The sequence below is a fragment of the Cotesia typhae genome, unplaced genomic scaffold, assembly GCF_013202065.1.
Source record: "Cotesia typhae breed Kobodo isofemale line unplaced genomic scaffold, CoteBio_Ctyphae scaffold_121, whole genome shotgun sequence".
Lineage (NCBI taxonomy): Eukaryota > Metazoa > Arthropoda > Insecta > Hymenoptera > Braconidae > Cotesia > Cotesia typhae.
This window is the reverse complement of record NW_027423773.1, coordinates 977,062-1,049,150: the sequence shown is the minus strand read 5'-3', so window position 1 is coordinate 1,049,150 and position 72,089 is coordinate 977,062. Positions and strand designations below refer to the sequence as shown.

Sequence of the window (72,089 nt, the reverse complement as noted above, 5' to 3'; positions counted from 1 at the left end):
AAAACCCAGACAAATGATAGTTTATATTGAAGGTAATTAGATGAAGTTTAAGATCAATTTGATAGATTTTATCTATCTGTTATATCTGGAAAATAATTTTCATAAAATATACGAAATTCAAAATTTTTTTTAAATGAAAAAAATTTTCAAACACCCACAACTTGTAAACTAACCGGCGGATTTTGCTCATCATCGAACTTGATCTTGGTATTGATCCACAGAATAAGCCCACAAAATTTTATACAGATCGGTTGAGAACTGTGGGCGCAATCCTGCTGACATCGCGCGTTAAATCACATACACCACTTTTTTTTTTTTTTAAATATAATTTTTTTTCTTAAATATAACAAAATAAGGTATGTATTTACATGGAAAATGAAGAATTTTTAATACAGGGCTTACAAAGTAAAAATTAAAATTTTTTTAGTGTTCAATTGCAAAATATGATATTATAAATTTTGATTTTTAAGATAAGTTGATATTAGGGTAGATTAGGAAAATAAAAATAAATTTAGTTTAATTACTGAACTGATAATAAGTTGGGTAAAAAGTTCCGGCTGAAATACAGAGAGGGAGACACTAGGCGCGACCAGTTACTTGCCAGTGATAATATTAAAATAGAGGAATATTTTTTAAAAGTTTAATTAAATTTAAACTTAATTAAATAAAAAATTACTTTGAAATTTACTTACGATTTTGATTTTTATTTTAAAAATTTTTGTGAAAGATTCAATTTTTTTAATTATTAAAAAATTAATTTTTCAACTGAATTTATATTTTAATTTTTTTATTCGTTGTATGGGATAAAAATTTCAGCTTAATATTATTTTATTTGACTATAAATAATTTATTTTAGGACAATTAATTAAAAAAAAAATTGTCTATTTGCTCGTCAATAAATCCTAAAAAATTATGTCCCAATTACTGGAATGACTCATCAAGTAATTGCGTATAAACCACCCTAAATATGATACTCCCGTATACCTTGATACTACTGTCTTCATTCCTTCATCAGAGGAAGAGATAAAAAAGATTGTAAAATGTTGAGAGCCTACGTATGTCATCATACAGGGCTTATAATGCGACCTATAAAAATTCCGGAGCACACTTCAGCTGGATAAAATAATCCAGATAAGAAATATTTTCCCAAGAGCTTTATATTTTGGTAAAAATATTAATTAAAAATGTAATTTTTCCATTTTCCAAGACATCTACTTGCCTGATTTTATTTATTCATAAATTTTTTAAGAGAGTGACGAATTGTGACTGCACTTTTTATTCCCAGCCATAAGATTGAAATCTCAACTACATGGCACGCAGCAGGGGACATAAGAATAAGAATTGTCTCACTCTCACTGATTTTCTAGATTCTCTAGACGGCAAAAGCGGTGGCGGCTTCTGAGACTCTCTTAACTCTTGACTCCTAAGGTAACGTATCTGGTTTCAGTTTCCGTTATCGCCAGTCATAAAATGTTTTAGTAAAGCGACAAAACAATCATGACAAGATAAATTTTAATTATTTTCAATTTTTAATTTTTTTTAATTTTTTTTTTTTATGAATAAAATTTTGCTTTATTAAATTGCACTGTACTTTCTTAAATATTGAGATTTTTTAAGATATAAACTCATCCTGATGTTACACTCATTAAGAGCTTTCATTTGAGTACCCACATGCATTTTTTATATATTTTCATATATAGATATATATATATATATATATATATATATATATATATATATATATATATATATATATATATATATATATATATATATATGATATATATAAATATATAAAATATATGAAAAATTGATGTGGGTACTCAAATGAAAGCTCTTGATGAGTGTAATGTCGGGGTGAGCTTATTTCTTTAAAAATGCAAATATTTTACAAGATACAAGGTAATTTCTTAATTACGTATCTAGAGATAAAAAAGATAAAAAAGATGATGTGGTTAATAATAGTAAAGTCACCGAAATCGAAGTAATATCAACAAGGTGGGCGAGAACACCCCAAGAGAGTTAGACGTCAAGTTTATCCGGCACCATGGGGTTTCGGTAGAAGCTAATAGAGAAATCACCCCGACGCTTTCATAGTCCAGGAAATTTAAAGCATACATAGCTGATGATTCTTACAATAGTCATCACGTAGATATTCTTGTAGCTGTCGATGACGCCGAATAACAACTTCAATGATTACCTGTACTTTACAACACATATGGGTATTTGAATCAGAACATACAACAAAGTGAACAGTGGTGAACGATAAACGACTTCCTGCCACTTTTTTGTCTCGTAAATCCTCGGATTATAGTGTAGTACATTCCATTTTTCAACCTTCATCTGAATGCCGGCTTTTTGAAACTCGACCCGCTGTGAAGTGTTTTCTCCTTTCCGTTCATCTTCATATCTTCATCTATATCTTAGTCTCTGTATTTTTTCTAGTTGCCACGTTTTTAGCCGCTTAGGAATCAAAGCCAGACTTCTACTTTTACATTCTGCAAAATCATCCGTAAAAAAGAAAATAATATATAGAAAAAAAAAAAAATAGTATTAAAATCGGGATATGCTGGTGTAAAGTATATATAAGTAGTCACACACGGCGCCAACCAGACAAACGAGATATAGAAGGAGTGAATGAAGGAGAAAAATTTTACACGCTACGTAAACACCGTGTCAAACATACTTGTCACTAAAATAATATATATACCAAAAAATTTTTGTATCACTTTACATTTTATTATTATTATTATTATTATTATTATTATTTAACAATAACAAACAAGCAAAAGGGCGCATATTTTTTTTTTTCATTGCCAATCACGTAGTAGACACATTCTACACTTAAAATTAAAAAACAAATTTTTTTTAAAGGTGAAAGGACGTATGTCTTTAATTATACGCCCTTTTACTATTAAGAATTCGAAATTTTGGTGATCTAAAGGTGAAAGGGCGTATAATTTTTTTTCGGCCAGTTTACAAAGGAACATATTCGTAGTTTAAAAATGTGAAAAAAAAAAAAAAATTTCTGTGGTAGTAGCGGCGTAAAACCTCAACTGTACAATTTTTTAAAATTACAAAAGAAAATATATCCAAAAAACAATAAATTACGCGTGATTATTTTCTCGCTTTTTTATTTTTAAGAAATAGTTATTATAAAATTTAAAAACATGAACAATTATCATGAAATTATAATGTTTGAAGAAAAATGGGAAATTTTAAAATATTCAAATGTTATAATTTTAAAATATTACAATGTTTAAAAAAAAAAAGCGGGAAATTTCAAAATATTTCAATGTTATCTGTCATTGTGATTTTTTTTATTACTTAATTTTTACGTAATTTGTTTTTGATTGATTTATTTTCTATTTGTTTATATTAAACTTTGTAAATGAGGCTGTTATTTTAACATAACTCTCGTGAAACTATTATTTAACATTTGGTATCAAAACTACAATTTTTTTATCCGCCCTTTTACCTTTAAGTAGTACTTTTCTTAAAGATGAAAGGGCGTATGTCTTGAGATACGCCTTTTTAGCTTTAGGATAGCAATTTTTTTTTTTTTTCACAGATTTTTACGTTTCAGACAATTTTAAAACGAATGGCAAAAAAAATTTTTTTTCACGCCCTTTCACCACAAATCCCTATTAACCCTTAGCTATAAGCCCTTTTACCTATAAGCACGCGAAATAATTTTCTTTAAATAAATTAATTATTATCAATAATTTAATAAATTAAATTATTAATATTTAATAAATTCTTTTTTTTTATTGAATTTTTTAATTATAAATAAAATAAAATAAAATAAAATAATTTTATTTAAAAAAATTAAGCACGCGATTTATTAAAAAAATAAATTTTTAATCAAAAATTTTTTAATAAGTTTCAAATTTTTCACGATTTTATCATTATAATAATAATAATAATAATAAGTGAAAAAATTTATTTATTCACCTACTATATTTTTTTCTACTAAATCCAATTACTAGAATTGACTAGAAGACATATGAGAAAAGTATATATTACTAAGATAGACTTATTGCTCAATTCAATAGGTTATCTAATTGCGCAAAAATAATTTCTACAATTTTTAAATATATAATATACACAACTACAATTAATCATAATTCATAATACATCAGCATTTAAATAGCCTCGACAATAAATGTTAATAAAGATACAAAATAAAATACTGTTTATTAAATATATAAATAATTGTAAACATAAACAAAAAAGAGTTGAGTGTGCGTAGTAGTGTGTTATTTTTATTATTCCGTAAAATATAAAATTAGATTTACGATAATGCAATAAATTGCATTGAACACATCCAAATGTCGCGTGGGGCAAAGAGGATATTTTTTAACCTCTGGCAAACTTTATGAGATCTTTTAGATAGGAAATCCCGTATAGTATTGTGTCATGAAAGTGTTCGAATGGGCAATAAAGGGTTCACACAACCACCAAATCTTCCGAAAGTGATTTAAAATTGCTTGTAAAATGAGCGAATAAAAGGAAACAACAAGAAAGAACGGAGGAACGAAAAAAAAAAAAAAAATAAATAAAAAATAAAAAAGCGGATAATAAAAAAAAGGTAAAAAGAAAGAAGATAAAGAACATATTTGTGTCGTACCCATAAATGCCACCGGGCGATTCGAACTCGTGCCGGACACAATATGGATCTCTTGTGGCGAATGCGCATGTACCTTACAACGAATAACGAAAAATATATAAGCCATGAAATAAATCCCAGGTAAGATGTCAGATATTAGAATATTTTTATAGTCTCGGACAGAATGTAGAATATGCGCTTTCAAATATTTTAACGTTGAAACAAAATTCATCTGCATGACATTTGAATGGACTCGAATATGGAAATGTAATACTTAAAAAAAAAAAAAAATATTGAAATATATATAATAAGTTCATTCGAGTCCATGCAAATTTGAAAATACTCAATAAATTTTTTATTTATGAATGTCTAGGAATTTGCTAAGCTATAAATTTAGGACCCTCTTTTAAGGATTAAGAATTTTAATTTATTTTAATGAAATACTTTATTCAAAATAAATGCAATTATTATTTTTTTTTTTGCGGAAATTAAAAAAAAAAAATTTCATGAGATTTTTTTAAGGAGATTTACAATCTGAAAATTAAAAAATTTAATTTTTTCAAAAATTTTATTAATTAATTTTAAGATGCAAAACAAAAGTATTTCTTCGTATTATTTTTTTATAGACTTCCTTTACACTAGAAGGGTACTTTGATCTGCTTAAAGTAAGTTTTTAAACATAAAATTAATTATTAAATTGAATAGATAGTTACTTAAGCTATTTTTAATAGAATAAAGTCTCAAAAGTCATCTTGATGGATTTTGACACAAAAAAATTTGGACAGCCCCGACCGGGAATCGAACCCAGATTATTCGGTTGCGCACTAAGAGCTCATCTAGTTAAGCTATCTGAAAAATTGTCCGTAATCATTTTTCACTCAATTGTAAAATTTTGATCACAAACTCAATTATGAGTAAATTGTGTGATCATTTCTAAAACCCACTTTGGTTGACGAACACCAGAAACATGTCCAGCATTGCGGATTAATACAAAACTCAGGTTTCGCGCTTTCGTAACATACCCCGCTAGCTCATCACCACTCCACCAAACACTTCTAGGAGCATTTTTGAATTCATCTCCTCCCTCCTACTGCAAATTTCGCAAAACATTCTCTATAGTAGAATAAGGAATAAGAATATCCAGTTGTCCATTAAAAAAGATAACCTTGTAATGAGGAAGCAGAGCGGCTATCTTATCAGCCTCTGAATTCATGAACTCATGCTGCAAGTATTTGTAAACTGTTCGGTTATTTGTCACGAAAGGAGTGTCGTAGCTGACATGAATAGCAGCTTGAACATCAGGACGCTGAATCCAGTCCACTAAGGCATCCCAGTCCTCTGGACTTTGGTTATCCAAATAATTGAAAAGGTAGCTTTGGAACCCAGTAAGATTTGAAAGCACAGAAGGGGAGTTGAAGAGGAGTTCATCGAGAAGCTCTACAGCGGTTGTGAGTTGATTGCTTTTGATCAAGGACCTTATTTTCTCTTCGTACAAGTTAAATAGAGCCTTGCCGTTCAGGTCCAGCAGTCCAATTTCGTGCAAGTGGTTCCCGAAGTTCATTTGATTGATCGGGTCTATGAACGCGTTGCCGATGATGAGACCTTTCAGGTTGATTTTGATCTTAGCACTGGGGTTCTTCTGGTGGATCACGGACGATAAGGCGGGGGCGTATTTGCCAGCGTAGCATTCGCCGCTGATGAACAGAGGGTTGTCTTGGAGCTCCGGGAATAGTTGGTAGAACTGCAGCAATCCGGCGTACAGGTCTTGGTAGATTTTTGATTCAGTTTTTGCACATCCGCGGTCGTTGTCAGTGAAACTTAAGCCAATACCAACTGGGCTGTTGATGTAAATTACGTTATGATTGCTGGTGTAACTATATCGCCGTTTTGATAAAGTTCTGTTGTTGTGGATTTTGAAGGGTCCGTTTTGGAAGAACAGCGACCAAAGAGATGACGAACCAGGTCCGCCTTGAAGCCACAGCACCACTGGATCATTTTTTGGATCTAACTTAAATTACAAGCATTCAATATTGTTTATTTAGTTTCATTCGTGTTAAGAAATTGATTTATTTAATTACCTCGGAAGGAAAGTACCAGAAGAACAGGTTCGAGTTGTATTGCTCATCAACAGTTAGGTATCCACTGTAAATTTCAACGTTGAACATTTTTTTGTGATTAACTGCTGCCAACTTGCGAGCTTTGTCAATTTTGCCGTTTTTTAGATATGGTGTCAAATACAACCGATGATCTTTAATCTGATCAACGTCCGTTTTTGATAAGAGATCATACAAATATTTAGCATTGTTAAGGAGTATTATAACCAACGAAGCAATTATAACTTTATTCAAAGTCATTATCAAAACAAGCTCGAAGTCAAGGCTTCTTTAAAAGTCCACAATATTAATTCTGTTTTCCGTAATTGATTTTTTTTTTGAAGATTTTTTTTTGAAAAAATTTTTTTCAAAAAATTGAAAAATTTAACTAATTCTTAAATTATTTTTTTTTTTTTTAAATTTGATTATTATAAATTTATTAAAATTAAAAATTGATTTTAAACCCTAGTTTATTTTTTTGTAAAATTTTAATGTAAAAAAAATTACCTTGTATCTTCTGAACAATTAACATTTTTGAAGATATAAGCTCATCCTGATGTTACAATTATCAAGAGCTTTCATTTGAGTACCCACATGCATTTTTTTATATATATTTCATACATAAATATATATAATATATATAAATATATGAAAAATTAATGTGGGTACTCAAACGAAAGGTCTTGATGAGTGTAATTTAGGAGTGAGCTTATTTTTTCAAAAATGTCAATAATTCACAAGATACAAGGTTATTTCTTAATTATGAATTTAATTAATTGTAATTTTCTAAGAAAAAAAAATCATTGAATCCAATTAATGAATTTCATCTAAATTTTTCAAGATTTTTTTTTATCAAAAAAAAAATCTATAGTAAACAGACTAAAAAGGTATTAGCTTAGACAAGAAGGTCAACGACATTACAAAATATCAGAGGAGTTAGTATATTGTTGGTCACGAAGTTTAGCATCGGTTTCTACACTAGTTAACTTGTCCAATTACACGTGGCTCCTTTAATTATGCATCAGCGCCGATGGATCTTGAGCGCATCATACCCGCGATCTGCGTTTTAATTTGGGTCCTCTCAAGAAGAGTTTTGCTAGACCACCGCCTGAGGCGTAGTATGTGGGAACACAAGCTGATGAGCACCATGGATCATGGAGCTAACCGGTATATGGGTGGCCGTCTACTTCTTTTCTTTGTGTCCTTGGTCAAGATCAGCCCAAACTTGTAATCCACTTCTATTTTTTTTTCTTCTGTTTTTGTTTTTTTTTTTTTTTTTTTTTTTTTTCCACCAGTGTCACATAGGCAAACTCTTTGTCTGTCGATCTGTGATCAAATTAGTAATTTTATTTCCAACAGCAAAAAGATTATAAAAAATTACGAACAATGGAGAGAACCTTTGCAGCCAGTGGAAGGTGACTAAGAGATTCGACTGCGTCCTACGCAAAAAATTTCAAAGCCAACACGTCTATATAATACAGTTCACTTGATAATAAACAAAGATCAGATGTTTACTGCATATCTGCAATTGTAACGTGCATTCACACCGGAATAAAAAAAAACACCGTTCAGTGCATGGATAACCTGTATAATACCAATATGTATGACTACAAGCATTTCAAGTCTTACAATGACCAAGTAATGCTAAGCTCTTATTTTTTCTATTTTATTATAATCTACTGCCAGTCTGTGTCACTAACGTGCTTTACTATCACGTCGTTATTTTACGGAATTTTAAGTGCAAAAATAGAAAAATTTTGAATAAAAAATTTTAGAGGTTTATTTTTTTAATTAAATTTATTTACAAATTTTTAATCTTTTTTTTTTTTTTTTGTATTATTTTATTTTTTGTATTTAAAAGCAAAAATATTTTTTATCAAAAAAAAATTTTTTTTTTTAAATTTCCCGCGATTTTTAAACATTTAAAAGTAAAAAAGCGCCAAAAGCGTGCAATAAAACATCCAACATTACAGGAAGACAAATTGAATGCTAAAAGGGTCGATGACGAGAGAGTTTGGAAATACACGTCCTACGTGATATGAGTTAGCAAGGAACGTCATCCGTTCACCGGTCGATTCCTGTAAGGAACTGCAAGAGTCAAAGTGCGTCGGTGGAAAGCAAAAGGATGCACAACAGGGACACTCTCTCTTCACTCAGAGGCTCTTTCAGGTGTTCTGATTCGCGATTCGCTTTCTTGAGTATCTGCAGCGTCTAGTCGCTTGTAAGAGAGATGTATAAGGATGCAAGACTGGGTGAACTTGTTGTCACACTGATGCTGAGACTGAGAGTGTCCCGGTGTACCGCATCTTCATGTTTCTTTATATCCATAAGACTTTTTTTTTTTTTTTTTGGTTTTATCTCTTTCCCGTGCGTGGCGTGTGTCTGGCCGCCCACACTGTTTCAATTTCTCAATGCATACCGTCGTCTCAGTCACTGCGTGAAACAGCTCTTTATGCACGAATTATTCTTATAACCAATAAATACCGTACCGTTTAATATTTCGGATTATTTGATAATGACAACAATGGATCCTTCTTAAATAATTGCCGATAAATATCCTTTTTATGTGAATGCAATTTTTTTTTTTTTTTTTTTGTTAATAATTTTGTACCAAAAAAATTCCAACTTCACTTCACATTTTAACGTTTGGTTAGCTTTATAAATTAAAAAAAAAAATTAACTCTAATAAATTAATAAATAAAATTTTTGAATTATAAATTAAAAAAAAATTGGTTTTTTGAGTTCATTTGATTTTTTTAAGTAGAATAAAATTGCAAGTGTCAAACAACTAGGCCAGTGTCTATAATTGGGTCCAAAAAATTTGACAAGCTTGGATAATTTTTTTTTTATTTTTTTAGAATTGAATTCTTGATTGAAATTAAATCGGAGAAAAATTATCTCATTCAGTTCAATGAACTTGTTTTATTTCTCCGTTATCAGTCAAACAAACTACCAGCCAGCTTAAATTGAAGGGCATGACAAACGATGAGGAAGGGGAAGGGGTTTCCTCACTATTATTAATTCCCATTTTTTGTTTTGCAGTGTAAATTTTATTATTCCTCCATAAAGAGTTAATAGATGGGCGTAAAAAAATTTTGTGACGACAACGAAACTTGGTGTAAAGACATCGTGGGCGTACAGAGATATGGGCCACTCATGATGCTGGTACGCCCAACAAGAAAGTGTCTCCCAACATTAGACGTGCGAAAACTTCCGCTACACACAACGACGTCGTTAAAAAAAATAAATATTTATGTACATACATAAGAAGTAGAAAAAAATGTATTGTTGAGCTTAACCGCATGAAAAATCCAACGAAAAATGTTTACATATTTAATGTCAATAATTAAACACGTGAGTTTATGTGAAAACTCTGAGTAAATAATGAGGTTGTTACTTATATGCACAAGTATAAGTGTATACGTATATGTACTGCTGATTTCAGAAAAGTATTTATAGATTTATCTGTGTAATGTGTAATGCAGTCCTTTCACCCGGATACAATTTTAAATTCTAAATTCGGTGGTACAAAATCAATCAAATTTGTTAAAGATATATTAATTATATTTTTTTTTCTGCTTTTAAGAACATGTAGTACAGTCTTATGTCGGTAATTCCGTTTGGACCAGTGCCAATTTAATTTATCGGTTTGTTTATTTGTCAACTGTTGACATTTTTTTGAGATATAAGCTCACCCTGATGTTACACTCATCAAGACCTTTCATTTGAGTACCCACATGAATTTTTCATATATTTTATATTTTTATATATATCATATATATATATATATATGAAAAATATATAAAAAATGCATGTGGGTACTCAAATGAAAGCTCTTGATGAGTGTAACATCAGAATGAGCTTATATTTTTAAAAACGTCAATAATTAAAAAAAAAAAAAAAATACAGTGCAATTTAACAAAATTAATTATTTAATAAACCAAAATTTTATTTTAATATATAATTCTCACAAAATTATTTTCAATTAAATTAATTTACAAAATTAAATAAAATTGTTAATATTTCAGTGTAAATTTATTTGATCACAATTTTTATTGTTAACAAGAGTATTTATAACGATAAAATCAAGATTTAATAAAGGCGCTAAATGATTCGATTAACGCCCTAAAACGAGTATGTCGAATGACACAGAGTACTGGTAGAGTATTAAAGAAGTAATTTAGTAGGATAAATAAAGTATCCATAACACCATACAAACACACACGATTATCCACAATAAATAAAAATGAATGAATGAATGATAGCGTAATTTTAGCCCATGAATCATAGATAAGAAGACGGGGATCAATATACTGAGGTAGTGGATATTGCACGTGCGACATATACTACTCATGTGAAACTGTTATCTATAACCTGAAGTATATCAACTCGTGTAGCTAAGCAATAATCTTGTGATAAATGACACACCTTTGAATATAGTAAGAAAGCACGATGGAAATTGTGCAATCAATTTCTCAAGAGCTTCATTACAATGTCCATGTGTTCATATACAAACAAATATATATTATTAAACGAGATGTCTTCTCGTATTACAGCATATATTTGCAGATGTGATTCTTGGTTTAGTGTAATAATGTAATAATAGTGTGTGGAGGTGGTAACAAGATCAGATTGAGTCAGACTTGCTGGCGGGATAGTAACGGAATTGCTAGTGACAATTAAATTACTTGTAATTTACTAATGACGCTTTACTAATGACAAAAGGGTGCATCTCAACATCTAAGCCCTTTTGGCTCTGCAGAGCAGCAATAAATAATTTGTTAAATACTAATAAATATTTATTTGGTGGAAATAAATGGGCTTTAATAAATTATTTAGTAACTATTGCAATTTTTTTAGCATAAAATTGTCAAAAAATAAAAAATTAACAGAAAAAGATTAATTTAAAAGAAAAAAAAAAAAAAAAAAACAAATAGAATTCGATAAGACCTAAGCCTTGGATAATGACAATTGACAAAACAAAACAGGCCTTGAACAACAACGACAGAGTTTTGAACGATAGTGAGGTTAATACAGCACGACGGTTAACTGCACAAGCGCTGATGAGAAGAGAAAGATGTCTAAATAAGAAAGAAAAAATGATAAAGATGTATATGTAGGTATACGTTCAATAGCTTACAGTCTATACGTAGGTACATTGTCGGTCGCGGCGACTTAAGATCTACTATCCCCGTGTACAGAGTTTACGCGGTTTCTTAGAACCCAAACCGGGCGTTTGCTGTTTTTTTTTTTTTTTTTTTTTTTTTTATGTTTCTTTAATTTTCTCCTAGTTTGCCATCACCACCTTTGCTCGTACTTCTTCTCATCTTATATAATGAACGACTGAGCGAGTAGAGACTCAACAAGTTCTTGAGTAGTATAGGCATTATTTGATGGCATTGCTTCGTTTGTACTTTTTTGCCATCGCGGTAATGAGTCTCATTCAGTGACAAATAAACTCAACCTCAGATAAACCAGCAATGCCAGCGCTGTTATTTTTATTTTATTACTCGTTTGGATAATTATTGGATCTTTTATAAATGTTAACCTGTTTTCAATGTTTGATATTTTTAAATTTATGGAAAATTTTATTTTGCGGTTTAAAAAAATTTTTAACTAACTTTTAACAGAGAAATAACAATAATATATTTTTGCAATATGAAAAAAATTTTAAATTGCGAAGAAATAGTTCCAAGAGATCCGCTAGGTAGCGAAACATAGTCTAAAAATTTTTTTTCATTAAAGAAATGAATAAAAATCGAAAAATTGCTCATAATGGTGATTTTTGCAAAATCAAAAAATTTAAAGCTTCGGGGCATTATGAAAAAAAAAAATCGCAGCGCTTTGAATTTTTCAGGGATTTTAGGGGACACTTGGAGGTTGAAAAATTTCCGACGATATCCTTTGTTCATCCATTTTATCCAAAGTTATACCAAGTTATCCAAATATCCTTAATTATGCGAATTTTTGTCGTTTTTTCAGTTAAAGTTTTCAATTTCAAAAAAAATTTTTTTGACAAAAGCTATTCACGGTATCTTATAGAGAATATTGTGTTGTTTTTAAAACCGTCCTTCGATTTCCTATACGATCATTATTTCCAGAGTTATTGATTGTCAAAGTGAAAAAGTACTTTTTTGATTTGACTGACGATAACTCCGCGGCAAATCATCGTACAGGCTTTTTGATTACGTCAAATTGAAGGACATTAAATTTTTTAAAAAAGCTTTTCAGCGAAACAATGGAAAAAAATTTTTTGAAGCCCGTAGATTTTTTTTAAGACGAGAAAAAATTTGGAAAATTTTTTTTTTGTAGTTTTTTTAGGATTTCTCCAGACCCGAACATGATAAAAAATTTTCATGGTCATATCTGAAAACTAGACACTTGGAGCTACAATTTGCTTTTTTTTCTGCTGTACAATTATTTTTCTCCGAGTTACAGCTCGTTGAAAATCACCCAAAAATTCCGAATTTTTTTTATATCTCTTAATTTTTGTGACTAATATATATATAAATATATAAATATATAAAATATATGAAAAATTGATGTGGGTACTCAAATGAAAGCTCTTGATTAATGTAACATCAAAATGAGCTTATATCTTTAAAAATGTCAATTTAATATAAATGTAAAAAAAAATCTAACACTCGAAATGTTGTTTACAACTAAAATTGTAAAATACGGACAGAAGTATTTTAATAATTGGTATCGACAAGAATCTTATGTTTGATTCTTGGTGAAAGGGCGCCTAAGAATCTTAGTATATATCCATAAGTTATTTAGGAGCGAAGAAGAAAGGTGGTGCTTCTGCTCTGCTCTGCATACTGAAGAATGAGAAATGAAAGACTAAGGAGCCGACGAGACCGTAGATATTTCTACCATCAGATTTTGGCATTATTTTCGGCTCTCCCGGTTATCCACAAACTTAGCATACATAGATATAGATATATTATATGTAGATGCTGTGCTCGATCTTTATGCAGATCCTTGGTAAACATCTAGTCTAACCGGCTAATCGGTATTCCCAAAGTACATACTATGTCTCGTCATTTTTAAATTTATCGTTCTAAATTCACTATAATCTACAAATTATACATCGATGTATAAATACGAGAGCTTCGATGATCTCTCAAAATCAGATTATGGTATTTGCCTTTCTTGCTGGCGGTATCATATACCAATCCTTTGGTGCCTTGAAGAACCTGCTCTTAATTTCCATCAGGATTTTCTATAAGAATTTTATTTACATGAACTGATAGAAATAAAAAAATTTCAATTTTTCAAAATTTATTAATTGCAATTTTCTATTTTTCCGATTTTTTAATTCAAATGGTTCAATTGACCCCCTTCTCCCCTACTTATCAAACAAATATTTAGTAACTACTACTAAATATTATTACTGTAAAAAAAAATATTTATTTTGATTTAATAAAGCTTTGTTTATATTAATATAATTTATTTAGAATAAAAAAAATGATTTATTATACTGCAACAAATAATATTAATTGGTAAAAAAAATTTTTTTTATTCTCCCAAATAAATGAATAAAAATTTAATTACTAAATCAATAAAATCCTTCTATCAGTTTGGTCATTAATAAAGATGAACTTTCAACAAAAAGTAACCTAACGGATGATTAAATACATAAATATTGTGTCCGACTAGCAAAAAAGGTGTCGAAGCTCTTGACTAACTTGTGTTTATTCGTCAGACACCTGTTCTCAGCTTTGCACTAAACCGGAAGCGAAACAGACAGGATTTGAGATAGGACTGGTTTATCTCGCCTTATGTAGACACTTTTTTCATGATACGAGCATTAATTATTCCCATTGGATGTTTAATAAAATTTTAACGCCGTAAGAAAATTTTTAATCTGTATCCATCAAAAATCCTCCAAAGGACGCATTAATCCTGCAAAACAACCAATATTTGCCTAAGGAACTAATCCCCGGTGATTGAATTAGTTGCTGCGAGTTTAAACGACTGTGATAAAACTCTCGTTAGCAGGATATTTACAACTACGACGGTACTTTGTAACTGCAAGCTGTTTTAAACATAGTTTAAGGCCCTACAAATCCCTACAAATCTTATCGTAGTATCCGAGGCTTTAAAGACCGTCGGCGGTTTTATTTAAATACGCGCATTAATATTTAGTACATACTCGACGATGAGTGTTTATAAGTAGGAGTTACTGCCAGCCCGCGAGACCTATGTAATTACTGCTCAGCCCACACTCTTACTCACTCACTCATTCCCTTTCTGTCAAGACCCAGTCCGTTGCCGTAGTACGGATTCACAAGTTCTGTTGGGTGTCTGCTTTATTCTTGGATTTAAGAAAATTATTTAAAACCAATTTTAATTATTTTTTTACACAGAAACTATTGTAGATATTAATATTTAATTTATTTAGATCAATATATAACTAAAAATATCTAAATTTAAGCTCATCCCGATGCTACACTTGTCAAGAGCTTTCATTTAAATTCCCACATGCATTTTTGATATATTTTTAATATATAAATATATATGATATATTAAATATATATAAATATATGAAAAATTAATGTGGGTACTCGAATGAAAGGTCTCGATGAGTGTAATGTCGGGGTGAGCTTATATCTTTAAAAATGTCAATAGTTTACAAGATAAAGGATAATTTCTTAATTATGTATCTATTATCAGTCTTAAAAAAATAAAAATTCTGATTCTTTTCAGAGTTGATAAAAACAAAAATTTTTTTTTACAGCAACCTATTTTGCATAGCTTTGAACGTGATTGACATAAATTTTGAAAAGATTGTGTAAGAAATGGCATGATGCATATCCACTGTAAAAAAGTACTTCTGATCGAAATTATCATGAGTGTTATTATCATGTGAATGGAATAATACCCGATTGATATTGTATTTAAAGAAATAATATCTCACGAAATCCAGTGAGTGCAGTAAATATTTACCACCAGTAGCACGTCGTGAGAGAATAAAAACGGAAAAATACATATATATGGAGTTGAAATCGCGTTTTTAGCGATTCTCTCACGATGATTATTTTGCCGGAGTTAAACATAAAAAAGAGTCCTGACATTGGTTACTTGGGTTTGTGAATCTCTCGTGTGGCTCTTGACTTTATTTTATATATATTTATATATTGTGTATATACAAATGAGCACGAGGGACAGAAATTGTTTTGCCGTGCCGTATAATTTTGTGGAGAGCCGCGGTCATCATGTATCATTTGCAACAAATTATAAATTCATTATTTCACAATTATCATAATGCATTTGCGAAAATGCCGATGACCTGAAGCCCCAAAACCGGCTACACGCTATATATAAGTATTTTTATAGTAAAATATAGCATGTGTGCATTTTCAGTTATATATATATATATATATATATATATATATATATATATATATATATATATATATATATATATATATATATATATATATATATATATATATATATATATATATATATATATATATACATACACTCTCGTAAATATGTATTAAACATATGTAACGTGTCTAAGTGTACACTTGTAATGATATCTATTCATCGTCGTTTTTCGCGTGCCCAATGCAACTTAAAAACTAAAGAAATTAAAACCACTTCTAGTATCGGGTTACCATTAATGTCAAGACCTCGCTAGAAGTATTTACAATAACATGATTCTTATGAAGACTTTCTACAACATTCGATATAGGGTAATAAATACTCTAAACAAAGGATAAATTTGTTAATCTAGAAAAATTAGTTCACATAAATCATGATCAGCATGATGATCAATATGACAATGGTCATGATCAACATGATAATGGTGATCAATATGATGACAATCAACATGACAGTCTTCTGCATTATTATGATGATTGTCATGATAATGCATGATCATTGGCTTGATAATTGGTATGATGGTGCATGATGATTGGCATGATGGTACATGATGATTAAAAATTCATTTTACTATAAAAAATACCCACATTTTCAAGCACCTCGAGCCTCCATAGAAATTATCAGAAAAATAGATAATAAAATTGATTTTTAATTCATCAATAGAATTTTTAATTACATCAAACACATCATTATTAAACAATTTGAACAAGTATTATTTTATCAGTATCAACACCTACAAACATTAAATGCAGCAATCGACATACATGCATCCGATCATCCTCATCCGGAAATCCCACTTCACATTTATAAATATAGTTGCACCGTCATTCATAAGATAACATAATATAATTGAATGTCCTCAGAGTAATAAAAAAAAAAAAAAAAAATATATATATTTTTCAGGTAAACATATGACTCATTAAATATTAAATAACTGGCTTATCGCACTCTACTAAGCACATATACAAATATTTGATAAGATAGTGTTAAACTACATGATCATTGAACTTTTGTAAATCGAATATTAATTTACCGTCGGATATCAAAATAGTTATTATACTGTGTCAAAGTGACAGTTGCCTGATTTGAAGTTTGCTAGCAGCTATTTTGTTAATTATGCCGCGACTTTTATAAGATATCTTGTATCTTACATGATATCACCGTTATCGTACGATTTGTTTCATCATATGGCTTTATTTTTTTAAATGGAAAATTTTTTTTTTGTCAAAAGAAAGTCTTTGGAAATAAAGAAAGGAGGCTTTAGAAAAACAGAGTTACTCATCATCGCAAAATAAGATGATGATGGTTGTTGGTAAGAGGTAGGTTGCGCCCCTTCAATTACTACACGATTTTACATTTACAGATTTATTATGTGTACACGGTACTTGGTTCTGTTCCGACTGGAGAAAAGAGAAAGTACTTCCTGATGTGATGACATAATTTGTACAAATGTGCGGGAGATAGACTTTGCACACCAGGTTTTACACTGAGAGGATGATAGTTAATGACTTTGTTGAGTTCCGCGTTGGTCGATTCCATCCAACGCAAAACCGCATTTTAGATTTATTCCTACCCTACACATTACTAAAAGATTAATATAACTTATTCGATAGTTTGTTTAATATACCAGCAGGATTTTAACACTCAATATAAATACACGTCTAATATATTCGATGGAACAATAAGGATGACGTCATTACATTAAGTCATGTCTTACCTTCTTTAGATTTGGCAATTTTAATTTTAATCTTACTAAAATTACAATTTTCAAAGTTGCTGTTTTGTCGCCATCTAGTCCCCGAAAATTGAACTTTTTGAGCAACTATGACAAAAGAATAATTTTTTTATGACTTCTAAATAAATTTAGATGAAAAGTTTTCATTGAAAATTAAAAATTAAATGTTAATAATTTTTTCGTGAGTAAATTTTTCGAAAATTTCCTCAAAAATATTATCAATTAATTTTTAAATGCATAATAAAAGTATTTTTACGTATTATTTTTTTATATTAGGAGGGTACTTGGATCTCTTTAAAGAAAAAGAAAATTTTTTTTTCTTTCAACTGCTACATTATTTTATTTTAAAAAATAAATAAAAAAAGCACCAGATGTTACGTATATAACGGATTGTACTGGACATGTAATGGAAACAAGAACGGAGGATTTCGCAGAAGGACCAATGAATTTCGCGAAAATTACCAGGTTCAGTGGTGTGACGCCATTCTCACCGCCATTATCCTATAGTATACCAATAGTATGCTCTAAACAGAGTGTAATAGAGTGTTTTGCAAAAATACCCATACGAGTGTGTATTGGTTAAGATGTCGTGCAAGAACGAGACAGATTGACAGGAGCTGAACCAATTACGCAGATATTATCTGTCGGACGGTTGCACTCCCTGCAATCACAGTGATTAGTGCTCGCTGGCACACTCAACGATACACGCCACACCAGCCACCGCTAATTTGTTAACGTTCACACGTGTATATACTTCAATTATATAAGACGACCGTCATGACGATAATTAACCTATACTTATGGAGTAAAATTATTTTCCTTTTTTTCAATCAACGGCAATTTACTCTTAGTGAGATTTTAATTATTTTTCGAGCTTTTCAATCCTTCGAGCACAAATTTTCCAGACTTTTGACCCCAAAAGTGGGGCTTTTAATGAGAACGACAAGAAAAGAGGCTTTACTTGGAAATGGCCAACTATTTATTGTCACCTCTAACGAGGCTACGGCAAAAAATAGTTAACTGTTCGCATCACAGCTAAGAATGTTGCCAAGTTATGAAAGCATCAATTACCTTTTACTACGTCCGGTTCCGTAATGAGGAAAATAAGTCCCATAAAAATTTAATTTCTATTATTATACTAGACGGACTATTTTTTTTTTTTCGCGATCGATAATAAACAATAATTAAATTGGAAAGGTAATGAGAAGAACGGGAGTGTTGGTTTAAGGAGATCCAAGTACCCTCCTAGTATATAAAAAAAATCTTTAGAAAAAAATAATACGTAGAAATACTTTTGTTATGCATTTTAAAATTAATTAATAATATTTTTGAAGAAATTTCCGAAAAATTTACTCATTAAAAAATTATTAACATTTAATTTTTAATTTTTAATGAAAACTTTTCATCTAAATTTATTTAAAAGTCATAAAAAAATTATTTTTTTGTCATAGTTGCTCAGAAAGTTCAATTTTCGGGGCCTAGATGGCGACAGAACAGCAACTGATCACGTAAGATTCTACTGTACCGACTTTTTTCCACCCTAGGTCACAAAACCTCATTTTACAGCACGAAAGTCTGAAGAATGCGACTCGTTAAATTTCCACTCGTTGTTTTAAAATAGTACTGCTTAAATAATTATCAAGTAATTTTTATAATACAGTTTTCTTATTTAATTATTAATTTTTAAAAGTAATTAATTCTGAATTAACGAATAGGTGTGATAACTTTAAATAATCAGCGGTTATTCAAAAAAAAAAAAAAAATAAATGACAATGAAATAAATAAATAATGAATAAAATTGTTAATTACATTAAGTTCTTAACCAAATTTCTTAATACTCCATTTAAAAATTATGTAGCAATAAATTAAAAACCTATCGTAAGAATTTAAAAAATTCAGTCTGATTGGACATTGTTAACTGAATCACCTCTCTATAGACCTCATCCGGAAGTTCATTCCGACACAGTCCGTGCCCGATTGTCTCCATTGAAGATATTCTCGGAAGAAAATTCCCGGCGATAATTTCATTTCATTGAGACCTTGATCCTCAAGTTCATTGACAAAAAGAAAGAAAGAAATAACAAACTTATTAACTCATAGATAAATTTTCTATCTCAGGTGTGTCCGTGGTCCCGGTGGTAACTGTGCGACACTTAAATAAATACATCTTTCCTCGAATAATAGAACCTTTCTCTGGTCTTTAAAGGATCGGCCGCAAGATCGGGTCCTCTTTTGTTACCGCTCTTTTCCTTTCCCTTGTGATGCTGGAGCCTTACTCCAGGGTCACTCTTACAAGAGTGGTGGTTCCCACGGGAGAGTAGCGCGGAAATTAAGATGGCCTTCGGGGGTTCGTATTTAGCGGACCTTTTTCACTTTAATAAATTTTTTTTTTTTTTAATTTAATAAATAATTTTAATTATTATTTTTTTTGTCGAAATTTTCGGCTTTGTTTTTTTTTTTTTGCACTTTTTAAAAATATTTTTACTGGGTAAAAATAATTAAAAAAATAAAATAATTCTTCGATTTGATGAAGAGAAAATCGTGCGAAAGTCGTGTATAAAAAAATGCAGGCAGGGCGTCGGTTTGCTCTTAAATAAAACGTGTCTCTTATCTGATGGCGGTGAAAAAGATCCATGAAAGAATACAGCAGATGAAAAAAGAGAATAAAAAATTTTAAATAAAAATAAGTTAAGAAAATAAAGAGAAGAGAAAGTAGAAGTAGAAAAATCGAATAGAAGCGGACATATATGCTGATGTTGGGTTGTTGTTTGCGACGCTGTCGGCGCGATAGCGTTGTCAAACTCTATCTTGAGCTAGCAAATCCCCTGTTGAGTATCCCGCGGCGCCAATGAGACCCCCGCTATTGTAAAAAGTTAACTACAGCACACTGTCGATACATTCTTAGGAAACTATATTGAGTCCCAATTTTTTTGGTCATAACTATAAATTATTAATAAATTTATTAGGGAAAAAAGGGGGTCAATTGAACCATTCGACGCTACTACGATGCAAAGTCATTTTTTAGGTCATATTTATTTACAGATTATCACCCCAAGATTTGATTTAATGTCTCAAGAAGTTGATCTTGATTTTAAATTGATAATACTTAGTATTTTGACGCTTGTGATTGAATCATGCAAATTATATTTTTAAATTACATTAATTATCATGAAATGATGATTAGATCAAAATCTTGGACAATTTATCCAGTAAGTATGACTAAACCTTCAATATTATAATTTAGAAATTTTTTACAGACCTTTTGAAAGCAAAGGGCCTCCTAATGCTTCGTAAAAATTCAGTTTCTCCACTATTAATCCAACTTTACGCCTAAAAACTGCCAGCAGTATGACCTCGTTTATCATTCCGATAAAATACTCGTCATAGTATAATATAAATCAATATATTATCGTAGACTCATATATATATATATATATATATATATATATATATATATATATATATATATATATATATATATATATATATATATATATATATATCGACATTAAATTGACAATTGACAATATTCCGTACATTATGGGAAGATGAATAATTAAGTCTGATATAATATTGGCAAAAGAAGGTATGTGATATCTATGACGAGTATACAATCTGTATGCGACGCCTGCATGTATTAATTTAACTTACCTGGTGATCGCCCACGTGCCGTACGGTTTTCATTTTATAGTTTTATTAGATTATACTTAACTCTACTATTTATATTATGTACTCTAACTGTCGTGGATATTTATATATATATATATACTGTGTAGTAGAATGTTTCATACCTAGTACTAGCCCATTCATAGTTTTTCCGGTTAGTCACCTGGCTATTCTTACGCATCTTGTCATATCGTATTATATCGCAGCCTGATTAAACTCTGATTTTTATTTTTTATTGAGTGCTCGAGTTTTTATCGAATTAAATGTACTTTAGTTTATGATTTGTTGCAATTAAGACAGTAATGTTCATTTTGTGACTGAAGAAAATTATTCTAAAATTAAATAACATTTTTTAGATTTCTATTTGTTTAACAGTATTAATTTTCTATTTATTGTTAAAGTGCATCATAAATAAAATCAGTTTTAAATAATTGAGTGAAAAAGTGTTAATAGTATTTTATTTTTTTTAAAGGAGAAAAATGGAAACAGGTAAGAAATTTGAAAGAGTTTTGCAAGCTTTAAGGACCCTTCTAGTGTAAATAATGACTTAAAAATTATTGACATCCATTATTCAAATATTATAAAGCATAAAATTAAATTCAATTTTATAAATTGTTAATTCAAAAAAAAAAATCAAATTATTAGACAAAGAAATTAATTTAAAAAAATGTTTTTTTTAATCAAAGTTGTTGAGAAAATAAACGTTTGTAAGCTAGAATAATGAACTGGAAGCTTAATTTTTTTTTTTAACAATTAATATTTAATATTTTGAACTGACAGTAATTTTTTTCAATTTTTTAATTAATTAAAATTTAATAAAAATTTATATGACAGTTATTCTTGTTACACATGATTAAATACATTTAAAAGTAATTTAAAAGTGTCAATAATTGGAGCTTTTACTTTAATGATTTTGAAAAAAAAAAAAAAAATGAATCAAATAAATTTGATAAATTTGTCAAAAATTAAAAGGAGTCACTGATTGGAATTTGCTAATTTTTAATTCACGTTAATATTGAGCTAAATAATATGAACTCGTCAAAGTTACTCGACGCTTATATAGAATCTATCTTGTTAATTCATTCCGCTAAATTTTAATTAATTTCAGCATTTTATTTCTTATTTTCTTGCAACCTAAAAAAAAAAAAAAAATTAATCTATTCCATCGTCAGTAGCTCTCCCTTTCTCCTAATCATTCACCGAGGCTCCACCTCTGGGTTGCAACCTGACGTCTACTTTGCATTTTAAAATCTTTTGACGTTTAATTGAACAAGTGAAATAAAATTTTTATAAATCTGTAATTTTTATTTGTCGAAAAATTAACACTTATTTAATTTTTAACTTTAAGTAACTCAAAATAACAATTCTTGTCTTTGAAAACTATAAATTATTAAATTTATTATTATTTTGGGTAATAGATCTTAACAATGATCATTTATCCAAACTAGATTAACAAAACATTTTGTGATTCCAAATTTGCAACACAATAATATTGAGACAAACGGAACATTCTTAAAATTTATTAAAAACGATAAGAATCTTTCACATTTAAATTTTTATTAATTATTGTATTACAATACCAATACACAATACTATTAAATAATTCAATGAATAAATATAAAAAAAAAGAAAGATTCACAAAAAAACAACTTAAAAATTAGGATTATCGAGTGTATTTTAAAGAAAAGCTAAATTTACTTAAAAACGGAAATAAAATACGTCATTTAAACGTACAAATACATGTATGAAATGAATATTTTAATTTTATCAGGTCAAAATTGTATGACCTATTAAAATTTACCATTTATTCAACTCGTTAAATACTTAAATACGTTTTAAAAAGAAAATATATCAAAAATAATTTTTAAATGGAACTTAATTACTCAATCTAACACTCTGGAAGCGAGAAACTTTAGCACCAACTCGCCATTTATCGGCCACCGCGGAACTATTTACTAAAAAAAAATTAAAATTCATAAAATTCAAACCTATACTACAAATACAATAATTTTTATCATTACAATTTTTTTTTAATTTTTTTTTTTAATTAAAAAAATCATTAAATTTAAAAAAAAAAAATTTCTCCAAAAAAATAAACTCTATTATTCCATAAAAAAAAAAAAATTTTCTGGAGATCATTACATAAAACCTCAAAAACAATCTAATCACAGGCAACTCAATTTGAAAATTCGGAACTCACCACATAATGTTATGCGTAATAAAATAGCCGGGCCCAGGGCTCGGAGCAATCCCCCAGAAGAGCGAGGGTGGTCGGATCTGGATGGAGAGGGAAAAAGGTGACTGGCTAGCGTGTGTTGTGGTGGTATGGTGGTATGCTATAGTATTCTACATAGCATACCCACTATTGTGGTGGTATCGGTTGTACCCAGTGAGAAGAGGTAAGATGGAGAGAAAGAAGAGGTGGGTCCCAGGCATCTGTGAGTGAGTGAGTAGTGAGTCCGCAAAGTGAGTAACTTCGAGTTGCACCACGGGACAACTCAGTCACTATAAGATCGCCAAGTCACACAGACTTCCAAGTGATTTTTTAAAAATTAACATTTAAGTATTTAAATACCATGGAAATTTTTTTACTCGACAATAGGGTGGTCAGTTTTTTAAAAAATTTTTTGGAGGACTAAAAAAAATTTTTTTTAATTTTTATGTGACTTGAATTTTGGAATTTTCGGGTTGTAATTGTAAAATTAAGAAAAAGTGAGTGAGTGGATGGTAATAAGAGGGTTCTTCAGGAGAAGACAGTTCCTCTCCTGCAGGAGAAAGAGGAAGAGATGATCGGCGGGCTCCTAGTGGCCGGTGCAATCACCCTCGCCACATTAAGTCGGTGTGTGTACATTATTAAATTATATATTTTATTTATTTTAAATAATATTTTATTTCATTATCTCAGACAACACCACTTTCTATTTATTTATTAGCCGACAAATATTTGCTTAAGATCTATCGACGTTAAATATTATCGTACACTTTTTGTTTATTCAAATTATCGATTCGTGTGCCTCCACCGCCGGTGAGATACCACTAATCTTAAAGCGGTTAATACTCGACAAATAGCGGAAACAAAGCTTACTTTATCTTGTTTGTTAATCGGGCTTCGATTAATTTTTTTGGGCGAGTTTTTTTTTTTTTTTTTTTTTAATAAACCCAAAAAAAAATAGCTTGTTTGGATAGTCTTGAGGTGCTTTAGAGTGACAAGTTGTAAGTTGTTGGTTTTGGATCCATATTTGTTGCATAAGCATGCCACGAGGGTCCTTCGTGGTTTGTATTATCCAAAGTGTACATTGTAGTTGTCAAGCTGTTGAGGACGTACTAGTAAAGTGAATAGGAAAAATTTGTTTGAGGTATTCATTTTTGCGGGACGATATATGGTTAAAGTTTGAATTTTTTAGTTTTGATAAAAAGCTTAATTTTATTTTTTTTTTTTTTTTTTAATTAAAAATTAATTCAGAATTTTAATCCGAAAAAAAATTTTTTCTAAAAGCTCATTTAAGATTTTTTAGTTTAAAAATTTATTTTTAAGTTAATTAAGAAAAAAAAATTTTTTTTAAGTGCTTTGGAAGTAAAAATTTATGCGCAACCCCTAAAAAATTTTTAATTAAGCTTAAGACACTAAAAATTGAAATAGTTTGATTTTTAGCGCTGCTGTAATGTAAATTGTTAATTTTATAAAATTTTTCAATTTTTTTTTTATTAAAAATTCAATAAATTAATTTAAAAAATTGTTCATAATTTTCAAAAATGTTCTTTGGTTGCAAAAAAATTTTTTTTAAATAATTATACATGTAGAAAGTCTAAATAAGTCATTTTTGCTTAATTGAATTTTAAAATTAATTATTTTGAGTATTTATTAATTATAAATAAATAAAATTTATAATTAAATAATGAATTTTGTGAAATTGCACTGTACTTTCTTAAATATTGACGATTTTAAAAAAATAAGCTCATCCCGATGTTACAATCATCAAGAGCTTTCATTTGACTACCCACATGCATTTTTGATATATTTTTCATATATACATATATATATATATATATATATATATATATATATATATATATATATAATATATAAATATATGAAATATATGAAATATATGAAAAATGCCATGTTGGTACTCAAATGAAAGCTCTTGATGAGTGTAACATCGGGATGAGCTTATATCTTTAAAAATGTCAATAGTTCACAAGATACAGGTCATTTATGTGTACAATTTGAACAATTGACGTTAATTAAACAATCGAAATTATAATTTTTAAAAAAGAAACACTTTTATTAAAATATCGACAAAAGATTCTTAAAAATTGATTTATACGCTCATTAAAGCTCTAATAAATTATAAAATAATCTTTTAGTCAATATTTATTATTCAGCACCCAAAAAAAAGTAAATAGAAATAAATTTTGTATCCACATTGTTTATTGTTCATTAATTTAACTTATTATTCATTATAAAAAAAAAAAAAATATTTATTTGATAAGATATCTTTAATTCGTCAAGAATGTTTTCAGTGTAGCGATTAAAAAATATAAATATAGGAGATCAAATAAAGTAAAGCCTAAATTTAGATACTATACAAATAATATATGAAATTGAATACGATTATTACAAAAAAAAAAAAAAAAAAAAAAAAATAATAATTTAACAATATTTTTGTTATAAAAGTTTCCTACTGTGTATGCCAGTAATCCGAGTAGACCCGTACAAAATTATCAACTAAAACAACCGCCGGAGGTCTGTGCATCCGCGATTGACATATTATAACTGTATATATATTATATATATATATATATATATATATATATATATATATATATATATATATATAGAGTTCAGTATAATGCGATTACATCATTGAACTTTTCTTAATCAAAATAATAGTTTTCAACAATTCGGTCCGTCTCATGTTACTCACCTATCATTCGTCTGGGATGAAAGTGAAATAAAAGTATATATATATATATATATATATATATATATATATATATATATATATATATATATATAGTTGATTTATACAATGCCAAGTCAAATATATGTAGAATTCCTGACAATGGGTCTCGATCAGATTATCAAATCTATATCCCAAGTTCAACTGCATGGCAAACAAAAAGTTTACTTTTTTTTTTTTTTTTTTTTTTTTTAATCATTATACCGTCTCGTCACTTTCGCGCTTGATTTTATTAATTTTTTTAGCGGTGATTTTATCCCGTGGTTAATCAAGAAATCAGCATAAAAATATGAGTTGGAAATAAAATTTGAATAGATTTTTTTTTTTTGCTGACTTAATTTTATTTCAATATTCATTTAAGCACTTAATAAATTTTTCAGTGAATATTTAATTATTTAAATGAATTTTAAATAATTATTTTAGTAAAAAAAAAAAAAACAGAAAAATTTTATTGAAAAGAAAGAGCAATTTTAAAATTGATAAAAAAAAATTTTTTTTTGAGGAAGATAATTTTTATTTTATTTTTTCTTCGTGACCAAAGGACCTTCTTTAGTGAATTTAATTTTTTTTAGTAAATAGTTCCGCGACGGCCGATGGGTGGCGAGAAGCTCGGAGAGCTTCTCGCTTGCAGAGCTGTGGATTGCGTAATTAAGTACCATTTAAAAATTTTTTTTGATCATTTTTATGCTTGGTACATTTTAAATTAATTATAGGTTAATTTAATTCAAAAGATTGTGGTGAAATTAATTTTTAATCTTATTAAAATTACTCAAAATATAGAGCTTGAATTTTTGGATGATCGCAAGCTCTTCTGAAAACTAATTAATTCTCCATATTAATAGTGTGTTAAATTCATTATTATCCACATGGTTGTAAGAGACGAAATCTATTTTTTTTATATTCTATTTTGTCTATAAAAAAATATAATTTCAACAATATTTTGTTTATTTGTAATTTTCTATTTCTTCAATTGTAGTTTTGTTAATATTCAATTTCGTCCTGAGACAAGTCGGAAAATTCACCCAGAAACATATCAAAATATTGATCTTCTCTTTGGAGGTACCAGAAGATCAGGACCTTTAAGAAAAATTAAAAATTAAAACCAAAGAATTTGTAAATGTTTAAATTTAAATTAAATATAGTAATAGTGCATCGAAAAAAATTATTTTAGATTTCTTTTTGAATTTTTGCAGTCAAAAATATTTTTCTCTGTGCGTGCTCTTGTTAGTATACATGATCCGTGTATGATTTTGGTTTGTTAGTAAAAAAAAAAAAAAAAAAAAAAGAAAAGAAACTACTTTTAAGCATAAACCCAAAAAATAATAAAAACACAAAGATAAAAAATAATAATAGAATATAAAATTGTAAATTTGAAGAAAAAGTAAAGTTTGACCGTGACTCCTATAACCCAGCAGGAGATATGAAGAACCACTAAAAAAAGAGCGTGAGGGAGGAGTCGGACAGCTCTAAGGCAAAAATCTTCTCGCTTTACACCCTAGTATCATTTGCACGCATCAACTGAGAAACCTCTCATAATACTTCAATATTACTATAGATAAAAATGGAGCAACGATGAGCTGCTTAAGCCTATTGAATTTTAAATTTTGAAATACTTTCAATATTTTTATATAGTTATGCATCTAAAAATTAATTAATAACATTTTTGAGGAAATTTCCGAAAAATTTACTCATTAAATAATTATTAACATTTAATTGACTAAAAAAAATTCTTTTCGTGATAAATCTTTATTTTTTATCTTAAAATTAAAAAAGCATCTAATTTTTTATTGATCTAAAATTAAAAAAAAATTTTTTTGTGAGTTTGTAAATAATTAATTATTTTTTTTCTTAAAATTTTTCTCTTTAAAAAATTAAAAAAATTTTTAGTGATTTTGCGTAGAAAAAATAAAATAAATTTTATACAGCCAAATTTCTATCTAAAAAAACGAAACCGACTCTCTATAAATATTTTAACATTAAGAATCTTCTTGATGATAATGAATATTCATTAGAAAAATGACAACCAGTTTGTTCTAAAAAAAAAAATAAAAAGAATCAACTGACAATCAAATTCGTTAGCTTCTTAATTAAAATACCTTAACAAAAAATGATATATTCTCAGGTCTTTAGTCCTATATCCTTTGTTTAGAGTCACCCACCCACTCTCCATAGAACGAAAACACTCTTGGGTGCATATATCACCTGAGACTCTTAATAAAATTATAACCAAATAAAAAAATAAATCACTGTGACAATAATAACAATTCAACCCGATAAAATAATTATTATGAATGGCTAAGCAAAAGAATGACGAGAAAAGATGACACTGTATCTATATTAGCCCACACATCTCGTCCTTCGGGTCCAGGAGGCGTAACCCACATTCTACATGAGTCAAGGTACACTTTTAATCGCCTAACGACATATATTTTATATTATAAACGTTCCAATGACTGATTATAAGGTACAATATCAGTGATATAGTAACCACTAACCACTAACCACCCTCGCTTTTATTCGCTTTTATATCAGCGTGCATCTATAAATTCTCTGGTAATTTGCTGAATACTCCAGGCGCTATTACACAGTGCATAGATTTGAGAAATTATTCCTCTAAATCTTGCTGGAACGCGACACGTCTAGTATCTGCTGTAAATTGTGACAGACGTATCGTAAAAAAAGAGACAAATTACTCCAAGAGGAGGTATAAGTTAATGATATATTTGTCCGACGACAACTTTGACAAAATACCGTAATATAAACTTAAACTCTTAAAGTATATACATTAAGCAGTGCGGGTGGTAATAATAAGCTTATGTGAGTATGTGAGTAGAAAGTGAGGCAATGTTTAAATTACACGGCTCATAGTAAGGCCATATACATGAGCTTTACGATCGTTCACTCGGCTCATTTGTTGTCCTGGTCATCGTCAGTTATTCTACTCACATTTTCTACCGTGTAGTAATTATAATGTGCCTGTGGCACTACATAAACACACACATGGATATTATCTCATCAAATTCTTTGTCAAAACACTTGTAATTCAGATTTTTTTAATAATTTTCCACGACTAAGTTTTTTTTAATGTTTTTGAAAAATAAATGTCTCCCGATTATTTTTTTTTTGCTCGTGTATTGGAGGACACTCTTTGCTCGTTGTGCCAACCACCAAACATCTGAAAGTCTCATCTAATTACACAGTATACTTAGTATACTACTAGCAATAAAATTTTTCTTTATTAAATAATAAATTTTGATAAATAGCATTGTAGTTTCTTAGATATTGACGTTTTTTAAAATATAAACTCATCTTTAATTAAATTTAAATTATCAATTTTTACAAACCCATAAAATTTTTTTTTATAAATCTAACACATTATGCAACCGTAAATTCAAAATAAAATGATAAAACTTCCTTGAATAATTAATAACCTTAATTTTTTGATAGCCTCTAGGCTTGCCATTTCCCTTCATTCTATCCTACAATAAGATTTAATAGAATAATAATAGCCAAGTTACATATTATCAACGTGAGAAACATGCAATTTATAGTGGATGATTTATTGAGATCTGAATGCTGCTGTGAGATATAACAAGCGACATAAAAGCATGTCCTTGTGAAGATATACAATGTTTAGCATATATATTGAAGATAAATCTTTAAAAAACAGCAGTACTCATCTTGTATAACTTGCAATTGCAATATCTGCTGAAAAAAAAACAAACTTTTGCATTGAAAAGTGTGAATCATGCGTTAATACACAAATAAAGAGTAGTAACCGCCTTTGATAAATCGGACAGTAGCTAATAGTTACACGGAGCAGTAAACAGTAATCCTAGATACCTTCTCCAATTGGTATATCGTCGATGCATTTTTATACTCTCTCTTAGAAATACTAGAAAACATATCTTTTAACCGGAGGAAAAATGCAAACATAAAACGAGTGACTACCAGGTTGTCTAGACTCAAGAGATCCATGCTGTGTAACGCTAACCGGTGACTTTAACGAGCAGTCAAGATCTGTGTGTCTCTCCAATTGGATATCATTATGAATTATTTTATGTCAATGTAATAGAGTAGACAAATTGGAGTTGTAAATTTTAATGTTGCATTATTTACTTTAATAAAGCTTTTTATTTTTTAATTACACCTGAATTATGACGCCTAAGGAGATCCACGGAAAGTAGTCAAATTTTTTAAAATTTCGGAAAATTTGTAAATTCAATCTACGTAACCTAATAATTAATAAAATTTCATTTCGGTTTGGTATCCTAAAATTGTTATAAAAATTATTCGTCACAAAATTTTTTTTTTTTTTTTTTTTTTTTTTTGTGTAAATGCGATAATATTTTTCTAAAATCCAAATTTCATTTCGATTTGACGCCATAAAAGTGTCCTAAATTGTGTCACGTTTAAGATTATCAGCTTATGATTTTTTTATGACAAGTTTTTTTTACACGGGTCCCTTCAAAATAATTATCTTGAAGCAAGAATATTTTTTTTTTATCAGTGTACTGAAAAAAATACCTTTAAAAATTTTCTTATTCAAAATGAAAAAACAAATTGTCTAATAACACACATCGATGAATGATGTCATTAAATCTGACGTCATGAAAGGAATTTTTCATCGTCAATAGGACACCTTAGTGCTCGTACATATCTATTTTAATTACATTATAAAGCAAGTACGCGTAAGATTTAATAGTTTGAATGTATCGGCAACGACACTATCATCGTATAATCAGTAGAATGTATTTCAATTTATATGTACAAGCGCAACCACTAACTCGTTCAATGCCATATTGAATATGCGAGATGTAATGTATAGCAGCATATAATATCCACAAGCCACTTTTTAAAATTTATTATGCTATTATAAACTTATAATCCTGATTTTGTGGTCAAGTACAAACAATACTTGTCAAGCTTGTAGATAATTTCATTTACCGACACATTCCTTTGAATTATCAATTTCATCGTCATTTTGTTACACTATTTTTTTTTTTTTTTAGGTTTTTTATAAGCCATAAGTGCTTGTATTATTAATCAATAAACAAGTAATAGAAGATATTATAAATTAATCTTGTCTTAAGCACGAAATAAAAAGTATAAAATATACTAAGCCATAAAATTGGAAATTAATAGTTCTTACGTTGGAATAAATCATTAAATTTGTTCGAAATAAAATGTTAAATAATTATTAGGCTACTTAAATTGAATTTCAAAATTTTCAGGAAGTTTTAAAAATTTGTCTACTTCGCGTGGATCTCTTTAATTTTTCAGAAAATTTCTAAGTAAAAGATTTTTTTTTTTCACACGACGATTGACAGAGAAAAATACTTATCTCTCGACGAGTCATAATAAAAAATAAAAATTTATTTGAAATTATAAGTCACTGTAAACAAATAAAATTTGTTATTATGGAAGTCCATAGTGGAAGACGAAAAAACGATTAAGTCAATAAGCCAAGTTGAATAAGTGGTGAGTGGGCTATTAACTACAGAAGAGACATTCGTCATGCATATAATTTCACTAGCTTTGTATATAGATGAGTGAGATGTTGTGAACGAATATCATCAAGCTACCTTAATGGCTTTAGGCAATTGTGCGTTTTATGATTTTTAACGCGTTGCCCCTTTCTCTATCTCGAGATTATATATTATGAACAACTTTTTAATGGATATAACGTCTATAAAAAAGTTAACTCCCAGCGGTTAAATTCTCAAGATTACCTGTCGTCGCATCGTGTTATGACTGATCTCGGAATTGACTCATTTTTATCGACTTTTCACTTCGATCAACGAACTTTCAACTAAAATCTCAAATTCCGTGTCTTTTTACAATATGACGTCAATTTACAAACGCGGATCAATGATCTAGCGTGGGTACAACAACAATCACGGTGAATCAAAGTTATCGGTGGTCAGGCACGATCCGTGATCTTACTCATAACTGTATACTATCATAGTATTCGATATTACAACAAGGTTATTAAATCTGATGATCATCCAGGTGCTTCTACGCGTTGAACACTTTCATAACTAATTTTAAATAATAATAATAGTGTTAAAAAATTCCGGAGTGTTTTTTTCAAATAGAATTTTCATTCTTACATTTTTTTATAAAAAAATATATAAATGTGGAAAAAAATTTTTTTTTTTGATCGAAAATTAATAACAATACAGTGCATCTATTGGAAAAAATATAGCAGCACATAAATTGTCATTTATAATCCAAATTAATTTATACTAGAAATTTGAAGACCTTTCATTTGAGTACCCACATCAATTTTTTATATATTTTATATATTTATATATATATATATATATATATATATATATATATATATATATATATATATATATATATGAAAAATATATAAAAAATGCATGTGGGTACTCAAATGAAAGCTTTTAATGAGTGTAATATCAGGATGAGCTTACATTTTTAAAAATATCAATTACTAAGAAATTACCTTGTATTTTGTTAAATACTGACATTTTTAAAGTTATAAGCTCATTCCTATATTACACTCATCGAGGCCTTTCATTTGAGTACCCACATCAATTTTTCATATATTTATATATATTTAATATATCATATATATATTTATATATTAAAAATATATCAAAAATGCATGTGGGTATTTAAATAAAAGTTCTTGACAAGTGTAACACCGAAATGAGTTTATTTTAAATAAATCTACGAATTTAAATCAAACAAACTGTTTAATTTATAATTAGAGTATTAAATGTAATAAATGAATCTATAAATAAAAAAAGAAAAAAAATTAAATCGTATAAATATATCCTGTAAGACGGATAAAAAATGATGATAGGAAGAAGTCGCGTTAGTGAGAAATTTAATTGTACAATAAATCGTGATTCTTCGATTTGCAACCTATTTCCTACTGCGTTGGCGGGCGAACACATTAAACACCGTATATATACTGGGTATACATACTTATACTACACCAACGAGTGTAGTATCATATGGTTAATGCGTGGGTGCACTCACAACTTATCAAGATATGTAACCTGTCTATTTGTTGTTGTACTTTGGTGTGAAAGTCGGAAGAGTCTATTTAAATAATCATGAAAAATCATCAATATTATCGTGCTTTCTCTGTTTACGGATATACTTAGTAAAAATAATAATTAATCAATTAAAAATCATTGATTTACAGATTCACTTGCACAAACGGCGACACTTACCAGTCTAGCGATATTTTTGAGCTCAAGTTTGACGCCAATAGTGACAGCGGCACCTACTTACAATCTCGGCGTTCTTTCAGAGTCTAATATAAATATTATGGAGATGTGGGAGCAACCTTGCGGTACACCACTGGCTGCATCTTTAAAACGATCACCACAAAGGCATAGTGTTCATCGTGCTCTTAAAAGAGTAAGAATACAACTGCGTGTTGCTCAAAATCATTTTCGTAAAGACCTCAAAGTTGTACACGAACTTTATTCAAAGGTAATTACAATACTGAATATATTATTTTATTTACGAGGCACTTTAGAATTTTTTTTTTTTTGGTTTAGACTAATTAATTTTATGATTTTAAATAATTAAGTGATTAAATTTTTTTAAATATCAATTTTAATTTTTTTAAGATCAATTAAAACTTTTAATAAATTAAACTAATAAAAATTTATAATCAATGATTTATTAGACAGTTAAGGAGATCCAAGTATTACCCTCTTAGTGTAAAAAATTTCTATAAAAAAATAATACTTTTGTTATGCATCTTAAAATTAATTTTTAAATAAATTTGGAGATCTGATTGATTACTATTTAAAAAAATTTTTTCTATGTTTATAGAAAGTTGCAAAAGTATTCTCTATTTTATAAGCAAAATTATAGATTAAGTTTATTTAAATACATAAATCTCGAGAGTCACATACACAAGGCCTTTGTATGTCGGAATTAAAATATAATGACAGTGGAGATTGTTATGTCTATAATTTATATTTTTAAATTATCACTATCATAAGCACTTATAATTGTATAATTCTCTGTTTTTTTGCTTTGCCACATTATTTTCCACGCGTATCTGTTACTGTTTATTTAATATAAGCTTAGCGCCACACCTGACGATACTATAAACACACTTTGTCGCTTAATAAAAAAAAAAAAGAGAAATCTTCAATAAAATTACAAAGAAAAATTGTAAAATTTTTATTTTATTTTTCTTAATATTTAATTTTTATTTATTTATTTTCTTTTAATATTTAATTTTAAATCAACAATTTTCTTGTAAAAAAATTGATTTTATTTTTTTTAATATTTAAATTTAAATTAATAATTTTTATTTTATTTTATTTTTTTTACTATTTAATTTTAAATCAATAATTTTTTCACAAAAATTTTTATTTAATTTAATTTTAAATTAATAAATTTTTTTTTTATAAAAAAATTTTTTTTAGGTATACAAAGTTCTAAGAGGGCAATATCATCAAAGTTGGTTGCCAAAAAACCAACTCGAGTGGTACTACAACGAAGTTTGGTGCAAAGAAAAAAGCAAAAAAGCAGAATACGCGTTACCAAAACTTCACGATGCACTTCAACGATTTGCAATAACTTTTCATCTACTAAAACGATTTCGACTGAACTCAAATATCAACGTCGAATACACGATGAACAAGCGAAATGATATCATGGCAGGAATGCAGAATGAAGTTCATCGAGTGAGTTATCTTTTTGAGAATAATTTGCTAACTCTCTTGTGTTTAATTCTCTGGAAGAATTTTTGAATTATATCGTAAATTTATATTTTATAAAAGACAGATCATAAAAAGATTATCTATGTTGATAAACGTAGCAGTACTTTATTATTTATAGCCTCAAATTTAAATCTCATTCAGCGCTTTTGATTTATTGTGAAACCGGATATTATTTATCTTTTAGTTCTAAAACAGTGCCGATTAAATTATTCTATACAATGATTTTTATTTAACAAAAGCAAAATTTTTTAAGTGTTATTTTTTATTCATTCAATGTTTAAAAAATAAATAAAAAAAATTAATTTGAATCAAGAATTTTAAATAATTAATTTTGTTAAATTGCACTGTAATTTTTTAAAAATTCACGTTTTTAAAGATTTAAGCTCGTCTTGATGTTACATTAATCAAGAGCTTTTATTTGAGTACCCACTTGCATTTTTCATATATTTTATATATATATATACATATATATGTAATATATATAAATATATGAAATATATAAAAAATTCATGTGGGTACTCAAATGAAAGGTCTTGATGAGTGTAACATCAGGATGAGCTTATATCTTAAAAAATGTCAATATTTCACAAGATACAATGTCATTTCTCAATTAAATAAGGTATTAATCAAAATAAATTTTTTTTTTTGATTATAGATGCTCTGTGAAGTAGAAACAGCGATCTTAAACTTAGGATTACAACTCCCACAATCTCACAAAGCAATAATAGTAACATCAAATTCAGATTGGGCAATGGAAGGCGACCTAACATTGATGTTAATCCAAGATTGGGGTGTCCTCCGACTGTACCAAGCATTTTTAAACGATTGGACTCGAGCATTCCGCAATGCAACGGCAATTGGCCCGGGAACTTGCGATCCGAATGCAACGAAGCCAATTTTCTACCGGGCGAAGCAAAAGAACCCCAAAAAAAAGCGACGATTGAAGCCCAAAAAGCTGGACCCGAACAAGAAAAAACAGAACGTTAAAAGTAATATTAATGATGACAATAATAATTTTAATTCTACTACTATTAGTAATAATAATAATAATAATAATAATAATAATAATAATAATAATAATAATAATAATAATCATAATAATAAAAATAATGATAGCACTAGTAACAATAGAAGTGGTGTAGTTAAGAATAATGAAATAATCGTGGGAGTTAATGGCAAAGTTATTCATTCTCGTAGACGAGGCGTTAGACAACGAATGGCTAAAAATAGACGAAAAAAAATTAGACAATAAATTTTTTTAATAGAACCGCGAATTATTCATTATTTATTTATTTCATTGTCATTTATTTTTTTTGAATAACCGCTGATTATTTAAAGTTATCACACCTATTCGTTAATTCAGAATTAATTACTTTTAAAAAATTAATAATTAAATAAGAAAACAGTATTATAAAAATTACTTGATAATTATTTAAGCAGTATTATTTTAAAACAACGAGTGGAAATTTAACGAGTCGCAGGCGATCACGGTTAATTACACTTATCGTGAAAAACGTCACAATTTTAGGCAAGTGACGTTTAATCGAACTTCTGAATCGCCTTGCGGCCGAGTTACAATTCAATTTTTAGTTATTGTTGCTCAAAAAATTTTATTTCGGAGAAATAAAAGCACAATTATTGCTCAGTTACGAGAAAATCCAAGTAATCTAACTGATTAAAAAAGCATTCGTTGTGATTTAATTTAAAAAATAAATTACATACCTTGCTAATAAATTCAATTACAGAAATATTTATTTATACAAAGGATAAATTTTTGAATGTTTAGAAAAAATTTTAATTTTATTTTGATCAACTTGTAGTTTAAACAGACGGTGTAGTTTCATAATAATTGGATTTAGTAACGTTTTGCTTGGATTAGAATTAACAACAAGTAAAGGTTACAGAGCCGCTCTTTGAAATAGATAAAAATCTCAGTTTGTTAAACTGTAATAGTTCTTTCTTTGCAATTCTTCAGACTTTCGTGCTGTAAAATGAAGTTTTGTGACCTAGGGTGGAAAAAAGTCGGTACAGTAGAATCTTACGTCATCAGTTGCTGTTCTGTCGTCATCTAGGCCCCGAAAATTGAACTTTCTGAGCAACTATGACAGAAAAATAATTTTTTTTTGACTTTTAAATAAATTTAGATGAAAAGTTTTCATTGAAAATTAAAAATTACAAATTTTGGATAATTTTGGAAACTATTTAACTCAGAATAAACTTATCAGCAGCTCCTCGACAAATAATTGTGGGCTAAAAGTTGTTACCTGTGATATTTATAGGATACGTAAGATTAAAAATAATACAGTAATACTTTTTTAATAATTACAATTACCTTAATTTGTAATTAGTAATTATTAAAATAAAATAAAATTATTTTTTAATATAATTTTAAGAATTTTATAATTTAAAATAACTTTTGTATGATTTTATTTCCACGATCATTGCCTAGTTATAAATAATTAACTTAATGAATCTCATAAGTTGTAAAAACAATTGTATTAATTAATTTTTTTATTAAAAATTTTATTTAAAAAATTTTCAAATTTACGTAATTGTAAATTAAATATTACTATTTATTGTCTATTTTAATTTAATTACTACAATAATGTTTACATATACTCATCGGGCATATGATTATCGTCAGTTTATAAATAGTATCAATTTTATGCAGTACAATCTGCTTACCGGAGCAGATTGTACTTTTTTTTATCGATATATTTTCGGTCAGCAATTAAATTTTTTACATCTTTGATTTTTGACACCTAAATTGCGCTGTATATTTTTAATATGTACTTTTTAAATAATACAATATAATATTTTGTTACCTTTCAACGTATATTATTAATTTATACTCTTTTTGTATGTATAATCTTATAAAATAAATTTTTTTGTGTTAATTTTACCCAAAAATTTTTTTATTTTATTTATAAACAATTTTTTTCCAAAAAAAATTAATCTTAATTTTAAATCAATAAAAAATTAGATACTTTTTTAATTTTGAGGTAAAAAATAAAGATTTATTAAGAAAAGAATTTTTAAGAATAATTGAAAATAAATAAAATTAAAAGGTTAGTTTTCAAAAATTCCGCTAGGTGGCTGCCGCTCTCGCAGTTAGAATTTTAAAATCTGAGTATTTAAGGAGAACTTCCTGAAAATTTGTAAATTCAATCTACGCAGCTTAATAATTAATAAAAAAATTAACAAATAGTTTTAATTAACGATTTAAAAAAAATTTTATTTTCATTAAATTTAATTTAATTTTTTTTTTCATTTGGAAAAATTGAATTTTAAAATTAAAATTTGTAAGTTGCCTATTTAAAATTATTTTTTTCCAAGTGAAAAAAACATTTTTTTTTCTTTAAATAAATATTTTCTCACTGCAAAAAATTGTGTAATTTTTTTTTTTAATTTAATTTATTGATTAAAGATAATAATAACAATAAAAATAATAATCATAGTCTCGAAGAAATCAAAAAATTTTAATTTTGAGAATCAAATATAATTTTTATTATTATTGATGCAAAAAAATTGAGTTTATTTTTCAAAATAATTTTTTTCTTACCTCAAAAAATTGAGTTTAAATTTTAAAATAAAAAAAAAATTAATTTTCCCGCAAATAATCCCAAATAAATTGATCTATCCCTAAAAAGAATGGATCAATGATTAACAAATCTATAAAAAGAAGCAAAATCATCGAAATCGTTCCTCAAAACCGACGTAATTTCCTACAATAGACCGACGTGTACTGCAAACACTCGTTTCTCCTTACGCTACTAATTTCTACGTCATAGTCCGAGTTAACAAACTTTTAGACTTAAAATTAATTTAAACCCGATGATGCAGTGTCTCAAAAATCTTCTCCAGCAGATATTTGCGTTCCACACCTACAACTCCTTGTGTAGATAATCGATTCGCAGAAGGGGTCGGGGAGGGGTTACCACCTATCGACGATTCAATGAACTACGTACTGTAGAGCGTAAACCTGCATTTCGCCGTGGACTCCTGGTATACGAACGTGTTGTTTACGGGATTTTCGAGTCAATAGACGTGACAAATATTATTTTATTTATTAAATAACAACAATCATTAATCCTCATGCCAACGCTTGATAAAAATATTTTTTTAATAAATTCCTCTGGAAGTTATTAATAAAATATTGTCTAATAAAATTGTCATTGTTATTTAAATAAATATGTACTCTAGGTTTATTTAATTGTGTACTTAAGAATTTAATTTTATTGCAATTACACAGGATTAAGTTGGAGGATGGCATCACTAAATAATTTTTTTTTTTTTTTTTAATTTAATTTAATAAAATTTTATAAAATTTTTCCGCAAAAAAAATTTTTACTATTTATTAATTATTATCGCGCAGGTCTCTGACTCCTAATTGGTGCGATATTGACAAAGTAAAGAAACATCTATTGAAGTCACTTGTCGCTTTATAGCTGCCTGGTACATGCAATTAAATATCGTTATCTGTTAACTCTCATTTCCGTCAAATAATTTTTTTTTTTGCACTTTTTAAATTCTGATTTTTGTAGAAAAAAATTAGCGACTAATTTCGAATTAAAAATGGACTATTTAATTTTAATAAGCCTAAGGGCGAAATTTAACGTGATAATTAGATTCTTTTAAGAGCGGAATTTGATAAGAAACTTTTTTAGTTTTATCAGTTGTACAAGCAAACATACAAAGTTTAAGTACATCGAATTAGCAAGTTTAGACTTGACTAATTTGTAGATAAGTGAATTTATAATATCAGAAGTTATCATTAATTAATTTAATCATATTCAAATTTGTCGTAATTGGTCGGTTTATAAAAAAAAATTTTTTAGCCTGTCAAGAAAAATTGATTGTTTATTCTTATCAATTTTTTTTTTTTTATATTATTGAATTTTATCGGAATTAACGTACTGGTTTATGATGCAACGACAAGTAATTTTTAAATAATATAATGTCAATAGAATTTTTTTATCTTAGATAAGTAGAAAATTTTTGGAGTAAAAATTTTGAAAGAATTTTTAAAATATGTTATTTATTTTATTAATTAAATAGATTTTGGGAAGTACGGGCTAGCCAGTGAGCGAATATAAATATTTAATAAGTTTAAGTTTAATAAGTTTTATTTAAATAAATCTAACTATTAATACACGCGTGTAACTTAAGATACGAGGTGAAGCTCATGGGTTTCCAGGATTAACTCTTTTTTTTTTTTAAATAAGTTTAATAAGTTTAATAGGTGCTATAAATTGGCAAATGAGCTTGTAATTTTATTTTAATTGCTGTGTATTTGATAAAGAATATAATTTTTTTTTATCCATGACATCATCTCGGTTTTTTTGTTGACAATTAATAATTTGGGGAAGGTTTGGGAAAAACCCTTAAATTTCTTACAAACAACCTTATACATATTTTTAATCCCAATACAATACTTTTATTAGGGTCTCGTCAGCAGTGGATGTGAATTTTATTACTTGCAATGCAATTACAATAAAATAAAATTTCCCAAAATGTCCTTGTAGCAGACGAGGAAATATATATCTGCTTGGCATCACCAAGTAAATTATAATCCGGTATAATTTATGGTAATGCGATAAAACTTACGCTTTTCCAACTTAATAGCGTTGTAGAAAAACTTCAACTTAAATAATAAAATATTAACTATATTATTTAATGCACTATAATTAACAAATAGTGATGATTAAACAATTATAAATGATGATAACTAAATAATATAATGATAATAATAATTATTAACTAAATAATGTTACTAAATATAAATAATAATTAAATAATATTAATAATCATAAATGATAATAAATTAATATTAATAATTATAAATAATAATAATTGAGTTAAATTACAAAAGAGTGGTGGAAGATATGACCCCCACAAGATTAATATTTGAAATTTAATTACATTGATATTTATAAAGATAAATAAATAAATTGACACTAATTTTGGTCAAAATTTTTCTAAAGTCTAAATTTAACTCAAAAAATATTTTTTTTTTGTTTCAACAAAATTTTTTTTACTATTTTAAGCGTAAAAATTATTTTTAGACAGAAAAAAAATTTATTAGAATCAAATAAATTATTTTGAAGAATTTTAATACTAAAATTAGTAAAAATTTAAGAATTTTTGATTTTTGAATCAATAAAAATCTAAAAAAATATTTTTTTAAAATTGCACATGGAATTTTTATCAAATTTCTTTTCTCAATAAAAAAATTCAAAAATTTTCCAGACAATATTCAGCGCAGTTAATTAAATTAACTAAATTACCTCCAATAATAATTATTTTGTGACTTACCGATCATTTAAAGCCTAAATAGCTTGCATTAACTGTTCAGTAATTTTAATAATTAAAAATTTTAAGATTTACATGCTAAGAATTTAAATTGACTATTTTACGATGAATTATAAATTTAAAAATTGTAAAATTATCAAAATAAAGATATTTAAATATCCCGGACGACTTTCAATCTAAAATTTGTAATTTTTTCCTACATTGTATTTCCTGTATTTTATTTTCCGTATACTTTATAAATTATAAAACCCAAAAAAAAAAAAAAACTTGTACAATATTTTTTTTTTATAAAAATTAAATCAATTAAATAAGAATTACTTACCAATATAAAAAAAAATTAAATAATGACCATCACTAATCAAAATCAAAATCTCGATTTCTTAGTCACCGATTAAAATTGCACTGTTAATAATCCACCCGTTCCTTAGATCCGTTCTAAAAAATTTATATAAATTAATCGATTAAAATTGTATATCCACAGATTTGGATCATCGATCTAAAGATAGTAAATGGCAAGGTATTTCCAGCTGAATCATTGAACAAACATCCCCTCTCCAATTTAAAAAAAAAATTGCAATGTAAGATCTTAAAAAAAAAAAATCACCGACAAAAGTGATAACAAGCATCTAATCGGTAATAATCAAAGCACTATTACAAAATATTAGCTAATCCGGGTAGTGATGCTTACAGTATCTATTATCCGATTCTCGTGTTATCAACCTGACATTCTCGAGACAATACTCATAGCTCGGCACGTCATCATCACAATTAATAAAATAAAACTGTAATTATAAACAGTCTTGAGGGATTTTAGGCAATGATTGATTTCATTCAAGTGGGATATCGTCGAGTGTGGCTTGATAAGGTTGATAAAGCGTGACGTAGTACATCCCGTTGACAGAAGCAGGGTTCAAACATCAAACACCGGATTTTTGCGATCTTATAATGGGAAATAAATATCAATTGATACGAAATACGATTAAAATAGATAATTCTAATCTACATTAAATATCTCGAAAAAAAAATAGTTTGGTATGACGTGGCCCATTTTACTCGCGTTAAAACACGTCTATCTCCCTCCCCTGTAGTAGCATTCATGACGAGACGTCGATGAACGTCTACGTACGTATGATATTGTTTACTCTATCGCATATATAAATGAGGAAGCGCAGGGGTGCGACAATCTCAGTATACGATCGCCGTCGAGAAGTACTTGTTTGGTTACTTAATTATTATTATTATTATTATTATTATTATTATTATTATTATTATTGTTTTTGTAATTTTAAGCAACGAAAAATGTCCACCGGAAAAGTGTTTATCTTCTTTATCTGCTTTGGGGGCATCTTTGCAGTACCTTTGCGCTTTAGAAGGCACTACCAGCAGTTACCCTTTTGGTTTGTGCCCTGTGGCGAACCCGTGACTGATAATGTGATAAGCGGTGTGAGTGAACAGGAGGTTGAGGCTAGTTTGGAGAGAATTAAGAATCAACATCAAAATGCACTCTCGGATTACTTGCATCATAATTATGAGTATTTGTATGAAAATGTCAAAGTTGGGCCCAAGGAACATCAGTTTATTCCCAATTGGGTGCCCGGGAAGAAAGAGGTCAAGATTGTTAAGAGGCTGACTGATAGATCTTCGCAAACGGTAATTTTTAGGGGTTTTTTTTTTTTTTTTTTTTTTTTTTTTGAGAATTATTCAATTTTTTCAAGTTTAATTTTTTTTTTTAATTATTTTATAAAAATTGAAAATTAAAAAAAAAATTCTTAATTTTTAATAATTTAAAATTTTTCCAGACTTGTAAATATTAATTTAATAATTATTGAAAAAATTTTTAAATTTAATTAAATTAAAAAAAAAATTACACTTTCTTTCTAAAATTAAAAAATATCTCGATAAAATTTCTAAAAAATTTATTTAATTATTTAAATTTAAATTAATCTATTTTAGAATTAAAAACTAATTTTTTTTAAAGTCTTATTAAAAAATAGATCAATTAATATTGACTTTAAAAAAAATTAGTTTTTAAAATTCAAATTAATTTTTTTATTTACATATGTATTGTAAAAAAAATTTTTTTTTAGTTACCGAGAAATTAATCTTCAATTTTAATTTTCAAAAGAAATTTTTGATTTATTAATTTAATAATTATTTAATAAAATTTTAAAAAAATTCATTTAAATTTGAGTTAATAAATTTAAGAGATGAAAAAAAAATTTAACTAAAAAATCAATTAATTAGAATTAAATGAGTGTCATTAATTGCCGCTCTAACGACAAACAATTCTAAAATAATTATTAAAAAAAAAGAAAATTAATTTTTTAAAATTCAAATAAATTTTTTTTAATCATCTAAAGTGCAAAAAAAAATTTTTTTTTTCAATTACCAAGCAACTAATGTTTTCAAAATAATTTTTTAATTGAATTAAATAGACATAGAAGCACAAACTTGTCCACCAAATTAACAGATCACTATAATAACTTAATTTACGGAGTACAAAGTAAATAAACTCCCCTCGTGAATGAACACAGTGATGATTCATGAATATTCCACCACTGACAATAATAACAATAATAACAGCACTAATGAACGGTTAGTCTGATCAAGTAATAATAACAATCTCCTAAAAAAGTGTGAGAACATAACACTGAAATAGATGTAAATTAAAATGAAATAAACGGTTGAATCAGTAACTCAAATTGACAATCGATTAATGTTAAATAACAAAATTTAATGAGACAGTAATTATTATAACGTACCAGGCAAGCAGGAGCCGGGTGGTCGTTCCATAGCTAGCTTGATACGCGGAGACGACTCATTCTGAGCGTAGTTAAGCTGAATAACTCATACTCGCCGGGTCGTATGACTGTGCAATCATGAGCTTGTCAAAACTTTTTTTCACCGATAACGTTGATTAATATTCGCGACCTAAATGCCAAAAGGGCGTATTAAATCAGCTAGATAGGAATTAATGCCAAAAGGGCGTAAAAAAAATTTTTTTTCGCCATTCAACTTAGAACTGCTCAAAACGTAAAGATTTGGAAAAAAATTTTTTTCGACGTACTAATGCCAAAAGGGCATATAAAAAAACACACGCCCTTTTGGTTTTAGAAAAATGTTTAGCCTAAAGCCAAAAGGGCGTTTAAAAAACTTTCAATTTTGCTCTGAAATATAAAATTTAAATATAAAAAATAAATCCAGATGATTTAATATTGTTGAATTTCGCGCCTTTGACTCACCAACCATGTTAGATATCGCAACTGTTTTTTTTTTTTTCTTTTTCAATTCAATTAAAATTATAAACAGAATTCGTATTAAAATTGTAATAAGGTAAAAGAGCCAGTTATTGACACTGGCCTAGTTGTTTGACACTTGCAATTTTATTCTAATTAAAAAAATCAAATGTTCTCAAAAAAAGCAATTTTTTTTAGAATTTATAATTCAAAAATTATATTTATTAATTTATTAGAGTTAATTTGTTTTTTTTTTTTTTTTTTTTTTTTTTTTTTTTTAATTAAAATAAAATTGCAAGTGTCAATAACTGGGTCTTTTACCTTCATAATCTTTAAAAATACCTATTTGTAATTTAAATAATCAATATATATTTTAAATTCTGCAGCAAAATTAGTAACATATAAATGACAATTCAAAGCAATCGGCAAAAAAAAATTATGCGCCCTTTTGGCTTTAGGTCACTAAATTTTCAATGTCCTAAAGCTAAAAGGGCGTATGAGTTAAAACATACGCCCTTTTGGCTTTGGAAATTTTTTTTTTATTTTTAGAATTAGTGTTAATAAAGCGATTAGTAAAAAAAAAATTTTAATTGGTATTTAGGTCGCTAAATCATTAAAAAATTAATTTCTCTTATTGCAGATTATCAGCCACTTGCCAAAACTGCACGTTGATTTGCAGAAATTTTCCGTGGCGATCGACCAGATGCAGCAAGACGAGCCTACAGTCAGAATCAGCGAAGCCTTCAAGAGGACCAAAATTTACTTACGTATGATGCTGTGTGAAATTGAAAGCAGCATTGCCAATTTTGGAGATTTAGAAATTCCCGAGAGAATTAACAGAGACATTATGTCCCCGGAAGAAAGAGCTCCTAATGACGAGACGATACGACTTGTCAGGGATTGGGGAGTTATGCTTAAATACAAAAATTATTTGCACGCTTGGAAGCTTGTTTTTGATCATCAGGCTAACTAATGCTTGTTTTAAATAATAGTCAATTTTGTCTCTCTATTTTTGATAAGAAAATTTTTGGATTTAAATATTGTCAATTGACATCGCAAACAGTGAGAAAATATAAACGTGAAGTCATTGACTATTTAAGATAAGATGATTAGCGCCATCGCTATGTATAGTCAGGGAATACCGCAGCTAATCTCGCAACTCACTTGTTGTGTTTGCACATTTAAATTTCATTAGATAGCGAATTTCTTGGGTGATAATATGTTTGTAATTCGTGCCAAATAGCTCTAAAAAAAAAATAGTGATTGTTATTAGGTTATTTATTTATTAATTTATTAATTTATTAATTTATTAATTTTAAAGACAAATGGGGTATTTATACAGTATTATTTATGTTTTATTTATTTATTGTATTTAATTGACAAAATTATTTATTACTTTTTATATTGAATAAAATTTTTAATCAAAGTTGAATTGTTTTTTATTTTGGGTAGCAAAATGATGTCAATTTGCACGGTAATTTTATGCAAGCTGCAAATTTAAATTAAAGCATTTATCTGATGATTTTTGAATGAAAATTCTTTGATTGGTTAAGTTTAGAACTTGCACTGCAAGTTTTGACGTCAAATTGTAGAGTAACTTGTAGATAACTTAACTAAAAAAAATTAAGGGCTTATCTAATATTTTAACTGAAGGTAAGTACTAATGTATGAGCCGTGATAATAAAAAAATCTTGATTACCGATTGATGGAAAGTACTATCTAACGATAGATGTCAATTCAGAAGTTTTAAAAATTTTTCAATGATTTTTTGACTAAAAGAAAATCTAATCATCAGATAGATGTCAAATTGCAAAATAATTTTGATGGAAAATACAGCACATATTGATGGAAAATTAGCGGTAAAGGGGTCTTCTAGTCTAGAGGCTTGAATTTCGAGCGTTTCGTAAATTGATTTAAAATTGCTTACACAAATTGCCACCAAATTGCTTACATAAATTGACATCAAATTGTTTTCGTAAAACAGAATTAAGATTCAAGTGATCCGTGAGCAATACTTGTATTGTCAATCGGCAAAGACGCTATATAAAGACTCTGATCACTTGCTAGTGTAAACACGTAAGAATTTGTTTGAAACTCCGAAAGAACAATATCGTTAACGGCAGAAGACGTACTGACGGTTATTTCGTTGTCATCAATGGAACGGTAGTTATATTTGAATAAAAATGTGATATTTTTGTAGTTAATCACTCTAATTCGACCTGCAAATCAAAAATTTTTTAGCTTATAGTAATCGTTTTTACAATCCGTATCGTAAATAATTCCATAAATTTTTAGGAATAATATCTTATGTGGTATCAAGCTTATTGATCCTCGACAAAATATCCCCCAAAAAAATATCCCTGACAAATTATCCTTCGAATTCATTATAGTTTTCAAAAATATCTGTTATTTACAGTTTTATTAATAAATTTTGTCTGTTTGGTATTAATTGTCGGGGATATTTTGTATACATAACTATCTGGTTGATAAAATTTTTACTTTTTAATCCTTTTAATCATAATTACCTGAAGAAAACCCAAGGAATAAATTATTCCCGTGAGTCTTAACTGACTTCAAGCTTCTGGGCCCAAATTGTGAGAATAATTTCCAGTCAGTCCCACTTGCATGAATTAGAAGCTCAGAATCTGTAATATAAAACTAGTGTCGTAATTTTCTTTTTAATTTTCGACAAAATTACTAGAAAAATACGAACCACTGATGCCAATAACAGCATTGCGGAAAGTAACCAAGAATTTCTTTTTTTGTATCATTGCTAAACTCAGCGGCTTGCCGCCATAGGTCTGAGTAACCTGGAAGTGGTGTTTTTCTCTTGAAAGAAATGGCTCCGACACATTGTGAGTTTTTAAGATCCCGAATTTGTTTGTTGCAACTATAACCGGCTAAAAAATTGACAATTTATATTACTGACTTTTATTAATTAAAAATGGACTAGCTGACAGATTAATAATTAATTGGGGCTACCTTGGTATGCAATGACAACAAAGTAAGAAGAGTATCGTGTTCGCAATCAAGCTCTATCTTAACTCCGCATGTCACTTGGTTAGATTTTTGATTGTAGTAATATTCTGTAATGTTTTCTCTTAATGCGGTAAAACAATTGTGCATTGTACTTGAACTAGAGGAAATAATAATCACAATTATTTATTTTTATGATTGTAACTTATTACAGTTACAAAAGATAGCAGGAAATTTATATGTACCAAATTTGATCAGCGTAGATAGTGTTGGGAGTAATTTCTTGTTCAGTTTCAAGGTTCCAAAATTTAACTAAGTTGTCTACTGATAATGAAATCGCAAATACAACACTATTGCCTGGAAATTAATTTAGAAAATTTTAATTTGATTTTTAGAAGACAAAAATCAATTATATTTAATTTAATTTGCTTTTTAAAACGCCAAAAAAAAAAATTCCGAGAACAGATTTTTAAAATTTGGTTCTCGAATTTGTTATAAAAATTAATTTTTAGACTATTTTACCACTTTCTAACCGCTGTATTTTTGAGTAGGCTCTTTTTGAGTCGATAAATTTTGAGAAATCTCAAAAAATAAAATTTCCAAAAATTCATTTTTTTGAAAAATCTTCTGAACGGTTCAACTGATCAATTTTAAACATTAATCAGCTCTTAACATAACAAAATCACGTTGATTGCTACCAGACCGGTCAAAATCGGTTGATTCGTTCGTGAGATATAATGGTCGTAAAAAATTGGAAAAAATGTTTTTTTTCAAAATTTTTATGAAAATTTTAGTCTTATTAGTTACTGTTTTAAGTTTTTTTCACGAGCTCATAAAACTGTGTTCAATGCCTTGAACTGTGAGAAAATCGGTTTATTTAATTGTCGTCGACTTACTAGCACTCCAAAGTCGGACTTGACGCACTTCACGACCATGCGACTTCCTAAAAACTCGTTTAGTATCATATTTAGACGTTGTGAAGTCTTCTGTCACGCTGAAGATTTCTATCATCCCGGATTTTGTACCAGCAACTACTATGTCATCTAGAAACACATTCAAAAAAATTTGATAAAGCATGTTACTATCAGAAGCAACAGATTAAATTTCAATTTATTTTTTCAAGTTATACTTCTTTAGGCGCGTTATGAAAAATTGATGAGAGTGAAATTTTACGATGCGCGCGCACACCGTGACACAAAATTAACAGAAATGAAGTTGCCCACTAAATCGCTCATTAAGTTGAGGAAAAAATGCTACCAACAAAACATAAATAGAACCTCTATTAGTGGCGCATGTTGGCACACACGCCGCTTGTGTTCACTGTGTATTTATATTTATATTATTTATCCACATGCTTTGAGTTTCTACATTTAAAACACGTGTTATAATCAGAAGTGATTTGAATTAAATATTTAAATCAATACTAATTAATATTAGAAAATATTTGTGAAAAAACTGTACTCATCAACCTTCCTAAGTGCTCCAATACAATTTAGATTAACTCTATCTGTATGTATTATTTAGTAATATAAATGACAAAATTATTATTTAATATAATTCATACTAAATATTATTAAATTATTAACGTTAAATATTTATTATTAATTATTTAATATTTAAAAAAAAAAAAGAAATAAATTTAATAAAACATTAAGTGAAAAATTTGTGATAAAAATTAAAATTGAACATCAAATTTAAATATTAATTTCTAATATTTATTATTAAATTGAGTGAATAATATAATAAAATAATTAATAATTAATAATAATAAACATAATTTAAAAACAACATTCGAATAATAATAGAATTTATGTTACACTTAATGTAAGAGAATAATAATAAATATTTATTTATTTAATTTTTCAAATGTAAACTGAACTTTATTGACTATAATAACTCCTATTCCAGTCTTGGATTATTTTATTGTAATTAATTATTTCCATACAATCAAAAACTATTTTTTTTTTAAATGTTAAAAGTATTAAAAAACTATTAAAATTATTATGCCAAAGAAGTATAACTTCTTACACGTGTACATAAGTATACGCACCCTTTTTTTTTTTTATTCTGAGAAATATCCAAAATTTTGAACAGAATATAAATTTGAAAATTCTAATTTCCAAAAAAATACTAAACTTTATGTTAAAAAATTTCATTATTAAAAAAAGAAATTAAAACTTACGCCAGACATCAAAACAAGTAAAAGTGTCGGTCTTAAAAGCAGGAATCAACTGCGCAGCGGCAATTTTCTTTTGATCAAACATTTTCCACTTGAACCAAGATCTGAACATATCGAACCACTTCCGACCATCTTCCACTTTCAACACTTCGCTTAAATATAAATCTTGAGAAGACTTGTGCATCACTTCGTGCAAATAAAAGTCTTGAATATAATTTTTCGCACGGCGCCGCCAATCGTATTTTGGAATTTGATTATTAACAATCCAATAAAAAGTTTCGTTAATTTCCTGACACTTTATCAGCGCAAACGGGTCGTCTATTTCTTGTAAAATAGACTCCCATACTTCTATGGGAAGTTGAATTCCAACCGATTCATCTACTTCCATTTTTGCAACAAATTACGACTATTTTTTCACGACTACCTGTGCTTAGATTTCTACAGCGACTGGTAAGTTATTATGCCGCACTTTTTACTGGTACATGATAATTATCACAATTAGTCACTGTGCTAAGCTAAATTTGTCTGGTGACAATTTTTATAAGCTGATAAATCTTATCTCAGTGGTAATTTATTAATTGTCGTTAATTTGCATTAACTAAGCACGATTATTATTTTTTGCTATTACAAAAAGACAATTTTGTATATTTATCACAAAATAATTAATTTACAATTGTGGTAATTAATTTAAGTATGTTTTTAATATTACTAAAAAATAGCCATTTATAAAATATAAATTTAAAACGGGAATTTAAAAGGGGAATGGGTTGGTCGAATCTGCTTTAATTTTAAGAAAAACTAAATTTATAGAATGATTTTAGGTCGTAAACACTACTTCATTAATTTAATAATTTAAGTTGATAAAAATAGGACAGTAAATATGTTTACAAACTCTCAAAAATAAAAGATAAAAAAATCATTAATATTCAATTAATATTCATATCGTGGGTTATTCCGGGTTATGTTAAATATAAAAAAATAAACAGTTACCTAATCGCCGATTAGGTCTGCTATTGAATTTGTTATGGATAAAAATTTCAATCCTACTAATCCAATTGATAATCAAATTCATAAATTCCTCGAGAGAGAGAGAGAGAAAACTTTAAACTACGATCTTTATGTCTGCGATCGTAATAAAGTTATATTTTATCAGGACTTTGACCATGTTGCCCGTAACCATATTGTGATGAAAAGTATGGAATTTGAGAACGAATCGATTACAGAGCGTGACTTTGAATGTTCAAGGCGACGTATATTTCAAGTAATTAATCGATCAAAGATTCATTTGTATTTTTCAATAATATAAATATTTTTTTGATTTGACAGAATTTCATTGATAATTTTTTTTTTCAAATTTTCAATCAAAATTATTTTTATACGTAAAAAAAAAATCTCTAATATTTTAAATTTCAATCTTTAAATTATTATTCTTATTTAATCATCTGGAAATAATAATTCCGATAATCCTGATGATGATGCTGATGATGCTGATACTGATGATGCTGATGATGCTGATGATGATTGAACATATTTCCTTTTCTTAAGCGGCCTCTGAGTTTCATCAACCGGAGAAACTTCAAATCCTTCAAATTTCCGTTTATCAACTTTACCAATTACCGGTAATCGTTTAAACTCCGTAAACCACCAGAGCATAGAAATTGCCCGAGTTTTCGAGCACCTATTCCACTGATTCAGTGTGTGCCATTGGCAAGCTACCCTTTCAATACTTGGACGATAATTTAATTTTTCCAAGCTTCTTAAATTCAAATCGTTACCAAGCAATGCGTACAGTACTTGCATTTTTCTATCATTTTCAACATAAATCTCTAAAGCTGATTTTAAATACTTTCTCAAATGCTGTAATTGCTTGTTGAGGACGTGTTTTCCAAGTTCCAGAGGAATACCAAAGCGGTTTAGGTAAGCTTTGACTCCATCTTGAAGTCGTTCTGGCCACTGCGCATGGTTGCGGTCGTCTATGAAAATAAAATGCTTTTCCACTGAAGGATTAAATCCTTCAAATGATAAACTCACAGCGTAGCACTCTTTTACACAAAATTTATTTGATGGGTCAGGGTAGCCATTGAAATCCAGGAATATGATCTTTTTATTAAAAATTTTGTAACCTCGGGGCATTATTTAATTTTTTGGACAAATTAATACGATAAATACTTGTTCTGTCTAATAATATGTTAAATATTATTTAAAATTTTTTTTGATGGGAAATTTTATTAAAAATTAATTTTAAGATGATACTGAGTATTATCCTAAATTATACTGCCATCTGTTAATTGTAAAAAAATTTTTCTCCATACTTACCATTATTTGATTTGTAAATTTTTTTATTTACTAAACATAGATACAGAAAAAAATAATTATTTAGCTGTGGGTAATACAAAATTCTATAAAATAATTTACCATATCTTACCACTTATAATAGTTCAGAAAATTTCCAGCAGATGACGCTATAAATCCTAAAAATCGTCAAATATATTTTTGACAGTGTAAAAAAAAATAAATAAGGTTACTAATAGTCTTTAAAATTTTTTTGTCTTAAAAATGACATTTAAAAAAAAAAAAAAATGGAAATTTTAAAAAAATTTTTTTTTGAATTGTTAAAAATTTTTTTCTAAATTCTTATAAAATTTTTTTGAAAATTTGAACAAATTAAAATTTAAAAAAAAAATAATTTAGTGAACTTAAAGAATAAATTATAATTTTAACGACTTAAAAATACTATCCTTTCTATATCTGTAACAACATCCGGTGACTATGCGGCCTACCTAAGAAAATTTCGATAAAAGATAAAAAAAACATTTACCGATTCTTACAATCACTCTGATCACGCCATGACTAACAGAGACTCACAAAAAAAAAAAAAAAGAAATTTTCAACCCAAATTTTTTTATTTAAAAGGATTGTGTCGGTTAGAGCGAACTGGCCTCGAAAAAATAATTTTCCAAGAAAAATAAAATTTATTAACCTTGATTTTATTGTCGTATCTCGTAGCTCAGGTTACTCGATTTTTATAGCCTTTTTTCAATGGACTTTTTATGTGATTTTCATTCATAAATAAACGTACGAAGAATTAAAAGCAATCTTTGGTCCGTTTGATGTTATTTAACTTCTACATAATCTTTAAAATTTTTATCATCTCAGTTCTTGGTCGGAGAGAGAATTCTTGTTAGAATCTAAATTGAAAACACTATTTGCGGTGGACAATACAAGTTTCTTCTTTTATATTTTTATATTTATGTTTTTTTTTGTTCGATTCTATTTTTTTGTAGTCTTGTGTTAGGTAAGGGTTGTCCGGCAACGGTCATAATGAGGACAAAACCAATGCGTTTAAAGATAAATCACTCGTGTCACGGTAGTTAACGGAAGAATTTTTTTATTTTTCTATTTTAAACGAAAAAAAAAAAAAAAAAAAAAAAAAAACTAAGAAAATTGTATATCAATTGCGCGAAGCGTTTGAGGCAGTGCTCTATTCTCGCTTAGGCAAAATCAACCCACTTTCTGTGTAAAAAAATAAAGTAAGTTAAGTAAAGGGACAACCGGTTTTAATGTTACGAAAAAATATATTTAAGTTGCTTAAAGAATTATTTTTTTCTTAAAAAATAAATACTTTTTCCGAATTTTCATTAATTTACTGTGTCATAAATTTTCTTTTATCTTACTCAAGATAGTCCACGCAAGAGTTGGAGTCGAGACAGCAACCGGGACCCCTGTGGTAAGCCCGTTTAGAAAATTTGACTTTTATCCTTAATTTAAAACTCGTGTCTGGTTGAGCATGCACTAAAAAGGAAACCAGTTGGGTTTACATTTGAGTACATTATTCACGTCTTTTAGGAGCGCATTCGGCATTTGTTAGACTCTGCGTGATATTTCGAGTGTCCAGATAGTCCAGGCCCTCACAATTTCACTGTCCTGGCGTTATGTGGGCCTTACGTGCAGGACACATGCTACAGATCGATGTAACGTGTCTTCCAGGGTTACTGTCGCTTCCGGTTGCCTAATATAACGAAGAGTTACGTCTTTCCAGAGCGAACTAACAACACATGTTGATTCTCTTCTCGGAAAAACTTTTCAATTTTTTTACACCGATAAAAAGATTTGTTTTTATTTAATATTAATTAAATAGAATAAATATTAATCGAATGTTAAAAAATATTTAATAAATTAAATTATAAAAAAAATTTTTCACTTGATTTAATTTTATTTTTCTGGGTGAAAATTTAGATTTTTGACAGTTTTTCCGAGATAATTAGACGAGATGACTTATCCTAATATAATCCTTGGACTTTAATCCTTCTACCTGTTAAGTCCAGGACCAGTTTTAATCCTAAATTATTCTTTTGAAACACCGGTTATTATTTTCTTTTTTACCTGAATGATTTCACCCTTTTGAAAATTAAAAATTTTAAATTATTTCTTGGAAAAATTCCAATCCTTTTAAATATTTTAAATTATTATTTTAAAAGGACTATTCTTAAAGAAAATTGTTGTGAGAAATTAATTTAAGCAGAAGAGTTTGTAGAATTACTATTTTAAATTATATATTTTAAAAAAATGTTTTTATAGGTTTTATAATTTTTTTAGCTACTCACATTTTTTTTTAACAAAATTTTTATTACTCTCAAAATCTATAAAAAAAAATTAGGAAAATGTAAAGCTTCGTTGAAAGTCTCTGCAAGCGAGAGAGAAAGCGCCATTTCGCCACCTAACGGTGAAACTAAGAACTAAAAATTAAAATTTAAAATACGGGGCAATTTTGCTTCAAGGAACTGTAATTACGATAAATATATTTTATAAAAATATATTAAGACATATTTTAGGCTATAAATTGTGTTAAATATTTTTAAGGACGTTTTTTAAAGAAAATTATTGTGAAAAATTTTATTTATAAATTAACCCCTGAAATTTTTTATATTATATAAAAAAAAAAAAATGAAATTTCATCGTCTTGCCTCAAAAAATTTCCAACTTTTTTATACCTCTCAATAAAAGATCTGACAAAAAAAAATAAGGAGATAAAAAAAGTGCTTCGGACACGCGCTCTTCCTTTTCACCTTATAATGCGTCACCATCAGCTCGATATTCTTACGGGCCCGATGGATGTCATACATAAAACACCCACGAATTTATATAAATACATATATATAATAAATAAATAAAAAAAGTAAAATAAATCTATATATCAAAGTACAGAGCAGCACTACCCAACTATTGTTACCTTCTTTATGTGCACGTGAATCTCAAGATTTCCAGTGCAGCTGCGAGCTTGGATCTTTGTTGGAATTCTTCACGCGTCACCTAAGGACCCACTTTAATAATCCAATTTTCTAATTCCAATTGATCATTTTATCACTCGTTCATTCATGTAACAGCTACGTCCATTAATTCGTCTCCATCAGATTCCACCGCCGCGTGTTACATAAATCTATCTACATCACACCAAAAGGATGACAATTTTTTATTTTTTATTTTTTAATATTTAAAAAATTATTTAGAAAGCAAAAAAAAATTTTTTTTAAATAAAAAAAAATTCTTAATATTTTTAAAGCTTTTAAAAGAAAAAAAAATTTTTTTTTTATTTTTTTGACCTTGCATCAAATTTCATAGAAATACCAAGCAAAGATCAAAGTAATTAGATTTCGATTAATTCCAATGGGCGCCACTCCGTGTTCCTTCGGGCAGAAGATGAGAGATATAGGATCGATAATTATCTGTAATCGATTGTCAAAGAGCATGAAGGAATTCTTTAGAACCTGTAAAAGGGTTTCTTTGTCTGAGCATGGACACGGAAAAACTGGAAATATGTCAGACCCTTTTTGTCCTTTGTTAAGATATAGATTAACTAGGAACCCTTTTTACTCGTCCTTTTATCTTATTTTTTCTTTTGAAACAGGTAATGTATTTAAGATTAACATCTTGGACAGTGAACAGGTTCTTATAAAAAAAATCCTGGGAAATTGTGGTCAGAATTTTCGTTTTTAACCATTTTTCAGGCGCTAGTAAAACGTGCTTCAAATTAAAAAAAAAAAAAAAAAAAAAAAAAAAATTTATTTTCCGTAAAATTGTATTTTTAATTTAACAAAATTAAATACTGATCGATCATATATACCGGATACGCTTTAACAATTCCATAGAATTTGAATAAAAAAAAAATCTCCGCCTAGTAGCTGATTTTTTTGTCGAACCCTTTTTATACTATTTGCTACAAAGATGCAACGCCTTCTAATTTGTCAATGGGCAAATAGACCGGATATGGTCAGTAAAAATACGAATACAAATGCTAGCAAAAGAGTTTTTATATATTATACATTCTTAGAAAATTTTGTGAATAAAAATATTTTTCAATCAAATTTTATAATTTTTTTGGCTACTAAAATTTTTTTTATTTCTCTCAAAATTAATAAAAAGAGCCTTCAATGTATCAATAACAATAATATGCATTAGTTTATTATATATGAGCTCCGAAAAAAGTCTCTGCAAGCGAGAGAGAGAAAGCGCCATCTCGCCACCTAGCGGTACAGTCAAGAACTAAAAAATTAAAATTGAAATTCCGGGGCAGTATTGGATCAATTACGATAAATAATTGTTAGAAAAAATTATCAAGACATATTTAAGAGTATAAATTGTATTAAATGTATATAAAAAATATCAAAAGATATTGAAAAGATGTAAAAACATAGTGGGCATCTTTAGAATAGAGAAAAGATTTTTTATTTAAGGGATGAAGGACAGCATTCAAAGTTTAACTGTTAAAGTGAAGGTAGATGTATTATATGTAGATAGTTTGGAAGGTACAGCAAGAGTAAAGTGAGTTAGAAAAAGACGGAGGGGTGTAACGGAGTAGAATGTTGGCAAGGGATGGTAAAGGGCGAGCGGGGGTGAAAAATGTGGATAAATTGAGGGACAAGATCTTCGTAACCCTCGTCCTTCAAAGGTCGGTTCCAAATCGTATGGCTTTGTATGGAAATAAGAGTATCCCAATGGGCCTCAAATATACTATATATTGATATATATGTGAAGGCGATAGTGGTAGTGGACTTGACGTAAATAAATTTGAAACGCGAACTTCAAAAGACTCGAGTTAAAAGTAAAAAAGAGGAAATGGTGAGTGAAGGTGACGCGTGGATACATATATGTATTATATATGTTTGATAAAGTAAGATTTTTTAAATCCACTGTGAAAATATTTTTTCAACCGGAATAAAAGGTATTTTATTGATTTTTTTTCTATTAAGGAATTTTTTTTTTTATATAAATTATTTAGAATTATAGAAACTCAGGGATACCTCGAGAAGGATTAATGATTCCGGAAAAGAAAATATTTTATACAACTAATGTTTGCTCGAAAAATTTTGATATTGATGATAAAAAAAATTTTTAAAAATAAATTTTATTCAAAATTCAATTTTGAAGCTTTTTAAATTTTCCCGCGGATAGTATTTTGAATAGAACGCCCTCTTTTGGTGCAATACGTGAATCATAAAAAAGTATCCCCATCAAAAATTAAAAAATTCACATTGTGTGGTATTAAAGCCCTTTTTTTTTTTTTTTTTTTTTTTTGTTAATATAGCGATTAATCGATTCGTCCGTCGAATTAGTAAAAAAAAAAAAAAATTAATAAAAATTCCAATAAAAAAGACACTGAAAGTGATTATAATTAGCAATTAATCAAGCAGGGTAATTAGTTTTCCTTTAACTTTCTTTCGGTCTCTTTGATTCGGAATGTCGAAGTCCTTCCCCTTTAAATTTCTTTCCTCAATCTCCTTAGAAGCTAAAAGGGGGTAGTAAGAAAAGAAAAAATATATTCAAAGAGTCCAAGCTAGGAGCGAAGAAGCCGAGCAGAGAGTTTAATGATATTCGTGATTACGATGGCACGTGGGGTGAGCTTTATAAGGGTATAAAAAAAGTAAGGATGAGTTTAAAAGGGGTTGGGATCCAGGGGCTCGGAATGAGAAAAAAAATAAGCACTGTACCTCATACTTAGTGTACCTTGCCTATCTCGGGTCTCTCTTCTCCTCTTGAGTCCTCCGAACGGTTTTCGCGCATAAAAAAGTATTGATCTGAAAACGGGTTCTCAGATGGAAGATGAAGAGAGGGTTGAAATCCACCCCCGTGTAACTGCTTTGCCTTTTTATTCATCAGTTCGTCGTAAAAAAAAAAAATCCTGCTGGGTACCAAGGAGATTCAATACTTTCTTTTAATGTCTTATTGATTTGCAAGAAATGCTCCGAGGAAAATTTAAGGGGAGATTAGATTTTTAAGATACTTTTAGGATCGAGTCAAGCTCTTGAAACAATCATTTGAATTTATTTTTAGAATTGAAGAATCAAAATACCGGAAAAAAGGTTCAAAACCGAATTTTTTATACCTTTAATAACACTATGCATTAGTTTAGAATAAATAAGCTTCATTAAAAGTCTCTGCAAGCGAGAGAAAAAACGCCATTTCGCCATCTATCGGCGAAACCAAAAGCTAAAAATCTATCTTTTAAAAATCCTTCAATGTACTTTTAAAAATACTTTGCATTAGTTTAGAATACATAAGCTTCGATAAAAGTATCTGAAAGTGAGAGAGAAAAAGCGCCATTTCGCCACCTAGTGGTAAAACCAAGAACTAAAAATCAAAATTGAAATTCCGGAGCAGTTTTGAATTCAATTCAATTTTTTTTCTCTATAACTCTGCTAAATTTTTAAATCACTCAGAAAATTTTTTTTTCAAAAATTCAGTTTGAATTAAATATTTTTTGAATGTAAAATTTTTTGAAAACTACAAAAGTTGTCAAGAAATTCTTATATTTTCAAATATACTTAAAAGGGTCCATTCGCCCTTTTGTACTCGAGCCCTTTGTTTTCACAGAATAATTTAAATAAACGCCCAAGTCTTGTGAAGGAATTCTTACATTCTTAGTTACGCAATAAATAGTCTTTTGAGCTGACCTGCCAGCCGGAAAAATTTGGAAGCATTGTTCGCCGAACAATTGGCGAAACCGAAACTGGAGCAGAAAATTACGATTTACCATGAAGGGACATTTTTCCAGGTATAAAGACGAATTTTAGTTAACACTTTGAAAGAAATTTATTTAAAGCAACAACTATTGGGGTCTCTTTTATCCTTACATCTCTTTGAGTAAGTTACTAATTTTCAGGATTCAAAATTACTTAGTGTAATTTAAGTAACACTTTTTACAAGGCTTTAAATATTTAGAGGTGGGAGCAGATGGTGACTAAATTTACACAGCAATAAATCTTGAGTTACGCGAAACTAGAGCGAAAATTTGAATGACTCGGTGATGTTTTGTGGGTTGTTCACGTGGGTGCAATAAATGTTGCCATACCCGAAGGCTTTTTCTAGAGTATTCATAGTCAAGGGTAGAAGCTGAGGTAGTGTATGGAGTGGGGAGAAATGGAAAGAGAAAGTAAAGTTCTTTTACAATCGCTTGAGACAAAAATAAAAACTAATGTAACACTAAAAAAAAATTTTACCATTTTAATTTTTTGTCCTTGAATGGTAAAAAAAAATTTTTTTAAACGCCCTTTTGACATAAAATCCTATCTAGCCACTGTAATACGCCCTTTTGGCATTTGGGTCACGATTTTATTCATCACTGTAGTGTAAAATAATTATTTTTTTTAATTGACATTAAATTATCAAAAAATTTATTTTTTTTCCGAAAAAAATTTTTCCACCTCGATAAAAAAATTAAATTCAATACTTCCGTGCCCTCGGAACCCTCTTAAAAGCATAGCTCACCGTTTCTATAAATGTATACAATACGTTACATAATATATAAACACATATGCATGCTATATACATATTATATAGGAAGTATTGAATTCAAAAAGTGATATTTAAATTTCGAAGGAAGCTGAAGATGAAAATCGTTAGTTTTATACTTGACTGGACAAATAAAATTTTTTTTATACACATCTAGATATATATTCATATATTTTATATATTTTATACATTTTGTAGGTTTCGAGGCTCGTCCAGGTGTCCTCGAACACTTTTTTTTTTCTCTTACGTAGTTTAAAACCGATAAATTTTATTTTCAGCTACAAGTTCATCGAACTTGAGTATTTTTTGCGTGATAAAAAAATTAAACTCTAATTACTCCATTACTTACCGTCCGATTTATCAATTTTTTTTTTTTTTATTAGTTTAATTTATTGGGGACATCGATAAGAAGCATTGTCCTGCGGTCTTTGTTAAGTACGTCATTTATTGATTATTAAATAGCACAGACGATAATTAAAGAGGTAATTATGGTAATTAAAAGGTGGTAATCACTCAATAATTGATTTAATTGATACTAACTGACCTAGTTTTGAATTTTATTTAATTTTTTTTATTTAATTATAATCGATATTATTGTAGAAAAAATTTTAATTAAAAATGATTAGTTTTAAAAATGGCTATAACTTTTAAAATATCAATTTTAGGAGAAAATTATACCTCATAAGCTCAAAGTTGTAGCTCATAAAATTTCCTACAAAAAACGTTTGTGTTTTATAGGTCTATTTTTAGTATTTTCAGAGATACAATAATTTAAAGAGTGCGTAGGTATTAAAAATAATTTTACAATTTTTTTTGAAAATTTTTAAGCAAACAAAATAGTTAAAATCTGACGTATTTACTGATGACTGACCAACAACGGTTATAAACACACGTATATATTATCCACACATATGGACGTGAATAAAGGAGTCTACAAAAGGGATGCAAAAAAATAATACAGGGATCACTCGTCACACAACAAAGAGAATCTTTCAAAAACGGTTGCATGTATACAAAAATAAATTATTAAAATTTTTGCCCTCGTAGCTATGAATTCATAAATTAAAGAAGCGGCATAAAAGCGCCGCCATTTTGTCTTTAACTGGTAACCCGTTCGAGCAAATGAAACTTAACCCCTTGAAAGCCTACCAATCGTCGGTAGAATTAAACCCTTAGTCTGTCCCGCGGTCTCTTTATTGGCCCACGTGGTTCAATCCTTTACCGGTGAAAATAATGCGCACAATAATGAAAGGGTTGCGCCATTTTTTCATTGGCTGGGATAAATTCCGAGAATGTTCTTCGTGAAAAATGAATGCGGTAAAATTCGCTAAAAGTTGTTGGAAAAAAAAAAAAAATAAATAAATAAAAGACCGCTGGCACAAGTGTGGAGGTTCTCTCGCTAAAAAGCTTTTGGTGAATAATTAATTGCGAGGGTGTAACGTCGGTTTTAAAAGTTTTAAGCACTGAGTGCTATTTTTTTTTATTTTTTTTGTGAGAAATTTCCAACTCAAACCGTACGAGCTTTTTCTTTCCATTTATCTTTTGTGTAATGCTAATTCTTTTTTTTTTTTTTTTTTGTTCGCAATGAGTGATTGTATTAATTTAACAGGCTATTGAGTCTGGAGAATCTTCCTTGCTAATTTATTATTCAAATTGCCAGTGTGAATTTTAATTAGAGAGAAAAATTAGAGTTTTGAAGAAATGAAAAAAATTCAAAAAATTGCTCACAATGATGATTTTGCAAAAACAAAAAATTTGAAGCTTCGGGGCACTATGAAAAAAAAATCGCAGTGCTTTGAATTTTTCAGGGCTTTTAGGGGACACTTGGAGGTTGAAAAATTACCGACGATATCCTTTGTTAATCCATTTTATCCAAAGTTATACCAAGTTATCCAAATATCCATAATTATGCGAATTTTTGTCGTTTTTTCAGTTAAAGTTTTCAATTCAAAAAAAATTTTTTTGACAAAAGCTATTCACACTATCTTATAGAGAATATTATGTAGTTTTCAAAACCGTCCTTCGATTTCCTATACGATCATTATTTCCAGAGTTATTGATTGTCAAAGTGAAAAAGTACTTTTTTGCTTTGACTGACGATAACTCCGCGGCAAATCATCGTACAGGCTTTTTGATTACATCAAAGTGAAGGGCATTAAATTTTCTAAAAAAGCTTTTCAGCGAAACAATGGAAAAAAATTTTTTGAAGCCCGTAGATTTTTTTTAAGACGAGAAAAAATTTGGAAAATTTTTTTTTCTGTAGTTTTCTTAGGATTTCTCCAGACCCGAACATGATAAAAAATTGTCATGGTCATATCTGAAAACTAGACACTTGGAGCTACAATTTTCTTTTTTTTTTTTTGCTGTACAATAATTTTCCTCGGAATTACAGCTGGTTAAAAATCACCCAAAAATTTCGAATTTTTTTTTTTAATCCTTAATTTTTATACTTTTTTTTTTTTCTTTCATTATAATTTAAGGACATTTGTTTCGCTAATTTTTCTCCACCGAATTGTCAGTTATTCCTGATCTCCAAAAAAACGCAATAATTTCCGAGTATACAGGCTGGCAAGATCAGGAGGGTTGTAACCCTCTCAGTACGCCAGGGGGTTGTACGGTCACGTGCTAGGGGTTGGTTATAGCCACACAATCCGCAAGGGGTAAGTTTGCTACACTTTTCCCTTCACTTTACTTTACTTAGCTCGTCTTCCCCTGTGGCCGTGTTGCGCTTCAATATACATCCGTCCGTCTATCTATACATCCAAAATATACGTGTACATTTATATAATATATATGTGTAAGGCAAGGGGACGAAGAAGTGACCGCGGCAGCCATTGGACAGTGGACTTGCTGAACGTTTTGGTTAAACACATCACAGACGATACCAGGCTGATCAATAAATCGTTTCTTGCAACCACTGTGGGATCAAACAACAGCCCCTGAAAGTTGTTCTTCAACAACACCCTCCTCACTGTGAATAACGACCGTACTATATATAGAAACATACAATATACATTACAAGTATAACTTACTCTTTATCGGACTTGGGAGAAACAGAGGAAAATGTGAATAAACTTTTTTACGCAAGGGATATGATAAAAATAAAGTTTTGGCCCATTAAAAGTTTTAAGGGCGCTGTTGATTATTTTATCCGTTTAATGTTTTCGTTTAATTTTTAGAACCAGGCGGAAGAAGTTCTAAAATGCTTTTTATGGTTAATTATATCTGTATGTATCTATTTTTTTTTTTTAAAGGAAAATTATTCAAGTGATAGAATAATAACAATTTTATTGTTATAAAAAAATAATTTTGATACAGCAGAATTTTTTAAATTGTTATGTCAGGATGAAAAAAATTTTTTTAAGCCAGTCAGTTGGTATAAAAAATTATGTTGTTTAAATAGCTTATTATTTTTGACAAATAATTATTTTGTTAGCTAAATTTTATAAAAAAATTTTTTCCAAGACAGTAACTAGATTTTCGAGCTTGAAGTTGGATTTTTAGCTTCAAAAGCTACTAACTTTACAATATAAAATTTTTTTAGGCGTTTTTAACTTTAATATAACAGAAAATTCGAGGGATTGCCTTTAGAGTTAATCATATCCAGGATTTTTATATTGTTACAATAATAAACAAAATTTTAAATTATAACTTTAATGAAAATTTTCGAAAAAAGCTTCTCTGAATTTTACAACTATTTTTGCCAACAAAATTATTTTTTTATGCCAAAAAAAAAAAATGACTTTGTTAGAGGAAAAAAATGATTTTGTTACTGCAACAAAATTAACAGAGTAACGGTAGCTAAATTATTTTATAGTCCTAACAAAATAATTTTTGGACAACAGATTAATTTAGTGACGTAACAAACTGCTTTGTTATTACAACTTGACTAATTTAATTAAGGAAAACTAATAGATTTTTTATTTCGGCTAATTTTTATGCTTACGAAATATTTCAATATAAAATAAGTTGCAAAATTACAATATTTTTAAATAATTAATATTCTTCCAATTATTATTGCTCTAATTCTGTGTATATAAACATATAATTTCGTCTAACAACCTGAACAGGTATTAAAGTCTATAATTACATATCAAGTGTGACAGACTACCCATTGGAACGAAACTCCCATTAAAAAACAAAAAAAAAACTGTCACCGGAGCTGGTTAATTAAAAAAAAAGTAAATTTTAAATAATTCTCAACGTTTTTCTTATCTTAAACTCGGAACACACAATAAACATAAATAAAAAAGACACAATGGCGTCATCGGCCATTGCAGCATAAAAACATAACGTGGACAGTCCACCCTTTGTAACATCACCCCACGTGTTAAAGTCCAGCCGCTCTTTACCACACCCTCCATTTACGTCCACACACACACACACGCATACACACACGCACACACAGACACACATACACGCACACATTTATATAAGACTGTAACTGATGCGTCCACTATAAGCTGTAGCACTACTAGGGTTACTATAGTTTCTCGTCTTCTTTCTGCGTCCACATTTTAGGCGACAATAATACTAAACCGTCTTTCTGTAGTGTCCACCTTTGCCAGATGGTCAACTCTTGACCTGGAGCTTAACACGTAATTTTACTTTATATTTTATCCTTACTTTGTCTAATTGTCGTCGTTAGATATTCAATAAAAAATTTCTCGTCATTTTATTATTGCGTAAAAATATTTTGGGATGAATTTTTAACTTTTATAAAATTATTTTGGGATTAATATTTAATTACACTGAAAAAAAAAAAAATTCTTGACTGGAGTGTAAATTTTTTTGGCTCAAGAAAATATCAAGGAAGATTGAAAATTTCTTGAATGAAGTCAAAGATAAATTTTTTGAGCCAAGAAAATTTCTTCTTGCTCCAAAATAACTTTTGTTTTCCTCAAAATTTTCTTAGCATAAGAAATTTTTTTTTTTTTGTGTGTAGTGTAAAGTTTAAGTAGTAAAAACAGTTTATAATTATCCGTGTCAGCAGTCAAAACAAATTAACAAGTCACTATTAAGTAGCTCACTCAATAACATCTAATTTCTAATATCAAGAATCCTTACAAATTAATTATAATCCTCTTGCCGCGTGTCAATCAAAGAAACCTGCTTTAGATCTAATTCAATGGCTTCGATTTTTATAAAAAAAAAAAAAAAAATTATATTAGCCAACAATGCATAGAAAAAATTTATGAAAAATTAATAAATCTTATTTCAATGAAATTAAATCAAATAAACCAAAACAAAATAATATTTTATTAAAATGAATCCATATTTAAATAAAAACCAAATTTTTTAAAATTAAATTCGTATTTTCAAGTTTATTTAAAATAAATCTACGAATTTAAATCAAGCAAACTTTCTCAGTGTAGTTTTCAATCAAAAATCCTCGGATATATTTTATCCTCCATATTTTCCTTTCTATTTCGACTGATTGCGTCACAATTGACGATTCGCCGCGATTTTTTAATGGATTTTTCAACATAATGTAAAAAAGGTACGCTTATGAATATAAGAAACCCCATTGAGTATTGAGAGTTCGGCCGTGTCGCTCAGTCGACGACAATGAACGATCGTTATGCGTATTCAAAGTGGCTTACCTTGCTTTGCCTTTACCTTTACCTTTGCCGGGCCTCCACCTTTACCTGATGCGATGTTGATGCTGGTGAAGGTAGTGGGAGCCTTTATTCGCCACAAAAAGAAACCCACCGGTTCCGGGAAACGGGTGTATTGGTACAACTGGACGATCTCAGCTCGAGCCTTGATATTTTACTACGATTGTGCAACGGCTGGATAAAAACTACCCCAAAGTATCTTTTATTCCTTAAATTCTTTCATATAAAAAAATCTGAGGCCGAGTTACGGGTTGCGTAAGATCTTCCGGGCTTCCTTTGGGGCGAGATGACCCGAGTTATTTTTGGCCAGTACAGTAGGTAAGCTGGCACTAATTGGGTCATTAATTATTGCCTTTAGCAAGCAGAAAAATTTAATAATTAATTATCTGAGTAAAATTTATTTGTTTAAAAAATTATAAAAAAAAAAAATTTATTTTTAAAAAATTATAAAAAAAAATTTATTTTTAAAAAATTTAATAAAATTTTTAACAAATAAAAAATTTAGAAAAATTTAGAAAAACATTTTTTTTTATTAAACTGTCAAAAATTACTCTGAAAAAAGACGAGAATTAATCAATACAGATATTTGTTTATTTATTTATTTATTTTCCTTTTTTTTTTGTTGCGCTAAGCTGTCGCCTACGCTCCAGTACGTGATGAAGGGATTGCGGACACTAATGCCCTCTTACTGTCACCGTAATACCCATCTAATGACACGCGGCTACTCATCCGGTGTCTACAGTCCACAGTAGCTCAATACCGATAACAATAGCGCGAAAAATAATACATTTTTAATGCTCTAGAAACCATAAATTCCAAAAAACCACACATGATTTTCCTGGTATTGAGCCAAACGCTGCTAATGATCAACCACGCATAAATTTTACGCTTCTGTATTCCGTAAAAATTTTAAAATAACTATTCAGAGTGTCTTTATGCACTAAAAATAAATTTAAAGTTTTAAAGTTGGCTATTTTTAATTGTAATTGCATTATTACAAGATAAAGTCTCAATTATTACAGTATAAAGTGTTTACTTTAAAAACTCAAATTTTTCTTACCCCGAATAAAAATTCAAGCCGGAAAACTAGAAGATTTTCCCACAAACGGGTTCTAAATACCAAAAAATAAATGACAATATTATTCTTTAGTGTTAATGTTTTATTTGTGATTTATTTAACGCCCGGAAGATCCCGAGCTCTCCCACTCAATACTTGAGTATTGTATTTATATATTCAAGTGTATTTAAGCGTCGAAACTTAAACTAGTGGCCAATAAATATGTTTATTTAACTTGACACCACGGAAGTGTCCTCTGAAATCGGTAACCCAAGAAAGTTTCTCCAAAAAGGATATAAAATAACAGACTGGACCAAAAATAACATTTAAAAATTTCAACTTGCCTCCCTCCCACTCTTCATGGATGTATTCATGTTCCGCCGAGGTTTCACACGGATGTGGATTGTCGATATTAAGCGCCGAGACCTGTAACCTCTTCAGATTTAAAAATAAATAAATTATTATAACCAATAATAATAAAAATTAAATAAAATTTGGGTATTTTATTTATAAAAAAAAAAATTTTTTTTAAATACTCAAATAATTTAGTGACATGTAAACAAAAATTTAATTAACTATTTTTCTATATAAATCGATTTTATACCCCCTTATTGTTCACGCAATACTTTTATTATATTGTGCGGGTAATCCGTAGCATATCTACGAGAAAACTGAAAATGCATTTTTATAGGGTGAGGTCTGTATTTATATATAATATATAATATTAAGTCTTACTCATCTAATTTTCTCTCTGAACATCTCTTCAAACAATAATTACGTAACGCACGCGACCCTTTCGTATTTCAAAGCTCGGATATATGTCACGTAAAAATAAATCTATAGAATATCCTCCTACATTTTTTTTTCTATAAATTTATAGATTAAATTAAATTATTATAATTATTTTTTAAATAAAATTATTTTTTGAATTTTTGCTTGCAGTATTTTTATTTTTTATGAATTTATTAAATTGATTTTTAAAATAAGATTAAAAAAATATTTTTGAATGAATAAAATTCTTCTTACCTGAAAAACGTAAAAAAAAAAAAAATAATAATAATAATGAATGTAAGATGAAATAGATGAAGCAAAGAAAAGCTTCTCGTCTTACTTAAAAAATCACCAAAGGATTTGCAGAAACTCAAAACCAGTGACGTAACAATGCATATGTAGCCTTTGGAATTCCTTCCGCCCACAGTTCGTCATTTATCTGGACATTTTATCTTACAGTTCGACATTTAGAGAGCAGTATGGACGGTCCGGCGCTATTCAATCCGAATCCAAATTTTTTTATGGGGATCAAATTTTAACGTCCTTTGTATATTTACATCACGGGTAGGTATTTCAATGAATCGGGGTGAAATAAGGAGAGTGATATTTTTAAATTTTAGGGAGGGAAATAAATCTGGATATGGAAAACGGTTGACCTTCTAAAATTTATTTTCAAATTCGATAGAAATACTATTTAATATCAAATATATTATTCATATTAATAATCAATTCTAAAAAATGGTCAATTAAATATTTTAGTTTTTATTTAACTTGGTAATAATTTATTTTTAATTAATATTTTTTTCAAAAATAATAATAATTTTATGAATTAAAATATAAATATTGTAGTACCTATTATATTTAGGTATCTTTTTATTGAGCTGATAATTTTTTAATATAGACTTAATCATTTTATTTATCGAATCTAGTAATTCTATCCATATTTTTTAAAATTTATATTACAGACCATTTTAATAATTTTCTACAATTTTATTGCAAACAAAATCTTGTTTCGTACTACAATATTTGTCTTTTAATTCATGTAATTAATATTATTTTTGAATAAATATTAATTAAAAAGATATTATCACTGGGTTAAATAATAAATAATCAATTATTTTATAAGAAATATATATTTTAAATAAATAATTTAAATATTTTATAATTATCGATTGTAAACTATTGATACTTTGCAACTCCAAAATTAGTTGATTCAGAAAAATCTTAAATAATATTTAATTAAATTCATTTGATAATTAATGATTTTATATTTATACGGAAGCTAAATTTTTATTTGAATAACATTTTTTTGATTGTTTTTAACATTTTTCTTCGATCATTTTTCCATTTTTTTTTTCTTGTAAAAATTTTTTTTTTTAATTGCCAAAGAAGTATAATCTGACGCGTGTACATAAGTACACACACCATTTTTTTAAATTATTTATTAGCAAATAAACTTTTTAAATATTGAAAAAAAATTTTTTTTTATTAAAAAAATTTTTTTTTTTCAAATGTCAATAATAAAAATATTTTTTACATGTATGTGTTCTAATATATTTTCTAAAATAAAATTTTCTAAAATAAAAAAGAACAGAAAAAAAATCTTTTTAATTTTATCTGAACATCTGAAGATGTCAACGATACAGAGAAAAACATTAATTACAACCCTTGAAGGTAAGAAGCATGAAAAAGGTTGAAAGAGTGTCATTTATCGCAATTTTAATGTGGTAAGAAACGTTCTGGGTGGCTCAGCGGGTCATCGGTCCCTAAGTTACCGAAAAATCAAAGATTGTTCGTTACAAAAGAAGCTCGAGCCCAAACGCAGACAGTTGAAGTAGTCGTTTAGACAGAACATTAAGCGTCGAGAGGGTGGGAGCAGGAGCAGGAGCAGGAGCAGGAGCAGGAGCATGAGCCCGGAGGCCCGTTCGGGCAAAAAGAGTAACCAACCGGTCAGTTTGACCCAAATTTTGTCCGCCTGGCATAAAAGACTAACGAGCTAGACCAGCGTACCCATGTAACATATTATACACCATACATCTTTAATCAAGATCTATTTTTCTTTTTCCTTTTAGCTCATGTCCAGATGCCAGAACATCAGGCCAGCATAATCCTTATGCTCGGGTCTTCTTCGACGCAACTATCCTCTGCTTTTCATTTCGGTTTAACAAAGGCCTTTTTTATTTTCTCAACACTTTTGCGAAGGAATTTGCGAGGTAAGTTTTTTTTTTTTTTTTTTTTTTTTTTTAAATTAATTAATTTTCAGTAATTTTTTTTTTTTTAGTTTAAATTTTGGAAAAAATGCTCAATTTTTACAATTTGAGCTTTTTAGGTTTGAAAATTATTTTAAGTAAATTTAAAATTTTTACATTATTATTTCCAAAATTGCAGCTTGTAAATAAATCTCCGATTAATATGACCTTAAAAATTTTCCAAAACGTCAAAAAACATTTCAATCAAAAATTCCAAAAACTAAATTACACGGCCGTACAATAAAATTACAAACATCTCTAACAAATCGCGAAAGTAACGCGCATTGTAATTTTTTAAAGATTCATAAGATCATTGAATTTGGGTCCTCCAGTAGTTGGAGTGCCGCTTTGTGGAAAGTGAATGAAAGTTCAAGTATCAATGGACTTGGGAGCATTTTATAGTGTCGAGGATGATTTATTGCCCTTTCGAGTGTCTTTTCATTCACAGTGATTCATAAAGCCATATTTTTATTGTTGTTGTTCTTCCGTCTACCTCTTGAGCGTAGAAGCGCGTCGATCAAGAAAGGATAATGCAGTATTTTATTGAGTCATGACGACTTACTGGGTAGTTTAGTTACGCATTAGTGCAATTTGTTCCGTCGGACAATTCGGCACCTTGTTAGTTCTTTACAGTAGCCACAATCGATTTGCTAACTCTTTTATGGCGCTCCTTGACCAGGATCGATTATTGTCCTTGAAAAATTCTTTTTTTTTCTTTACTTTACTGAGTTTTATGACGTTCTGGTAAATTTCTTTATTTCTAAGATTTTTTTCTTTTTTTTATGAAAGCAAGTCAATTTTTTTCAGAAAAAAATTGATAATTTTTTTTTTGTTATTTCAATTAAAAAAAATTAATTTTAATTTTAAAGAAATTAATATCGTAAATGTATTTAACAAAAAAATTATGGCACAATTTTATTTTTTAAAATTACATAATAATTATTAAAAAAAAAAAAATTTTTTTTTTAAATTTGAAAAATTCCAAAAATGTAATTTTTTCTTTTTGTGTAAATTAAAAATCAAAAATTTTGAAAATTTGTATTTAAAAAAATTTATTTGTCAATTTTTGAGAAAATTTTAATTTTAAACAAAAAAAAAAATTTTTTTTTTTTCGAAAATTCAAAAATTTTTTAAATCTTCAAAATTTGGCTCGATTAAAATTTTTTGGGAAAATTTTGACCATATTTTTTTTTCTATTTAAAAATGTAAATTTTTAAATTAAAAAAATTTTTAAAGAAAAAAAAATAATTTTTATTTAAAAAAAAAAAAAAAAAAAAAAAAAAAACTCCCATTTCTCAAAATTAAGTCATTTCTATAAATGTACTCTTTTTTTAACTTAATAGAAGCATTTTAAAATAATTCCAAGTTATAAATAGACGAAAAAAAAATTTTCCGATAAAAAATCAGAAGAAAAAATCTCTAAATATCTTGAAAGGTCGTCATATTACATACCCAGAGTGTTTAACGACGTAATCTAACCGAGTGCACAACACATTTAGTGTATATTTATTTTCTTTATTTTTTTGCACCCAAAGAAGCTAAAGAGGGAGTACCGATGCATCTTTAAAGGGGGTTGGCTCCTCGCTGGTTAATTTTTCCAGTTAGGCTCTTGTAACCAGCACTAACACCAAAAGCCGAGCTGTCGTTGTTGTGGGTCTGAGGAGTTTTAATTTATCGTTTCCTGTACGGTGTTGGTGTATAGTAGTCTACTGTGTCTGTACTACTGAACCCGCTGGCGAAGATTCAGAGTTACTTTTCAGAATTATACATAAAGAAAGAAAAAAAAAAAAGGCTGACAATTCGACTCGGACGTATGGTCCCAGTGAAATCACCCCGACATTTTCTTAACTTTATAAAAAATTGTCCTCTTCTAAGTGGCCTCATATTCTACTTAAGCTTTTTTACTTTTATTTATTATTATTTCTCCGAAGCGTTTACTTTTTTTAAGAAATAAATTTTATTTTAATCTCACCCCGATGTTTTGAAGATTTTTAAAGAATTTTTCGGCTTTAGAAAATCTTACAATTTTTAGAAAAATAAATTTATTGGAAGTTTAAAATTATTATTAGAAAAAAAATTTTTTAATGCAGAATTTAAAACAAAAAAAAATCAATTGGCAATATAACACGCGAGTTTAAAAATAATAATAATAATTGTATTGTATTGTATTGTTGACCGATCCATCGTCCGCCAGATGCTTCTGATGAGTCACAACCAATTTGCAAATTCACGAATAATTTATCCATTATTATTTCCTAAAATTTCGCGAAATTTATATTCATTTTTTTTCCTTTTTTTCATAAAATTTTCTTGTTGAATTTCCTTTGGCGGGTCACTCAACCGTATTACTCCTTACACGAAAGCCTTTAATCTCTAAAAAGAAATCGAGCTGTTTGCAACAAACAGATTATTTCTTAAATACGATATTGCGGCTTCTTTTTTACGTCTTTATCCTTCACTCCTTATTGTCCAACCGGGTATTTTTTTACTGAAAACGGAAGCTGGAGCTGTCAGATTAACGATCATCTTAATCTCATGATTATCGTCACATGCTTGCTATAGATGTTTTTCATTTTTAATACATATGTGGAGAGAGATTTTTTTTATTATGAGTTTTCAGAGACTGGACTTGAGGTCTCAATCGCATTCACACAATTCCCGTATTTGTGGGTCTTAAAGCTCACTAATTTGATAATTTTTTATTTATTTAAAT

At 28.3% G+C, this 72,089-nt stretch overlaps 3 protein-coding genes across 4 annotated transcripts; 2 read left to right on the top strand and 1 right to left on the bottom strand.

The window, feature by feature from the left end:
- The first annotated feature begins 21,500 nt into the window (after positions 1-21,500).
- Positions 21,501-38,000, top strand: LOC141533671 (uncharacterized). Of its 2 annotated transcripts, none has more exons than XM_074252671.1 (4): positions 21,501-21,988; positions 33,650-33,942; positions 34,896-35,156; positions 35,848-38,000. In XM_074252671.1, the coding sequence occupies exons 1-4, from the start codon at positions 21,979-21,981 to the stop codon at positions 36,442-36,444; spliced, it is 1,161 nt and encodes a 386-aa protein (XP_074108772.1). In that variant the 5' UTR covers positions 21,501-21,978; the 3' UTR covers positions 36,445-38,000. The 2 variants fall into 2 exon arrangements, with proteins under 2 accessions (XP_074108772.1, XP_074108773.1); XM_074252672.1 differs by lacking the exon at positions 21,501-21,988 and adding an exon at positions 24,039-24,338.
- A 4,614-nt stretch (positions 38,001-42,614) lies between these two features.
- Positions 42,615-45,976, top strand: LOC141533637 (uncharacterized). Its single transcript, XM_074252629.1, has 3 exons — positions 42,615-42,713; positions 42,795-43,154; positions 45,381-45,976. Exons 1-3 carry the CDS (start codon positions 42,663-42,665, stop codon positions 45,711-45,713), a joined length of 744 nt encoding a protein of 247 aa, XP_074108730.1. The 5' UTR covers positions 42,615-42,662; the 3' UTR covers positions 45,714-45,976.
- A 108-nt stretch (positions 45,977-46,084) lies between these two features.
- On the bottom strand, positions 46,085-50,472 carry LOC141533636 (uncharacterized). The gene is made up of 7 exons (XM_074252628.1): positions 49,899-50,472; positions 48,613-48,759; positions 47,962-48,073; positions 47,723-47,876; positions 47,454-47,640; positions 47,266-47,385; positions 46,085-46,959 (listed from the first exon to the last, which is right to left on the bottom strand). The coding sequence occupies exons 1-7, from the start codon at positions 50,281-50,283 to the stop codon at positions 46,727-46,729; spliced, it is 1,338 nt and encodes a 445-aa protein (XP_074108729.1). The 5' UTR covers positions 50,284-50,472; the 3' UTR covers positions 46,085-46,726.
- Positions 50,473-72,089: the final 21,617 nt, after the last annotated feature.

Bases quoted from the DNA above. Each gene is read 5' to 3' on its own strand.
- LOC141533636 (XM_074252628.1), bottom strand. From the start codon at position 50,283: ATGGAAGTAGATGAATCGGTTGGAATTCAACTTCCCATAGAAGTATGG. The intron at 48,760-49,898 runs GTAAGTTTTAAT...ATGTGTTTCTAG, and splicing joins TACTTGTTTTGATGTCTGGC to ATGACATAGTAGTTGCTGGT. The intron at 47,386-47,453 runs GTTCGTATTTTT...TTTATATTACAG, and splicing joins TGCTGTTATTGGCATCAGTG to ATTCTGAGCTTCTAATTCAT.
- LOC141533671 (XM_074252671.1), top strand. The intron at 33,943-34,895 runs GTAATTACAATA...AATTTTTTTTAG, and splicing joins TACACGAACTTTATTCAAAG to GTATACAAAGTTCTAAGAGG. The intron at 35,157-35,847 runs GTGAGTTATCTT...TTTTGATTATAG, and splicing joins TGCAGAATGAAGTTCATCGA to ATGCTCTGTGAAGTAGAAAC.
- LOC141533637 (XM_074252629.1), top strand. From the start codon at position 42,663: ATGAGGAAGCGCAGGGGTGCGACAATCTCAGTATACGATCGCCGTCGA. The intron at 42,714-42,794 runs GTACTTGTTTGG...TGTAATTTTAAG, and splicing joins TATACGATCGCCGTCGAGAA to CAACGAAAAATGTCCACCGG. The intron at 43,155-45,380 runs GTAATTTTTAGG...CTCTTATTGCAG, and splicing joins CTGATAGATCTTCGCAAACG to ATTATCAGCCACTTGCCAAA.